Here is a 72,089-nt window from a genome sequence, read left to right on the forward strand (position 1 = left end):
TTAGCGCCCTGTGACTGAACTTGCCATGGTGCCCCCTGAATGTGTTTTGGTCATAAGAACCTGTGAAAAATGGCATTGTAGGACATAAGTAGAATGTCATCTTCATCGTCGTGAACATGGCAAATGTTCTTTTCTTGTTATCATGCATCATACCAATGTCTGCGTACTGCTCTAGTAGTGGCAGCAACGGCCCTGCAGAAGTGAGTTGACTGTACTCTGCTGCATCCCAAGGGGGCGTTTCTGGCCTTTGAGAAACCCAAGGATCAGTGCCATCTTCGTGATTCATTACTTCCGCGTTTTGTTTCTGCCAATGTGTTCTCAATCACTGCATGAACAAGAACGCATCAACAATCCGCAAAAAATGCATTTTTTGTTATTTGCGCGTAGAAGATAACACGGCAATCTTATCACATTTTCCTGCGTAGGCAACCAACACATCATGGCAAGTAGGACATGTACATCCACTCTCTTTTCTAAAATCTGGGTGCCAGCTATCTTTTTGAAGCGATGGCAACAACCACTAAAATAGGCAAGCAACAGGTTAACATGGTTGCAGTTAACGGCAACGATAGGTGGCAACTGATGTTAGACACAAGTGGAAACTATTTTTCCTACCCCCTATGCCAAATTTCTCCTTTCTCTCCCTTTTTTAGGGATTCCTACGCATCCTTCATTACCAACTAGTTGCACCAAGCCAACCGAGAACCTAAGCTCAACTCTAGCGTAATACATGGCAGATCTGGCGTATGCTGGTTGGCAAATGCGAATACACACAAAACCGTGTGGTGTTTTGCCCCGATAGCGTGGATCCAGTCGCCATCTTCGTTGGTAAATTTGCAATTTCTAATTTCTGGCCAGAAGAAGGACGAGAAACAGTAGGAGGTCGGAGATTCACCTGCTTTTAGCTGGTCGTCTTGGGAGGGCGGGGTTGGAGTGGGGGGGTGGTTAGCGGTGGGAAGGCCCTATGGATCTGCTCTGGTTGCCATGGCAACCAGAGAAGGACGGCGATGGAGATAGGGGATGGAGAGGTGGGAGACGATGACGGCAGTTCGGACTGGGGATCGAAAGGAGGCCGGGACGGCTGGGTCGTGCGGGCAGCGCGGTCGTCTGGCCCGGACGTGTGGGCGGTTTTGCCACACACCGGACGTGCGGGCTGTGGCTGCGCGCACCCGGGCGCGGTCGTGCGGGCGGCTTCTTCTCCATGCCACACGAGGCGCGCGGCACAACCACCTGATACACCACACGTGTGACAGTTATCGGCGTCAAAAACAATATTAGTCCCCCGCCAGCACTCAGGTCACAGCACGAAGCCGCCGAGCGCCGGCCACGCCATTGCCACCAGTTGACCTGCAAAGTGAAAACTGCGGAAGTACTTTTTGGGGATTGCACTTGGCTAGCCGCCGAAGGCGATCTATCACTGTCTAGGTAACTTCCATGCCCATGAAACTATATATTTTTCTCCCCGGTTAAGGGCCTGTTTGGTTCCAAATAAGTCACCAACTTATAAGTCGAAAAGTGAAAAAAGTGACTTATTTTGCCAAACAGACCCGACTTATAAGTCATAAGTTGCTCCACCCCAACTTAAAACTTATAAGTCACCCCCTTTTGCATTGATCCCACCACCTGCATGATGTTGATTGGTGTGAAAAGATGTGTCAGGTGACTTATAAGTCAGGTGACAACCAAACAGGCGTGACTTATAATTCATAGGTTTTAAGTCACCTGACTTAGGCCCTGTTTGGTTCCAAATAAGTCACCAACTTATAAGTCGAAAAGTGAAAAAAGTGACTTATTTTGCTAAACAGACCCGACTTATAAGTCACCCCAACTTATAAGTCATAAGTTGCTCCACCCCAACTTAAAACTTATAAGTCACCCCCTTTTACGTGGGTCCTACCATCTGCATGATGTTGATTGGTGTGGGTAGGTGTGTCAGGTGACTTATAAGTCAGGTGACAACCAAACGGGCGTGACTTATAAGTCACTGGTTTTAAGTCACCTGACTTATAAGTCAGGTGACTTATTGAAACCAAACAGGCCCTATAAGTCGGGTGACTTATTGGAACCAAACAGGCTCTAATGACAGAAGAAAAAAAAAGAGAACACATCGTATCTCTACATCGATGCATATCGCCGCCACCACGATCCACACGTCCGCCCAAGCCTGGATCACCAACTGAAACTCGTAATCGATGAAGGGTTTGGTCAGTACTTTAGATCCGCAAACACAGATCTACTATCAGCTTAGATTCGTTCCCTTGTTAAAACAACTCAAACCTGAGGACGGAGTACAGCGGCTCTTTCGCTGTGATAACACTAACTAAATCATGCTGTGCTACTGCTGTGCCAGTACAGGGAAGTTCCCAAATATGCGTGTGCAGCAATTGAAAACGACTAACACAAAGCAACGACCCTGCGGAGCACTAGACTCGTCACTTGTCAGATATATGCAACGCGGACCAAGGTTCTTCAGCCAGAACCTCGTGCTGAAAATTTTCCGCCTGTCATTATCGCTTTGCCCAAAGCGCTGGCGAGACACATTGTCAACGACACAACGCCCCGTTCAAGCTCTCTGATCTTCTGCACAAAAGCCCATCCATAAACTAGTAAGCCTGAAGACTCAGGAGCCTCCAGTTTACAGTGCCCAACCAAGGCACCATGCTGCGAGGAGGCGTTGACATCTTTTGTAATCAACAAAGCAGGGCACGATCACCCAGTTCCAGCCTTTCCATTAGAAAAGAAGACACCACCATACTACCACCAATCTACCATAGCCTTATCTTACACAAGCGTAGCCCACAAACGCTTCAGTGAAACAAAAGCTAATTACACGAGGATATCGGCACCGCGATCCCCCCACCAAAACGCCACCAGGCCACCAGCATCACCATGAAACTACGGACTGCTCATCCAAATCCACAGATTGCAAGTTCTAGGCAACATCTTACAAGCTGGACTTGGTGCTCAAACTTCTCTTAGTCACCGTGGTACCCTCGAACTCCCTCTTGACGGCCTTGTTGGCTCTTCATCTAGTCTCGGTATCTCCTGGAAAGCTTCCAGGGAATTGGAGGCAAAGTCCTCCAGAGCTTGAACAACCAGCCTCAAATTCACGTGCACGCTGCTCGCTTCAATATGATGCGCCTCGTACGTTCGTATCGTTGGACACCGCTGAAAACTCTGCTGCTGGCCCGGCACCAAGGCCAGCTTCCTGTTTAACTCGTCGGCTTCCTTGTTGATCTCAAGCGCCTTCCGCTCCAACATCTTGATCCACTTCTCCCTTTCTCGAACTGCGACGCTCCTTTCGCTTTGATCAAGGTTTTGCTGCTCCCACAGATGGCGCACGCTTGAGACAAGGGCTTGCATTGCGTTGACCACATCCTTCTCGGAGATCCTATCCATGGCTTGAGACCATTTGTTGCAGATGACGAAAATCACTGGAGCGCCTATTCGCCTAGGCGAGTAGGTGGGTGCCTCCTGAGGCTCGTAGTTGAGGCAGAGTGCTAGCCATCCATTCAGTGACTTCACGAAGTTCCTGTGCGCGCTCACCCAGGAGGAAAAGTTGATGATCCATTTAATCAGTTCTAGCTCCAGCTCCATTGCCAGATCACGGCCGTTGGTTCCACCTGATGTTACCGAAGCCAGGTTTTTCGCTTCTGATATCACTTGTAACTGAATCTGGTAGGAGTGTAGCTTGTCTTGCCACATTTTTGCAAACCTGGGAAGAGGTGATCAGTTTGTTAGAATCAGCTAGCACCTAGTGAGAAATAGATAGAACTTCAGAGAGAACGTATGTTAGAAGAGCAATCAGGAACTTTTATCTTCAGCACATAACATGTTTTCAGAATGCAATACAGATTATGCAAGAGTCGGGCAGATTCTTGGAACAATTCTAGATGTAAATGTAAGATTCCTTCTTTAGATTCAAATGTGTGCTCCATTCATAGCATATGGCAGTGCATAAGATGAAATTAACAGTTCATATCTTATGACTGGCCGACTGAAAAGAACATTTTGGAGCAAGAAATCAGAAAACACAATGAGAAGATTAGAGCAACTATCCTCCAGTTTAAAAGGAGACGTACCCTTGGATCAAGGTATTAACTTGTGGCACTAGTTCCTCATCCCTTACTTTGTTAATTTTTCTTGAAACCTTGGCAATGACACGAACAGCTATTCTTATCTTTGTTGACAGCTTCCTGAGCAAATTTCGAGTTGCGTCAACCTTATGAGCTTCAGCACCCCTTTGATCTAGAAGCTTTAGTCTCTTAGAGTTCCTGGCAAGGCGTAAACGCATTTTCTCTTCAGCCTACAAGAGAAATGCCACATAAAGGAGAAATACTGTTAAGTGGGATATGTATAGACATGACCTATGGAACTAGTAGTACTAGTTCGAAGCATATGGGACACTAATCCTCAAAAATAAAGCATATGGGACACTACCCTAATCAATGGGACAAAAGTAGTTCCAATAAAGTGGCAGATCCAGTCAGAAAAAAGTTGATTGCATAATGTTGATACGATGGCCTTGTTAACAAAGTTTGAAGCTATAATAAATTATTACTAGCTTACAAAACAGAAGTTAAAAAATTAAGAATAGCCAACTTAGCATACCTAATCCTTTTTTAGCAACCAGGGTGAAAACCAGTAGACCTATCTCAATTGTTAAAGCAACTGCACCATGGTTTCTTGCAAGCCATAGGCTTTGAGAAAGATACTTCCCATAGTGGAGCTTTATCTAATTGATCATTGATTTATTATCACGCCAAGACCACCTTGACTCCTAAAGTGCACAAAAAAATGGTAACAGGCTACTCGAGTACCAGAACCAACCAACTAGTTATCTAACTAGCAACAAGTAAAAATAGTAATGTTGTTGCCTTTATTTAGTGGGTGCCGAAAAATTGCAAAACTTTTGCTTGACATAAATCTTCCCCACAGAAAAGATAAGTTTCCCTAGTAGGGACAGAGTGCCCACTCCATTATTCAGCTCAATTTGCTTTTGGTTCAAACAAAAAGGCCATTGGACTAAATACAAGGTCTACCTAAAGATCCAGAACACCACAGCTAGTAAACCTTAATTCAGATTAAGGTCAGACAACATGCCAGAGGACCCAGATGATGAGATGACACACTGTTTTCGGCGACAAAATTGCAGCCTGACCTAGATTACCTTTGTCATACTCACAAGCATTCTTATTCAAATCCCCTTGCTCATTTCCATGAATGATGAACTAAAATCATAGCTCCAGATCGGAGATCATTTCTACTCACAGAAAAGTGCTTAACAGAAATACGAGTTTACCTTGACCTCGCCATACAGCTTCCTCTCCCAGAAATACAGCTTCTCTAGTGTCAAGGATAAGCTCCATGAGCCCACCACCTTGCCTTCTTCCCCAACCACCATGCCCAACATGTCCTCGTCTTTGCACCCCAGATGCGCCACAGAGATTGCAGACATCATCCGTGATGAAGCAGCTTCAAACAATGAAACAGTGAGTCAGATCATTCAGATATATTGAGATGAAAATGAATCAGATCAGTCAGACTCTCTGAACTAGTAGCTCACCGTGGTAGACCGAGTTGCGTCCTTGGTAGCTCGGCCTCCCGACCTCGAGCAGCGGCGCGAGCTCCCTTGCTGCCTCCGCCACCCGAACAAGCTGCGTCTTAACGGCGGTGGCGGCGTCCACCGCATTGCCGACGACCCTCTGCGCCGGCGGCTCTCGTGTCAGCGGGGCCACATTGCGGTATGCTGGTCGCCTCCGTTGTACATTCCTCCGGTTGTCGACCTCCGCCTCCGGGATTGTATTGACAGCACCGAACGAGCCGCGACGGCTGCGGCCGCTTCCAACCGTGGAGTACTCGCTAGCCATCTCCTTCACGACCACGGTCTCCTCGTCGTCCTCCTCCAGCTCCGGAATGCCCTCCTCCTCCCGCACCTCCCGCGAGCTACGGCTCGGCGTGTAAGCGGCGGCTGCGGCAGCCGCGGTGGTGGTGGGGTTGTAGTAGTAGCCGTCGTACGAGTCGTCGTAGTTCTCGAACACGTTTAGGAAGTCCCACGACGAGGTCTCCCTGGGCGGCGGAAGTGGAGCCGGAGCCGGAGCCGCTGTCCTCTGCGGCGGCGGTGGCGGCGGCGCAGCCGCGGCGGCGGCCGGCTCGCCGCCGTAGGCGTAATACTGCGGGTAGCCGCCGCCAACTGCCGCATCGAAAGCCCCGTAGCGCGCGCGCTCCGACACCGGCGCACGCTGCGCGACCGCGACCGACGCCGGGGGCGGGCGGCTGCGCGCGTAGTAGAACTGCATCGTGCTCTGCGGAGGCGCCGGGTAGGCGAACGCGGGCTCGGGCGCGTACCCGTAGTAATTCGGCTGCGGGAGCAGCTGCTCGTGGACGCGGCGGGGAGGCGATCCGGCCGGGGAGGAGGCCGAGTCGGATCCGGAGGACGACGTGGGCTCGAAGTCGACATGCGAGGAATGACGGCGGTCCGGGAGCGGCAGACCGCCACCGCCGCCACGACGGCCGCCCTTGCGGTCTTCAGGCAGCGAGAGCCGCGGCGGCTCGTCCTGGAGCTGGAGGAGGAGGTGCAGCGGCGCGGCGAGCGACTCGTAGGATCCGGCGAGGGCGGCGTGCGCGTCGGCGAGCGCGTAGCGGTGGCGCACGGCGGCGGCGATGAGGTCGGCGCGGCCGCGGCACAGCGCCACCGCCTCCTGGCTGTCCAGCTTGGAGCCCTTGCACCCCATCGCGCGCGGCCGCTCCAGCCCAGAGGAGAAACAAAAAGGAGCTCGAGCCGAGTGTACCTACCTACTGCTGCTGCCACTCGCCCCGCATTATGGCGTTCGGTGAGGTTGGCGCGAGGACGCCGTCGCGCGAAATGCGGCCAAGCGAGCGACAATGGCGACGTGGGGACGCGATGCGGTGGGAACAACAAGCAGAAGGGGAGTGAGCTGAGGTCGGGCGAGGCGGCAGAGGGGGGGTTGGGGGAAGGCGACGCAGGCAGGCAGAGAAGGTCTCCGCGGAGAGCAGAGAAGAGAAGGATCTTCTTTTTTATCGTTTACACTTTTCTTTTGCGGGGCTTGTCGTTTGTCCCGTGGGGGCGCGGGCGGGCGTGGGCGTGGGCGTGGGCGTGGACGGAAGTGGAATCAGCACAGGGGAGAACCCCGTGGCGGCCAGTGCGGGGAATGTGAGGATCCGGTAACTATTGATGGACCGGATTGCGCGGCAGCGAGGGATGGGAGGGAGAGGAGAGGAGGGGCCCCTTCCTTTGTCAAAGGCCGAGGGAGTGGTGGTGGCCTCGGATCCCTAATTATCCCGGCTTTGGGTAGCTTGGGTTTGGGGGTATGCGGTTTTGTTGGCGCGTGTGGCGCATTGACGGACGCATGTCCTGCCTGGCCTGTGTGGATCTACTACCAGGTGTGAGGTTTGCTGGGTCGTGCTGGCTGGCCGGGGTGCAGCGCCGCTGTAGACTGCCTGTAGCCACCATGCATTCCATGTCCTGCTTGCCGCTGCTCTGCTCTGTGCTGCTGCCTCCGTCCGGCGCTTGCAAACACAAGACCAACATTTGGCTGCTGCTGCTACGTACTACAGTTTTGGCAGGAACCATGCACACTATGATCTGTCAACGGTTAAGCTTTGAGGCACTCAAGGGTGAGACGATGCTTATCTACGAGTGCGGCCTGGATACGCTCGTCCCAAAGGACGAGCATTGAATTTGCGACGGGAAGTAAGGCCACGGGTCATGTCGCCGAATTAGTACAGTGGAGTAGCTTCGAGCTGGTAGTAGTAAATTCATGACTTGTTACGTCAAACATTACTCCGTTGCTTACAGCGTTTGACGTGCACATAAGGTCATAAGCTACTCTAGGGAGCTGCGGTGCTGGCCTGGCGTACCGTACATAAATGACTCCTGTATATGTCCGGCTGGAACAGTGGACGTGTGCTGCCAGCTTTTGGCGAACTGCTTTTTTTCTCTCTCGACAATGCATGGATTTACTCACAAAAAATGAAGTATCAAAGCGATTCATTGAATCATATCAAAACAATGAGAAAGTCGCTCGTGTCCTCCCCCGCGCGCGACCCGGGCGAAACCCTAGCCGTCCCAGATCTCCCCCTCCCCTCGCCGCCACCGGCAAGCGCCGCCGGGCAATGACAGTGGCAACGGCGGGGCCTCCCTTTTTTCCTCTCTCGGGAGGTCAGGGTAGCGGAATGCGCTCGGCCAAGGAGAGGCGTGGGGGCGCGGCGAGCCGGCACCATGTTACAGCCCTAGAATAATTGCATTAGTGAGAATCATCATGCATCATGTTAAATTCAAAAAATTGAATTGAGAAATATTCAAAGCTTCAAAAATTATTCTAATAAGGGGTAAAGAACCCTAAAAATTGCACTGATTCCAAGAAGTTCTTCTTTAATGTTTGATATTTTTGGCAAGGGTTTTAACCCCAACCAAAATTTATGAACATTTATAAGGATTGAAGAAACACACCCCTGCAGGGTTATAAATGATCTATTCGAATAGCCACGTCCTCTGGACTACTTGGAAAGCTTATATAGTTCATAGACAAGTCGAAATGGGTACTCTAAAATGCGCAATATGAGTGTTAGTGCTATGGATGGCCCTCTCGTGGGGAGACGGGAGCGGATCTATAGTGGTGTATTGATATGAAGAATATGTGGACTCGTGTGCGATCACTCACTGAGGGTGTCGTGGACCAAGGGGTCCCGGGCTGCCGGCTTATCTCTCATGGGCCGGACCGGTGGGCCGTTCTCGATTCATCAAAGGAATGCCGGACTACAGGGGACCCCGTGCTCTTGAAGGAAATCTCCGAAGACTTGGCGTATCCTCCAAGCCTGGTTTAGCGTAACCGAGATGTTTATCCCCTGATGATGACCGACCATATGTAACCCTAGGTACCCCTAGTGTCTATATAAACCAAAGGGTTTAGCCTGTAGGGGAGAGAAATAATTATCGTCATACCCACCTAGGGTTTAGTTCAACCAATCTCGTGGTAGATCAACTCTGTAATTGCCATACAAACACATCAATGCAACCAAGCAGGACGTAGGGTTTTACCTCCTCGAGAGGGCCCGAACCTAGGTAAATGGTGTCTCTATGTTCCCTGTTACCCATCGATCCAAGATCCACAACTCGGGACCCCCTACCCGACATCTGCTGGTTGACATTGATGCTTTCATTGAGAGTTCCACTACAGGATCGTCAAAAGATCGATGGCTCGCTTAGTCATTGGCGATGGCATCTGCACCGGGGACGTCTTTGTGCCCGGCCAGCTCTTCGCGTTTGGCAGCATCGTTTTACATGCCAACCCGACCGGTCACCTTGACTAGATTGACAGTTTTGGGGCGATCTGATTTTAGTTGGGTTCTCAGCTTTACCTGAGGGGCCTAGTAATCCCAAAGCCTCAACTTCGGACCTCCTCCCCGTTCCCATCTTCGGATCGACCTCTATCTCGGATCTGGCTTCGAGCTCGGATCCGATCTCAGCGTCTGAGGACCAAGGGTCAGCCTCGGCCGAACGTACCCCCTATGCAGGCATACCAGAGGTTAACTCCTAAAGACGTCAGAGTATGAATCCGGCTGACCTCTCGTTGTTAAACGAGACGTTAGATCGGATCCAGATCATGAGCATCACGGATGGGACGCCCTTGATCTATGATCATATCGGACTTGAGGCCAGCCACGGGGAATTTTACATCCCACCCACCACCCACTTAGTAGCCACAGTCGACGACTTAACTAACATTTTAGACTACGCCTCCGAGGAGGCTGGCGACATAGACGAGGATATCAAAGCCATGACCTATACTGCTCCCTCCCTGACCACTCCCTGCACGAGAAAGTGGGCTGCCACGTCCACTTACAACGTTTACATGGTCGACACCCCTAAAAAGGATGGGGACGACCCCGGTAAGGAGTCATCCAAGCGCCGACGGCAGCGAAGGCGATCCAAGGGACATGGAAAGGTAGGGAAGACAACCTGAACACAAACACAAACGACACCGGAGACGGTGATACTCCGGACAATATGGAGGAGCTCGGCACAACACCCCTGAACAACACCATGACGTTCCTGAAGGCCAGGAGGATCAGGACAACCCCGAGGACCCCGATGATTCAGAGGACAGAAACTACCTCCCTCATTCCGAAGAGGAGGATAGCCTCGGACCCGAGGATTTCATCATCCCCGAGGACCCTCTGGATCACGAACAGTTCAAGCGGTAACTCATAGGCACTGCCCAAAGCCTGAAGAAGAAGAAGCAGCAGTTAAAGGCCGAGCAGGATACCCTCGATGATAGGTGGACGAAGGTCTTAGCAACCGAAGAGGGCTTCGACAATTAGGGGCAAGATCAAAACAAAAGCTACCCATGGTTGCGTCTGCTTCCGCAATTTGACGATGAGGCCCCTGAGCCCATGCCCCCATACGCACTCAGACAAACCAGCCCGACCGCCCCCCTCGAGGATGGGACAGGACGGACGGAGAAGCCAACAATCCACCTATGTTTCCACGTCGGTCGGGCAAAGAGCGAGTACAGCCGGAGGATCCACATGACCTGCGGGACAACTTAAACGCTAGAACGACACAGACAAGATCCATTTACGGATCTAGAGGACACAAGCCCGCTAGACGGGAAGGATACCAATCCTGGCACGACAGGACTGATAGAGCCCGGGAGCAGCACCATGCCCGAATGATAACCGATCTCCGGCACGATGTGGCCCGGGTAAGGGGCGCCACACCCAATGTGTTTCATAGATGAGGTGACGCATGCTACTTCCTGAGATTGCGTTGATTTTTTCCTTGAAGAGGAAAGGGTGATGAAGCAAAGTAGAGATAAGTATTTCCCTCAATTAAGAAGCAAGGTATCAATCTAGTAGGAGGAACACACAAGTCCCCGATAGATGTGAAGGAAATATGACCTAGAGGCAATAAAAAAGTTGTTATTTTATATTTCTTTATTCATGATAAAGGTTTATTATTCATGCTAGAATTGTATTAATCGGAAACCATAATACATGTGTGAATACATAAACAAACACCATGTCCCTCGTAAGCCTCTACTAGACTAGCTCGTTAATCAAAGATGGTTAAGGTTTCCTAACCATGGAAATGTGTTGTAATTTGATAACAGGATCACATCGTTAGGAGAATGATGTGATGGACAAGACCCATCCATTAGCTTAGCATAATGATCGTTCAGTTTTATTGCTATTGCTTTCTTCATGTCAAATACATATTCCTTCGACTATGAGATTATGCAACTCCCGGATAGCGGAGGAATACCTTGTGTGCTATCAAATGTCACAACATAACTGGGTGATCATAAAGATGCTCTGCAGGTATCTCTGAAGGTGTTTGTTGAGTTGGCATGGATCAAGATTAGGATTTTTCACTCTGAGTATCAGAGAGGTATCTCTGGGCCCTCTCGGTAATACACACCATAAGCTTGCAAGAAAATGACTAAGGAGTTAGTCACGAGGTGATGTATTACGAAACGAGTAAAGAGACTTGCCGGTAATGAGATTGAACTAGGTATGAAGATACCCACGGTCGAATCTCGGGCAAGTAACATACCGATGGACAAAGGGAATTACGTATGTTGTCATAACAGTTCGATCGATAAAGATCTTCGTAGAATAGGTAGGAGCCAATATGGGCATCCAGGTTCTGCTATTGGTTATTAACCGGAGAGGTGTCTCGGTCACGTCTACATAGTTCTCAAACCCGTAGGTCCGCACGCTTAACGTTCGTTGATGATATAGTGCTATATGAGTTATATGATTTGGTGACTGTTAGTGTCAAAACCGGCAGATCTCGGGTAGGGGGTCCCGAACTGTGCGTCTAGGCGGATGGTAACAGGAGACAAGGGACACGATGTTTTACCCAGGTCCGGGCCCTCTTGATGGAGGTAAAACCCTACGTCCTGCTTGATTGATATTGATAATGTGGGTATTACAAGAGTAGATCTACCACGAGATCAAGGAGGCTAAACCCTAGAAGCTAGCCTATGGTATGATTGTTGTAATGGTTGTTGTGTCCTACGGACTAAAGCCATCCGGTTTATATAGACACCGGAGAGGGCTAGGGTTACATAGAGTCGGTTACAATGGTAGGAGATCTACATATCCGTATCGCCAAGCTTGCTTTCCACGCCAAGGAAAGTCCCATCCAGACACGGGACGAAGTCTTCAATCTTGTATCTTCATAGTCTTGGAGTCCGGCCGATGATGATAGTCCGGCTGATGATGACAGTCCGGCTATCCGGACACCCCCTAGTCTAGGACTCCCTCAGTAGCCCCTGAACCAGGCTTCAATGACGATGAGTACGACACGCATATTGTTCGGCATTGCAAGGCGGGTTCCTCCTCCGAATAATTCATAGAAGATTGTGAACACCAGGATAGTGTCCGGCTCTGCAAAATAAATTCCACATTCCACCGTAGAGAGAATAATATGTACACAAGTTCAATCTGCTGACGTATTTTGTGGCACTATGTCACACCACTACCAAGCCTTTACTTGAATCGTTTTTTACTATACCACCTCAGCGCGTTTAGCGAAGCGGTTTCCTTGGCACGTCTTGTCGAAGCAGAGATCGTGTTCCCCTTATTCCGGGATTCTCATCAATACGGACGTGGGTAACCCAACCGCGCCATTGATGGTGGCGCTTGGGAGATAAGCGAGTTTTACCAGGCTGGTGGGGACGCATAGTTTCGTCCGCCCATATATAAGGGGATAAGGATCCACCCTTTCACCTACGCCTTCTTCCTCCTTTGCTTATCCATCTCCGCGCACTCGAGCTCCAGCGCCCAAGCCCGCACATCTCGTCTCAACCTTCTCCAGTCATGTCTGGAGCGGGAGGCAAGTGGATGACCTCCTCCGTTATGGAGGGGCACATCGAAAGACTGCGCAGCGCCGGATATCTATCCGGCGACATCGCGCACCGGCTGCCCGACGAGGGGCAGCTCATCCCCACCCCCAGGCCCCATGAGAGGGTCGTATTCCTTCCCCACTTCCTCCGCGGACTGGGCTTCCCATTGCATCCCTTTGTCCGGGGGCTCATGTACTATTACGGCCTGTATTTCCATGATCTGGCGCCGAACTTCATCCTCAACATCTCGGCGTTTATCATCGTGTGCGAGGCCTTCCTCTGCATCTAGCCCCACTTCGGCTTGTGGCTCAAGACCTTCAATGTCAAGCCGAAGGTTGTGAAGGGGAATCAGACGGAGTGCGGAGGCGCCATGTTGGGTAAGATACCCAACATCATCTGGCTCGAGGGTGCCTTCGTGGAAACCATCAAGGGATGGCAATCGGGGTGGTTCTACATCACCGAGCCGCGTGACCCTAAATGGGTAGCGGCCCCCAAATTTAGATCTGGAATCCCCACGCGGCTCACCTCATGGAAGGAGAGTGGCCTGACCTGGGGTGATTCGGAGGAGCTGACCGGACTCCAAGCCTGTATCCAGAAGCTGGTGAACAAGAAGCTCAAGCTTGTCAACGTGGTCCAGGTCATGCTCATCCGCCGGATTCTCCCGTGCCAAGAACGGGCATTTAAATTGTGGGAGTTCAATCCGGCACAGCACCAAACCTTGAGCAGGCTCTTCGACACTAGGTACGAAGATGCCTAGAAGGTGCTTTTCAAGGGCGCCGAAGCTCCCCCATCCGCCACTGAAGATCGCGGATTTCGCTCGCAGCGTCAAGCTGATGAGGTAAGTGATTCTACCCCTTTACGGGACACTTGTTTTTAATAGTTTGACCCAACACAGGTTTCAATCTCCCTTTTCCTTTGACAGGACTGGATGAAGAAGGCAGAGCGGATCGTCTGTCCAGCTCCCATACGAGAAAACCTAGTAGACGCCCGTCTAGCGGGGCTGCTGGTTCCGGCACCACATGTGGTGCCAGAGAAGAAGGCCAAGAAGGAGGCCACGGGTACTCGAAAGAGTTCCCGTTTTCAGGTGTCCGATGACTCTGGGGCGGACTCCTCCCCCGAAGACGAGGAGGAGAAAGAGAACTCTCTCCCAGAGGAAGGAGAGAGGAAGAGGAAGGCTTCCCCAACAGGGGAGGCCGAAGGGTCCAAGAGGGGAAGGACTATTCCCCCGGACAGCTCCGCCGACGTCAACGTTGGCGACAAAGAGTGGCCCTCAAGGGCCAGGCCTCCGGCAAGATCGTAAGTATCCGGATTCCTGAATGATTTATAATTTCTCTTTTGTGTCACATAGTGTCCTTCTAATGCCGCACGCTGCCTGCAGTCCGGCCGATGATGATCTCCCCGCTTCATCGAGCGGGTCATTGGCTCCGTCGGATGTAGACTCCATCCCGACTTCCTCCACCCCTCGCGACGCTGAGGACGCCAAGGTGGGATCCCGAGAAGGGACCCATCAGAAGGAGGCTCCGGAGGCGCCACAAGGCAGCCTCCCGGACTTTGCGCCGGACTCCACGTCGGAACCCGCAGTGGTTCCGGAGTCCGGCCGGCGGCCCCTTCGCAAGAAGGGCAAGACCGTGACGCCGGCGGCCTCCGTCCAACCGGAGGCGCCGGACAACTTGTTGGAGGCGCTCAAAGGCGCTTCCATCGAGGAAGAACACCGCACTATTATGAGTGCGGTGATTGAGAAGGTTCAGCTCGCCAAGAGCGGGCTGACCGAAGCCTGCGGTAGCCTTCTAACAGGCTTTGAGGTAAGAAGTTAAAAATATGCAATGTGATACCGCATAGACAGTAGCCCCTGATGCTCGGTTCGGTGTTCGGAAAGAAAAGCCGGACTGAGGATCTAAAAAAGATATACGCTGGGTTGCTAAAAATTATGTCAATATGGGTTTGCAGGCTGTGCTGTTGACCTCTGCCGCACTGACTGCGGAGGTCGGTGCTTTAAAGCAGGAGCTCGAGCGGTCCGAGCAAGAGCTTGGCCGTGCCAAGAAGCAGCTCGAGGACAAAGAAGGTGAGTAACACCACTTTGAATATTTACCTTACAGAAAAGGATTTAGGTTGCGACAAAAACAACAAGGATAACGTGGGTACTGCAGGGGCCACGAACGAGGTGGCAATCCTGAAGGAGGCTGTGTCCGCGGCCGAACGCAATGCGGCCGCGGAACGAGCAGAGCGAGAGAAGCAGGAGGCGCGGGTGGCGGAGGTGCGGCAAGAGCTCCAGGCTCTCATGGAAAAGCATGAGAGTTTGGAGGGCGACTCAAAGACTCGAGAGTCCGAGCTTGCCTCGGCTCTCGAAAGTGCCAAAGCCACCAAGGCCGAGGCCCATAAGTCCCTTCAGGAGATTGAGGAGGTGAAGAAGATAGCAGCGGATAAGGCATTTTTCATGCAAAGCAAGCATGTGAATGTAAATTACCTGTTACTTACCCGAATTCGGAGCTCTCCAGGGGCGTTTGCAGATCTGCCTCGCAGCGTGTCCGATGCCGCCGCATTCTACCGAGCCGAGGAGGGGAGCTCAACGGAGAAGGTCTTCTGGTCTCAGTACGCTGAGGCCGGCCATCCGGTGCCCCCTAGCGACCAGCTGAAGCAGCTGGTCGAGCTCCACAAGGTAGCCGAGCAGGCCATGAAGGGCCTCATAGTCCGGCTGTGGCCTGGAGAGGCCATGCCTGGGAGCTACTTCGGCCTCGTGCGGCGGCTGGTGGATGCGTGCCCCTGGGTGGAGGTCATCAAGCGCTCCGCCTGTATTGAAGGTGCTCGTCGGGCCCTTGCCCGCGCAAAGGTGCACTGGGGCAGGCTGGATGCGGAGAGGCTTATCACTGACGCGCCGCCAGCGGGCAAGGAGTATCGTACGCCCGAGATGTACTATAAGACTGTCCTGAAGGGTGCCCGCAAGATTGCGGATGAGTGCCCCAGAGATGTAATTATTGAGTAAATTCGCAATGTGTTATCCTGTGCGCTGAAAACTTCGTTCATATGCGCTAAGCAACGCTTATTGATTTAAAATATTACCTTCTGTGCGGCCGTTTATTAAATCTGAGAGATGGCAAGTCGTTGGCTTCAGCCCCCATGCCACGAGTGCTGGGGTGTTCGGGATAAACTTGAGCACTCTTGTTCCCATTTTTGGGTCCATCTAGGGAGGCGCTCAACACAACGAACAAGGCAACCGGACTTATAATGCTTGAACACTCTCACTTAGCCATAGAATTCTATAATTTTAAATTTCGGCGAAGCCCCTAGTATTCGGAAGACCGAGTTCGGGGCGCTATCCACGCCTTGGCCGGACATTATCCGGTTCTTCGCTCGAAGCGGCATAAGTCTTTAGGGACTCGAAAAGACCTCTCGAACAGCGACCAGTCTCTCGCCTTATCATGACAGTCAGTTTTAGCTTTCTCCACTGAGGCGTTAACCCAGCTCAACCGGGGCGCAATCGCAGTGGTTCTCCTAGTGGTACCTTAGCCGACAGAACGGAACGTAAGGTACCAAAACGTGGGAGCCGGGCAAACCCAACTATTGACCCAAGTCATGATTCGGAGCCGATTCATATAATGCTATAAGTTCGGGGTGCCGCACTTGTGAAAGTGTTCGGACTTATCACACCATAAAGCGGGGAACATAAGCCCCTGGTATATTCGGCCGTACCAAAATATACGGGTGCAAGATGTCATAAATGAACATATATGTAAAGTAATGCAATTATATGCAAAAAGTGCTGCATTATTTATTCAAGAAATTCTACTATGAGTGCGGAATGATACAAGTAGTGCGGTAAGCAAGGGATTGGACTAATTAAAGGTGTCTCCCTCCAGGGGTAGGCTGCGGAATGGTGTATTTAACAAATTTAATGCTCGTAATGGAGACCACCTGAGTGTTCGTCGCAGCCTTTGTCCCTCCCTGGTTGTTGCATCATGAGTTCGGCAGGTTCGCCGCCGGACAGAGCCGCTGGTGGACGGAGTCCTGTGTATAAAAAAGAAGAAAAATAAAAATAAAAAGAGCGACACACTTGGGAGCCCCTGGTGTGGTCGAACCGCACTCTGGGTCTGTTGTGGTCGTGCCCCTCCCCCTATACCCATGGTATCTCCAGAGCGTAGTGATGTACGCGGAGAGCTTGTCTTGCAATCATGTGAGGGTTGGGGTTGGGGCCGCATTGCTACGCGTGCTCGGAACGTGCCAGGTGGTCTTGGTTGATGTTGCTCCGGGCGCGTTTGGCCGTGTCCGGTCGTTTAACGGCCGGACTCGAAAATTGCCTTAGAAGGCTGCTCTGTACTTTTGCCGCGAGAGCCGCTGTATGTTCCTCCGTTCGGAGGGAGCGTTCCGTATTTCCATTGACCGTGATGACTCCACGAGGGCCTGGCATCTTGAGCTTGAGGTATGCATAATGCGGCACCGCGTTGAACTTTGCGAACGCGGTTCGCCCGAGCAGAGCATGATCCACTGCGGAACGGGACTATGTCGAAGATTAACTCCTCGCTTCAGAAATTATCCGGGGATTCGAAGACCACTTCCAGTGTGACTGAGCCTGTACAATTGGCCTCAACACCTGGTATGACGTCTTTGAAGGTCGTCTTTGTAGGTTTAATCCTTGAGGGGTCTATGCCCATCTTGCGCACTGTATCCTGATAAAGCAGGTTTAGGCTACTGCCGCCATCCATCAGGACTCTCGTGAGGTGAAATCCATCGACAATTGGGTCTAAAACCAATGCGGCGAATCCGCCATGGCGGATACTGGTCGGATGGTCTCTTCGATCGAAAGTGATCGGGCAAGAGGACCATGGATTGAACTTTGGGGCGACTGGCTCCATCGCATATACGTCCCTTAGTGCACGCTTCCGCTCCCTCTTGGGTATATGTGTTGCGTATATCATATTTACCGTCCGCACTTGTGGGGGGAAGCCCTTCTGTCCTCTATTGTTCGGCGGCCGGGTCTCTTCCTTGTCATCGTTGTGCAGCCCCTTGTCATTGTTTTTGGCGATTAGTTTGCCTGCCTGCTTGAATACCCAACAATCTCTGTTGGTGTGGTTAGCTGGCTTCTCGGGGGTGCCATGTATTTGGCAAGAGCGGTCGAGTATTCGGTCCAAATTGGACGGGCCCGGAGTGGTTCTTTTGAATGGCTTCTTCCGTTGACCGGGTTTAGAGCCTCGGAATCCGGCGTTGACTGCCGTATCCTCATTGTTGTCGACGTTAATGCGGCGTTTGTTCTTGTTTTGACGCGACCTGCCATTGTGGTCCTTGGTATCCAGACTGCCAACATTTTTACTGAGGTTGTTGCTGCGAGCTAGCCAGCTATCTTCTCCCGCACAAAAGCGGGTCATGAGTAATGTGAGGGCTGCCATGGAATTCGGCTTTTCCTGTCCTAAGTGCCGGGCCAGCCACTCGTCGCGGATGTTATGTTTGAAGGCTGCGAGGGCCTCTGCATCTGGACAGTCGACGATTTGATTTTTCTTTGTTAAGAACCATGTCTAGAATTGTCTGGCTGCTGAATTATGTGGCTTAGGTCATCGGCTTCTGGTGGTCGCACATATGTGCCCTGGAAGTTGTCGAGGAATGCGGCTTCCAGGTCCTCCCAACACCCAATTGACTCTACGGGCAGGCTGTTGAGCCAATGCCGAGCTAGTCCTTTAAGCTTGAGCGGGAGATATTTGATGGCGTGAAGATCGTTGCCGCGGGCCATATGGATATGAAGGAGATAATCCTCGATCCAAACCGCGGGGTCTGTTGTGCCATCGTAGGATTCAATGTTGACGGGTTTAAACCCTTCAGGGATTTGATGATCCATTACTTCGTCAGTGAAGCATAGTGGGTGTGCGGCGCCTCTGTATTGAGCAATATCACGACGTAGCTCAAGAGAGCGTTGTCTGCTGTGTTCGGCCCGGCCGGAGTTGTTGTATCCGGTGCGACGGTATTCGTCGTGGGTCTTGGGGCGCCCACGTGATCCATAGATAGATCTGGATTGTCTTGCCTTGTCCTCCAATATATCCCGCAAGTCCGGCGCGTTCCCCCGTGGCTTCGTACTTTTTGAGCGGTGCCGGGGTACGGTTCTGGTGGAGGGCTTAGGTGCCTCTCTGTCGCGGCCACGAGGTGGTCGGTCTGCCGTATTGTGCGCTGGTGATGAAGGTTTGTATGCTTCCTCCTCTAGTCGGGGGAGCAACTTGCGTTTTGGGTAGCTTTTGGAGGGGCGTTCGAGTTCATACTCTTCGGCCGCGAGGACCTCGGTCCATCTGTCGGCCAGCAGGTCTTGATCAGCTTGAAGTTGTTGCTACTTTTTCTTTAGGCTATTTGCTGTGGCCATTAGCCTTTGTCTGAAACGCTTTGTTCGACGGGATCCTTAGGCACGACGAATTCGTCGTCGTCGAGGCTTGCCTCATCCCCGGAGGGAGGTATGTAATTATCATCCTCGACCTCTTCGTCTGCCGCTCTCTCGTGAGGGCTTGCTTCTGCATCCTCCTGCGCTGAATCTTGCTGGAGGGGGTTGTCTTCGGCACTTTCTGGGGTGTTGTTATCTCGTGTGCCGGAATCTCCATTCTTGATGTGGCGGGATTTAGAGTGGCACCGCCGACGTCGGCGCTTGGGCTATTTCTTTAAGGAATCTGCCTCCGCTGCTTCTTCGCCGTCCCCATCTTTTGGGGTGTCCACCATGTATATGTCGTATGACAAGGTGGTTTTCCAGTGCCCTGTAGGCGCTGGTTCTTGATCGTCTCCGGCATCGTCGTCCATACCGTCGATGTCTTCGGAGTCGAAGTCTAGCACGTCGGTTAGATCGTCGACAGTGGCTACAAAGTGGGTGGTGGGTGGGCTCTGAATTTCTCTGTCGTCCGCATCCCAACCATTTTGGCTGTAGTCCGGCCAGGGCTCTCCGGATAGCGAGAGATGCTTTAGCGATTTCATGATGTCACCAAAGGGTGAGTGCTGAAAGATGTCCACAGCGGTGAACTCCATGATCGGCGCCCAATCAGATTCGATTGGCAGGGGCGCAGGAGGTTCGGAGTCCAGCAGGGAGTCCAGCACCTCGGAGTCACGAGCTTTATAAGGGACGAGGTCAGTGTTTGGCTCCATCGCCGTGGAAGTTGCAGCTCCCGAGGCGGTGTCCAGCCTCCCGTCCTCGATCTGCGCGATCGGCTCCGGACTATGGGTCGGAGCGGATTCGTGTGCGGCCTCCAAGGTACTGTCCGGCGGCAGAGTTAGATCATGCCCATCGTGACAGTGCGGCACGCTCGGCTGCGGCTCGGATCCATCGAAGATCAAGTCTCCGCGGATATCGGTCGTGAAGTTTAGGCTTCCAAACCTGACCTGACGGCCAGGGGCGTAGCTTTCGATCTGCTCCAGATGGCCAAGTGAATTGGCCCGCAGTGCGAAGCCGCCGAATACGAAGATCTGTCCGGGGAGAAAAGTCTCACCCAGGACTGCGTCGTTGTTGATTGAAGAAGCCATCAAGCCTATCGGTGACGACACAGAGGAACTCTCAATGAAAGCACCAATGTCGGTGTCAAAACCGGCGGATCTCGGGTAGGGGGTCCCGAACTGTGCGTCTAGGCGGATGGTAACAGGAGACAAGGGACACGATGTTTTACCCAGGTTCGGGTCCTCTTGATGGAGGTAAAACCCTATGTCCTGCTTGATTGATATTGATAATGTGGGTATTACAAGAGTAGATCTACCACGAGATCAAGGAGGCTAAACCCTAGAAGCTAGCCTATGGTATGATTGTTGTAATGGTTGTTGTGTCCTATGGACTAAAGCCATCCGGTTTATGTAGACACCGGAGAGGGCTAGGGTTACATAGAGTCGGTTACAATGGTAGGAGATCTACATATCCGTATCGCCAAGCTTGCCTTCCACGCCAAGGAAAGTCCCATCCGGACACGGGACGAAGTCTTCAATCTTGTATCTTCATAGTCTTGGAGTCCGGCCGATGATGATAGTCCGGCTGATGATGACAGTCCGGCTATCCAGACACCCCCTAGTCCAGGACTCCCTCATGGACACGGAATGTTGTTTGGAGTCCCGGATGAGGTCACGGACATGACGAGGAGTCTTGAAGTGGTCGAGAGGTAAGTATTAATATATATATATATATATATAGGACGATGGTATTCGGACACCAGAAGTGTTTCGGAGGGTACCGGGTACTTATTGGGTCATCGGAAAGGAGTTTTGGGCACCCCTGGCAAAGATATGGGCCTAATGGGCCAAAGGGGGAACATGCCAGCCCCTGGTGCGACCCTACTTTGCATAGTAGGTCCTAAGGGAAGGAAAGGGGGAGGGCTAGCCCCTCCTGCCTTTCCCTCTCATGGGAGAAAGGAAAGGGGGGCGCCACCCTCCCCTGCCTTTCCCCCGCACCTATATAAGGCAGGGGGCGTGGCTTGGGAGGGACTTCAAGTAGGATTCCTCTTACTTAGGCGCCTCCTTTGGCTTCTCCTCCCACCCTCCCACTGATATATATGTGGGAGGGGGGCTCCTAGCAAATAGACAATTGTCTTAGCCATGTGCGGCGTCCCCCTGTCCACCGTTTACTCCCTCGGTCATATCTTCGTAGTGCTTAGGCGAAGCCCTATGGAGATCGCATCACTGTCACCACATCGTCGTGCTGCCAGAACTCATCTACTACCTCGCTGTCTTGCTGGATCAGGAAGGCGGAGGACGTTACCGAGCTGAAGTGTGCACAACGCGGAGGTCTCGTGCGTTCGGTACTTGATCGGTTTGAGTGTGAAGAAGTTTGACTACATCAACCGTGTTGTTAAACGCTTCCACTTACGGTCTATGAGGGTACGTAGACACACTCTGCCCTCTCGTTGCTATGCATCTCCATGGATAGATCATTGCGTGTGCATAAATTTTTTTTGTTTTCCATGCAACGTTTTCCAACAATGGCATCAAGAGCCAGGTCTATGTGTAGATGATATGCACGAGTAGAACACAAAGAGTTGTGGGCGGTGATAGTCATATTGCTTACCACCAACGTCTTATTTTGATTCGGCGGTATTGTGGGATGAAGCGGCCCGGACCAACCTTACATGTCCACGCACATGAGACCGGTTCCACCGACTGACATGCAACTAGTTTTGCATAAAGGTGACTGACGGGTGTCTGTTTCTCCTACTTTAGTTGAATCAAATTTGACTACGGCTGGTCCTTGAAGAAGGTTAAAACAGCAAACTTGACGAATGACCGTTGTGGTTTTGCCTTAGGTAAGGATGGTTCTTGCTAGAAACCCATAGCAGCCACGTAAAACTTGCAACAACAAAGTAGAGGAGGTCTAACTTGTTTTTGCAGGGTATGTTGTTATGTGAGATAGTCAAGACATGATGTGATATATGTTATTGTATGAGATGATTGTGTTTCGTAAGATGTCAGGCAACCGACAGGAGCCTTATGGTTATCTCTTTATTATATGAAATGCAAATGCCATGTAATTGCTTTACTTTATCGCTATGAATTAGCAATAGTTGTAGAAGCAATAGTTGGCGAGGCGACCACGACAAAACGATGGAGATCAAGGTGTCGAGCCGGTGACGATGGAGATCATGATGATGCTTTGGAGATGGAGATCAAAAGCGCGAGATGATGATGGCCATATCATGTCACATATTTTGATTGCATGTGATGTTTATCTTTTATGCATCTTATTTTGCTTAGAACAACGGTAACATTATAAGATGATCCCTTCGCTAAATTTCAAGGTAAAAGTGTTCTCCCTCAGTATGCACCGTTGCTACAGTTCATCATTTCGAGACACCACATGATGATCGGGTGTGATAGACTCTATGTTCACATACAGCGGGTGTAAGATAGTTTTACACATGCAGAATACTTGGGTTAAGCTTGACGAGCCTAGTATGTACAGGCATAGCCTCGAAACACTAGAGACCAAAAGGTCGAACGTGAATCATACACTACTGGAATCAGCTACTTTGCCATCTGCCAGCTCTTTGCCTTCAGCTAGCAGACGGCAAAGAAGCTCTTTGCCATTAGCTACCCGAAAGCAGACAGCAAAGAACTGGCTGATGGCAAAGAAAGCCTTTGCCATCAGCCAGCTCTTTGCCGTCCGCTAGCTGACGGCAAAGAATCTTTGCCATCCGCTAGCAGATGGCAAAGAGGGAGGGGGGGCACTGAGGAGCTGGTTAAAAAATACTTAACGTCCCCCCGCTTTGCCGTCCGCTGCAGACAAAAAATATGAACAAAAGCGGACGGCAAAGGAGGGCGGACGGCAAAGGCTACCCTAACTAACCTAACTAACGGCCGAGCCCCCTCCCCCGCCCGTTACTCATCTCTCTCCCTCGACCTCCTCGCCACCGCCCCCGCCACCGCTGCCCGGCGTCGCCCCCGCCCTCGCCGCACCCGCCACCGCCCCCGCCGCCCGGCGCCGCCGCCGCTCCCACCCCCTCCCCCACCCGCCACCGCCCCCATCGTCCCGCCGCCCGGCGCTGCCCCCGCCCCCGCCCCCGCCGCCCGGCCATCCCACTCCCCCGGAGCCCCGCCGCCCCCCACCCACCCACCACCCCGGCGCCAGCGTCGCCCCCTGCTCCGGTGAGTTTTTTTTTCTTTTTTTCTTTTTTTTGCTGTTTAATTCTTGTTTAATTGTTAGTGTTAGTGTTAGTGTTAGATTTAGTGTTAGAAAGAAGAAAATTTAGTGTTAGTGTTAGAAAAAAGAATATGTAGAAGAAAAGAAGAAGTGGAAAAAAGATGAAAAAGAAGAAAAGAAAAGAAGTAGAAAAAAGATGAAAAAGAAGAAGAAAAGAAGTAGAAGAAGTAGAAGAAGAAGAATAGAAGAAAAGAAAAGAAGAAAAGAAAAGAAGTAAAAGAATTAGAAAAAGATGAAAAAAGAAGAAGAAGAAGAAAGGAAAGAAGAACAAAGGAAAGAAGAAGAAGAAGAAGAAAGGAAAGAAGAAGAAGGATAGAAGAAGAAGAAGAAAGGAAAGAAGAAGAAAAAAGAAGAAGAAGAGAAGGAAAGAAGAAGAAGGATAGAAGGAAACACCCCGGCCACTGACCCCGACACCCCGACCCCGACACCACACCCCGACCCCGACACCACACCCCGACACCTGACCCCGACGCCCTGACCCCGACACCCCGACCCCAACACCACACCCCGACACACAGACCACGACACCACACCCCGACACCCCGACCCCGACATGACACCCTAACCCCGAAACAGCACCCCGACACCGACATGACACCCCGACCCCCTAAACCTCCCGAAAAGGTGCTCTTTGGCCTTCCAGAGGCCGACGGGGTTATATATTTGTGAATTATTAGTTAGCTCATATATTTTTCGATTTTGTTATGAAAAACATCATATATAATTGTGTTGATCGGGTAGATTTAAATGTGCAGTTGTTTCATCGCTGCGAGGTTTGGTGTTCGACGACCTCGCCGTGCGTTTGACAAGCTCTGCCCCTTCGTTCGTGGGTGAGCACAAATGACATGTCCTTCTCCCCATTAATTATTTGCACAAATGACATGAAATTTGGTAGCTAGCTATATATGTGTCTTGAATCATCAGTATGCGTAACCAATATGTGTCTCCCGTTCGAAAGCGTCATAGTTATAAATATGCATGCATTTGCATATTTATAACCTTGATTCTTTCGAATTGTCCAAGGGTATCCATGGACAACCCGAGTATGTGTAGATTGGGTTCGTTTTCCCATATGCTTTGCTCCGGATAAACTTGTAGGCTAATTCAGAGTCTATGGACGCCGAATTGAGACAATTCGCTAATGGTTTTGACTATAAGGTCCGTTCATTTAACAAATACGACATCAACGGGTATCGTTTTCGTACCTATGGCAAAGAGCTATCTATGGCCGACCGAAAGTCTACAAATTGTTGTGTATCTGCTATCGGCGAAGGAGGTACCGAGTATTATGGGAGAGTTGAAGCAATTTATGAACTTCTATTCTATGGTGAAAACCCACCGAATGTGGTAGTCTTCAAATGTTATTGGTTTCAGCCGAAGGAGACTAGAAGGACTCATGAACATATAGGGCTAGTTGAAATCAACCAAAGCACCCATTTAGATGTTCCTGATGTCTATATTATGGCTCACCAGGCGACCCAAGTATTCTATCTACCCTGGGCCTGCCAAACTAATCCAAATCTGAAAGGTTGGGATGTCGTTTATGAAGTGTCGCCATGTGCTAGACCATCTCCCCCAAAGGAAGAGGATTATGAACCTCACATTAACCCAGACACATATGAAGGAGAATTCTTCCAAGAGACATGTCTTTCCAAAAAGCGTTTCAAGAACCGGTATACTTCACCCCAAAGCTCTCTATTGCTCAACTCTACTTGACCACTAGACTGCGGATGATAAGAAGATGCGATTCTATGATTGACATCATACTTAGCAAGCATCTTACAGAAAGGACCATGAATAAAATGTGAACCACCATCAGTCATAAGATATCTAGGAACTCCAAACCTCGGAAAAATAACTTCTTTAAGCATTTTAATAGAAGTCTTATGATCAACACTACTAGTTGGAATAGCTTGTACCCACTTAGTAACATAATCAACATCAACTAAAATATGTGTGTAACCATTAGAGGCAGGAAAAGGTCCCATATAATCAAAGCCCCAAACATCAAATGGTTCAATAACAAGAGAATAATTCATAGGCATTTCTTGACATCTACTAATATTACCTATTCTTTGGACATTCATCACAAGATAAGACAAACTTACAAGCATCCTTGAAGAGAGTAGGCCAATAAAAACCAGATTGTAGTACCTTGTGTGCAGTTCTATCTCCAGCGTGGTGTCCTCCATAGGATTCAGAGTGACACTTCCATAGGATTTGTTCCTGTTCATGCTCAGGCACACAACGTCTAATAACACCATCTACTCCTTCTTTATAAAGGTGTGGGTCATCCCATAAGTAATGTCTTAAATCGTAAAAGAACTTTTTCTTTTGCTGCTATGTGAAACTAGGAGGTATAAATTTCGCAACAATGTAATTAGCATAATCAGCATACCAGGGAGCAGTACGAGAAGCATTAATGACCGCTAATTGTTCATCAGGAAAACTATCATCAATAGGCAGTGGGTCATCAAGAAAATTCTCTAACCTAGATAAGTTGTCTGCAATGGGGTTCTCAGCTCCCTTTCTATCAATAATATGCAAATCAAATTCTTGGAGCAGGAGAACCCATCTAATGAGTCTAGGCTTAGCGTCTTTCTTTTCCATAAGATATTTAATAGCAGCATGATCAGTGTGAACAGTAACTTTGGAATCAACAAAGTAAGGTCTAAACTTATCACATGCAAACACAACTGCTAAGAATTCTTTTTCAGTAGTAGCATAATTTCTTTGGGCAGTATCAAGAGTTTTACTAGCATACTGGATAACATTCAATTTCTTATCAACTCTTTGCCCTAGAACAGCACCTACAGCATAATCACTAGCATCACACATAATTTCAAAAGGTAAATTCCAATCAGGTGGCTGAACAACAGGAGCAGTGATCAAAGATTTCTTAAGTATTTCAAATGCTTCTACACAATCCTCATCAAAGACAAAAGGAATATCTTTTTGCAGCAAATTAGTCAGAGGCCTAGAGATCTTAGAGAAGTCCTTAATGAACCTCCTATAAACCGGCATGACCAAGGAAACTTCTTATACCTTTTATGTCCTCAGGACATGGCATCTTTCCAATAGCATCAACTTTGGCTTTGTCAACTTCAATACCTCTCTCGGAAATCTTATGCCCCAACACAATGCCCTCATTAACCATAAAGTGACACTTTTCCCAATTCAGAACGAGACTAGTGTCTTCACATCTCTACAAAACTCGATCAAGGTTGCTCAAACAATTATCAAAAGAGGATCCATAAACGGAGAAGTCATCCATGAATACCTCACCAATCTTTTCACAAAAATCAGAGAATATAGCCATCATGCATCTTTGAAAGGTAGCAGGTGCATTACATAAACCAAAAGTCATACGTCTATAAGCAAAAGTACCGAAAGGGCAAGTAAAATTAGTTTTTGATTGATCTCCCGCTGACATGGGTATTTGAGAGAAACCAGAATAACCATCTAGAAAGCAAAAATGTGTGTGTTTGGATAGTCTTTCTAGCATTTAATCAATAAAAGGGAAAGGGTAATGATCTTTCTTAGTAGCTTTATTTAGTTTACGGAAATCAATTACCATCCTATAACCTGTAATAATTCTTTGTGGGATCAATTCATCTTTATCATTAGGAACAACAATAATACCTCCCTTTTTAGGAACACAATGGACAGGACTTACCCATTCACTATCAACAACTTCATAAATTATACCTGCCTCAAGGAGCTTTAGTATCTCCTTTCTTACCACTTCTTTCATCTTGGGATTTAGTCGTCGTTGAGGATCTCTAATTGGTTTGGCATCATCCTCCAATTTAATTTTGTGTTGGCATAACGTGGGACTAATGCCCTTAAGATCATCCAGAGTGTATCCAATAGCAGCTTGATGCTTCTTCAGAGTTTTCAATAATCTTTCTTCTTCTTTCTCCGAAAGGTTAGCACTAATAATAACAGGATATATTTTCTTTTCACCAAGATAAGCATACTTAAGATTATCAGGAAAAGGTTTGAGTTCAAACACGGGATCACCCTTAGGTGGAGAGGGATCCCCAAGAATTTCAACAGGAAGATTATGTTTCAGCACAAGTTCCTGTTTAAGGAACACTTCATCTATTTCCCTTCTTTCCTTCATAAACATATCATTCTCATGGTCTAGCAAATATTGTTCTAACGGATCAGTAGGAGGCACAGCAATGGAAGCAGGACCAATAATCTCATCCTTACTAGGTGGTTCCCTATCACAAGGTTGTCTACAAAACTTAGCAAAATTAGACTCATGAGACATACCTTCTAAGCCAATGGTGACGGTATCTTTTTCACAATCAATCTTAGCACTAGCTGTATTCAAGAAGGGTCTACAAAAAATAATTGGACAGAAGTCATCTTGTGGGGTAGCAAGAACAAGAAAATCAGCAGGGTATTTAACTTTACCACACAAAACTTCAACATCTCTAACAATCCCAACAGGTTTAATGGTATCCCTATTAGCAAGCTTAATAGTAACATCAATGTCTTCTAATTCAACGGGTGCAATGCCGTGCATAATTTCTTTATATAAATCATAAGGTATCACACTAGCACTAGCACCCATATCAAATAAACCATGATAACAATGATCTCCTATTTTAACAGAAATAACAGGCATGCCTACGACAGGTCTATGTTCTTAGTATCTGGTCTAGCAATATTAGTTGTTTCATCACAGAAATAAATAGCATGCCCATCTAAATCATCATCTAAGAGATCTTTAACCATGGCAATACTAGGTTCAACATTGATTTGCTCAGGAGGTGTATAAGTCCTAGTATTACTCTTACGAACAATAGTCGAAGTTTTAGCATGATCCTTTATCCTAACAGGAAATGGGGGTTTCTCAACACAAGTAGTAGGAACAATAGGATCACTATAGGTGATAGTCTTTTCTTCAACTATAATAGGTGCAACTACTTTCACTTCAACAGGAGGATTATACTTAAACCACTTCTCTTTAGGGAGATCAACGTGAGTAGCAAAAGATTCACAGAAAGAAGCTACTATCTTAGAGTCAAGTCCAAACTTAGCGCTAAATCCACGAAAAGCATCGGTATCCATAAAAGATTTAACACAATCGAACTTAGATGTCATACCTGACTCCTTACCATCGTCGGAACCCCAATCTTCAGAGTTGCGTTTAATTCTTTCCAATAAGTCCCATTTGAAATCAATAGTCTTCAGCATATAAGAACCAGCACAGGAAGTATCGAGCAGGTTGCGATTATTAAGAGAAAGCCGAGCATAAAATTTTTGAATAATCATTTCCCGGGAGAGCTCATGATTGGGGCATGAATATAACATTGACTTAAGCCTCCCCCAAGCTTGAGTGATGCTTTCTCCTTCGCGAGGCCAGAAATTATATATGTAATTACGATCACGATGAACAAGATGCATAGGGTAGAACTTCTGGTGAAATTCCAACTTCAATCGCTTATAATTCCAACATCTCGTATCATCACATAGCCTATACCATGTCAATGCATCTCCCTTCAAAGATAAAGGGAAGACCTTCCTTTTGACAACATCATCGGGAATACCTGCAAGCTTAAATAATCCACAAACTTCATCCACAAAGATAAGGTGTAAATCGGGATGCAATGTTCCATCTCCGGTAAATGGATTAGCTAGCAGTTTCTCTATCATACCCGAAGGAATCTCAAAGTAAATATTTTCGTAAAATTCAGTATGTTGAGGAGCAACTCTTTGCTCTTCTGGTCGAGGTGAAGATACCCCGAACAAGCCCCTCAAAGGATTAGTTTCCATAGTGACAAGTAACAGAAAATTTTAGCACACTATATAAATGTTTCCTTACCAAGTTCCACTCACCAAAAGCGCTACACTCCCTGGCAACGGCGCCAGAAAAGAGTCTTGATGACCCACAAGTGTAGGGGATCTATCGTAGTCCTTTCGATAAGTAAGAGTGTCGAACCCAACAAGGAGCAGAAGGAAATGATAAGCGGTTTTCAGTAAGGTTTTCTCTGCAAGCACTGAAATTGTAGGTGATAGATAGTTTTGTGATAAGATAAATAGTAACAATAACAAGCAAAGGAAGTAAATAAAGTGCAGCAAGGTGGCCCAATCCTTTATATAGCAAAGGATAAGCCTGGACAATTTCGAATAATGGGAAAGGAGCTCCCGAGGACACATGGGAATTATCGTCAAGCTAGTTTTCATCACGCTCATATGATTCACGTTCGGTACTTTGATAATTTGATATGTGGGTGGAACGGTGCTTGGGTACTGCCCTTACTTGGACAAGCATCCCACTTATGATTAACCCCTATTGCAAGCGTCCTCAACTACAAAAGAAGTATTAAGGTAAACCTAACCACAACATTAAACATATGGATCCAAATCAGCCCCTAACGAAGTAACGCATAAACTAGGGTTTAAGCGTCTGTCACTCTAGCAACCCATCATCTACTTATTACTTCCCTATGCCTTCTTCTAGGCCCAAATAATGGTGTGAAGTGTCATGTAGTCGACGTTCACATAACACCACTAGAGGAAAAGACAACATACATCTACATCAAAATATCGAACGAATACCAAATTCACATGACTACTAATAGCAAGACTTCACCCATGTCCTCAGGAACAAACGTAACTACTCAGAAAGCATATTCATGTTCATAATCAGAGGAGTAATAATCTTCATAAAGGATCTGAACATATGATCTTCCACCAAGTAACCAATTAGCATCAACTACAAGGAGTAATCAACACTACTAGCAACCCACATGTACCAATTTGTGGTTTTGATACAAGATTGGATACAAGAGATGAACTAGGGTTTTTAGAGGAGATGGTGCTGGTGAAGATGTTGATGGAGATTGACCCCCTCCCGATGAGAGGATCGTTGGTGATGATGTTGGTGATGATTTCCCCCTCCCGGAGGGAAGTGTCCCCGGCAGAACAGCTCCACCAGAGCCCTAGATTGATTCCGCCAAGGTTCCGCCTTGTGGCGGCGGAGTTTCGTCCCGTAAGCTTGCCCACGATTTTTTCCAGGGTAAAAGCCCTCATATAGTAGAAGATGGACACCGGAGGGCCACCAGGGGGCCTAGGAGACAGGGGGCGCGCCCAGTAGGGGGGCGCGCCCCCACCCTCCTGGACAGGGTGTGGGCCCCCTGGTGTACTTCTTCCACTCAATAATTCTTATTAATTCCAAAAAAAGATTTCGTGGAGTTTCAGGATTTTTGGAGCAGTGCAGAATAGGTTTCCAATGTTTGCTCCTTTTCCAGCCAGAATTCCAGCTGCCGGCATTCCCCCTCTTCATGGTAAACCTTGTAAAATGAGAGAGAATAGCTATAAGTATTGAGATATAATGTGTAATAACAGCCCATAATGCAATAAATATTGATATAAAAGCATGATGCAAAATGGACGTATCAATATGCATTAAGGATCTGAACATATGATCTTCTACCAAGTAAACCAATTATCATCAACTACAAGGAGTAATCAACACTACTAGCAACCCACAGGTACCAATTTGTGGTTTTGGATACAAGATTGGATACAAGAGACGAACTAGGGTTTGAGAGGAGATGGTGCTGGTGAAGATGTTGATGGAGATTGACCCCCTCACGATGAGAGGATCGTTGGTGATGACGATGGTGATGATTTCCCCCTCCCAGAGGGAAGTTTCCCTGGCAGAACAGCTCCGCCGGAGCCCTAGATTGGTTCCTCCAAGGTTCCGCCTCGTGGCGGCGGAGTTTCGTCCCGTAAGCATGCTTATGATTTTTTTTCCAGGGTAAAAGCCTTCATATAGCAGAAGATGGGCACCGGAGGGCCAACAGGGGGCCCAGGAGACAGGGGGCGCGCCCAGTAGGGGTGGGCGTGCCCCCACCCTCCTGGCCAGGGTGTGGGCCCCCTCTGGTACTTTCTTTGCTCAATAATTCTTATTAATTCCAAAAATGACTTTCGTGGAGTTTCAGGACTTTTGGAGCTGTGCAGAATAGGTTTGCAATATTTGCTCCTTTTCCAGCCAGAATCCCAGCTGCCGGCATTCTCCCTCTTCATGATAAACCTTGTAAAATAAGAGAGAATAGCCATAAGTGTTGTGACATAACATGTAATAACAGCCCATAATGCAATAAATATTGATATAAAAGCATGATGCAGAATGGACGTATCAACTCCCCCAAGCTTAGACCTCGCTTGTCCTCAAGCTGAAGCCGGTATTGAAAACTATGTCCACATATTTAGAGATAGAGGTGTCGATAAAAAAATACAGACATGAGGGCATCATGATCATTCTTATGACAACAACATATATAGATTTTGTCATTTGATTTCTTATGCTCAAGTAACAATCTATTCACAATGTCAAGTATGGATCATAAACTTCATTGAGAACCAATAAACTATGATCTTAGTCATTGAAGCAATTCCAATTTATCATAACATCAGAAAGAGTCAAGAATAGAGCTTTTCAGCAAGTCCACATACTCAACTATCATATAGTCTTCTAAAATTGCTAACACTCACGCAATACTTATAGTTATGGAGTTTTGATCAGACACTAAGAAAGATAGGGGCTTATAATTTCACCTCCCAATGTATTCACCTTTAGGTGATGTCAACAATAACAGCCCATGCTAACTTACATCCAATTGGATATATATCAGGATCTTTCCAACACGAGGTGCTTGCCAAAGGATAAAATTAAAAAGGGAAAGGTGAAGATCACCTTGACTCTTGCATAAAGTAAAAGACATAAAGCAAAAGATAGGCCCTTCGCAGAGGGAAGCAGAGGTTATCATGTGCTTTTAGGGTTGGATGCACAAAATCTTAATGCAAAAGAATGTCACCTTATATTGCCACTTGTGATATGAACCTTTATTATGCAGTCCGTCGCTTTTATTACTTCCATATCACACGATCGTATAAAGCTTATTTTCTCCGCACTAATAAGTCATACATATTTAGAGAGCAATTTTTATTGCTTGCAACATGACAACTTACTTGAAGGATCTTACTCAATCCATAGGTAGGTATGGTGGACTCTCATGGCAAAACTGGGTTTAAGGATATTTGGAAGCACAGTTAGTATCTCTACTTGGTGCAAGGAATTTGGCTAGCATGGGGAAAAGGCAAGCTCAACATGTTGGACGATCCATGACAATATACTTTAACTAAGATGTGAGAAAACATAACCCATTATGTTGTCTTCTTTGTCCAATATCAACTCTTTAGCATGTCATACTTTATTGAGTGCGCACAATTATAAAAGATGTCCAAGATAGTATATTTATATGTGAAAACCTTTCTTTCTTTATTACTTCCTATTAATTGCAACGATGACCAAAACTATGTTTGTCAACTTTCAACAACTTTTATGCCTCATACTCTTATATGTGAAGTCATTACTATCCATAAGATCAATATGAACTATTTTATTCTTTTTATTCTTTCTATTTTCTCAAGATCATAGCAAGACAGCAAAGCCCTTGACTCAACACTAATCTTTATTATAGATAGCTCACGGACTCGATTACATAAAGGATCACAAAGCAAAACTCAAAACTACTTCATACCAAAACTTTATTCTACTAGATCAAGATATTACTAAAAGGATCGAACTAAGTAAAACGGTAAAGATAGGAGTGTGATGGTGGTACGATACCGGGTCACCTCCCCCAAGCTTGGCAGTTGCCAAGGGGAGTGCCCATACCCATGTGATTATGTCCTCAGAGGTGGTGAAGAAGGAGTTGTTGGTGATGTAGGCTTTCTCCTCAATTCACGCTTGAGGATGGAATTTTGCTCCCTTAGATCATCAATTTCCTTCTCAAGGCTTAATATCCTTTTGCATAGTTCCTGTTTGTTTTCCTGCAAGAGACGAAAAGGGAAAATTCGATCTTTGGTTTCTTTGCTCTATCAGGGAGGCTTGACTTTTTAAACTCCACATGCATGTCCCCAGGTTGAGGTAGCGGGACTTCATCTTCGTCCGAGCTTGTCTCCTCCTTTCCCTTAGGCTCATAGTCTTCCTCCTCCTCAGTAGTCCAACCACAATGCTCCACGTCCCCGTAGACTTTAGGGTCTGCAAGGTAATCAGCCACATAGCTTTCTCCCTCCGAATCCTGAGATGACATATTGTTCTAATCTGTGGCAGAAACAGGTCGAAACAAAGACAGAAGATTTTTGCGTGATACGGTGGTCAAAACCTTGGGGAGATTATATAATGGATTTTTACCGACCAAAAGAAGTAACGTGCAAGAAAACAGAGTCCGGGAGGCACACGAGGTGCCCACGAGGCAGGGGGCGCGCCCAGTAAGGGTGGGTGCGCCCTCCACCCTCCTGGAGGCCTCGTGTCATTCCCGGATTACTTCTTGCTTCCCAAAATTCTTAAATATTCCAAAACAGAGAAAAATTGCCATGAGAACTGTTTCAGAGTCTGAAACGTTCTAGAAAGTGTCCCTTATGTATTCCTCCGGGGTTATGGTTTCAATAATATTAGTTTCAACATTGATAGGATTACCTGAGATATAATGTTTGATTCTTTGACCGTTCACCACCCTCGGACTTGTGCCCTCGAAGTTGTTGATTTTTATGGCACCGGAATGATAGACCTCCTCGTTAACAAGGACCTTCCCGTTTAGAGAGAAGTTTTCTTGCAAAAAATCTTAAACGAGAGTTTAATAGCAACACATAATCACCTACGTTAAAGTCACGCTTTTGTATCCTTTTGTCATGCCATCTTTTAACTTTTTCTTTAAACAGCTTGGCATTCTCATAGGCTTGGGTTCTCCATTCATCAAGTGAGCTAATATCAAATATCCTCTTCTCGCCGGCAAGTTTGAAGTCATCGTTGAGCTCTTTAATAGCCCAATATGCCTTATGTTCAAGTTCGAGAGGTAAGTGACATGCTTTTCCATATACCATCTTATACAGAGACATACCCATAGAATTTTTATATGCAGTTCTATAGGCCCATAATGCATCATCAAGTTTTTGGGACCAATTCTTTATAGATCTATTAACAGTCTTTTGCAAAATTAATTTGAGCTCTCTATTGCTCAATTCTACTTGACCACTAGATTGTGAGTGATAAGGAGATGCAATTCTATGATTAACATCATACTTAGCAAGCATTTTACGGAAAGCACCATGAATAAAATGTGGACCACCATCAGTCATGAGATATCTAGGGACTCCGAACCTTGGAAAAACAACTTATTTAAGCATCTTAATAGAGGTGTTATGATCAGCACTACTAGTTGGATTAGCTTCTACCCACTTAGTAATGTAATCAACAGCAACTAAAATATGTGTATATCCATTAGAGGCAGGAAAAGGTCCCATATAATCAAAGCTACAAACATCAAATGGTTCAATAACAAGAGAGTAATTCATAGGCATTTCTTGACGTCTACTAATATTACCAATTTTTTGACATTCATCACAAGACAAGACAAACTTACGAGCATCTTTGAAGAGAGTATGCCAATAAAAACCGGATTGCAATACCTTATGTGCAGTTCTATCTCCAGCGTGGTGTCCTCCATATGGTTCAGAGTGACACTTGCGTAGGATCGGTTCCTGTTCATGCTCAGGTACACAACGTCTAATAACACCATCTACTCCTTCTTTATAAAGGTGTGGGTCATCCCAGAAGTAATGTCTTAAATCATAAAAGAACTTTTTCTTTTGCTGGTTTGTGAAGCTAGGTGGTATAAATTTAGCAACAATATAATTAGCATAATCGGCATACCATGGAGCAGTACGAGAAGCATTAATGACCGCTAATTGTTCATCGGGAAATCTATCATCAATAAGTAGTGGGTCATCAAGAACATTCTCTGGCCTAGACAAGTTGTGTGCAACAGGGTTCTCAGCTCCCTTTCTATCAATAATATGCAAATCAAATTCTTGAAGCAAGAGAACCCATCTAATAAGTCTAGGTTTAGCATCTTTCTTTTCCATAAGATATTTAATAGCAGCATGATCAGTGTGAATAGTAACTTTAGAGTCTACAATATAAGGTCTAAACTTATCACAAGCAAATACAACTGCTAAGAATTCTTTTTCAGTAGTAGCATAATTTCTCTGGGCAGTATCAAGAGTTTTACTAGCATACTGGATAACATTTAATTTCTTATCAACTCTTTACCCTAGCACAACACCTATAGCATAATCACTAGCATCACACATAATTTCAAAGGGTAATTTCCAATCAGGTGGCTGAACAATAGGTGCAGTGATCAAAGCTTTCTTAAGTATTTCAAATGCTTCTACACAATCATCATCAAAGACAAAAGGAATATCTTTTTGCAATAAATTAGTTAGAGGCCTAGAGATTTTAGAAAAGTCCTTAATGAACCTCCTATAAAAACTGGCATGACCAAGGAAACTTCTTATACCTTTAATGTCCTTGGGACACGACATCTTTTCAGTAGCATCAACTTTAGCTTTATCAACTTCAATACCTATTTCAGAAATTTTATGCCCCAAGGCAATGCCTTCATTAACCATAAAGTGGCACTTTTCCCAATTCAAGATGAGACTAGTGTCTTCACATCTCTGCAAAACCCGATCAAGGTTGCTAAAGCAATCATCAAAAGAGGATCCATAAACGGAGAAGTCATCCATGAATACCTGACAAATCTTTTCACAAAAGTTAGAGAATATAGCCATCATGCATCTTTGAAAGGTAGCAGGTGCATTACATAAACCAAAAGGCATACGTCTATAAGCAAAAGTACCGAAAGGGCAAGTAAAAGTAGTTTTTGATTGATCCTCCCCTGACACAGGTATTTGAGAGAAACCGGACTAACCATCTAGAAAGCAGAAATGTGTATGTTTGGATAGTCTTTCTAGCATTTGATCAATAAAAGGTAAAGGGTAATGATCTTTCTTAGTAGCTTTATTTAATTTACAGAAATCAATTACCATTCTATAACCTGTAACAATTCTTTTTGAGATCAATTTATCTTTATCATTAGGAACAACAATAATACCTACCTTCTTAGGGACACAATGGACAGGACGTACCCGCTGACTATTAGCAACATGACAAATTATACATGCCTCTAGAAGCTTTAGTATTTCATTTCTTACCACTTCTTTCATCTTGGGATTTAACCATCATTGATGATCAACAATTGGTTTAGCATCTTTCTCCAGTTTTATTTTGTGTTGGCATAGAGTGGAGACTAATGCCCTTAAGATCATCCAGAGTATATCCAATAGCAGCACGGTGCTTCTTCAGAGTTTTCAATAATCTTCCCTCTTCCTGCTCTGAAAGGTTAGCACTAATAATAACATGATATATCTTATTTTCATCAAGATAAGCATACTTAAGATTATCAGGTAATGGTATAAGATCAAATACGGGATCACCCTTCGGTGGAGAGGGACCCCCTAGGATTTCAACGGGCAAGTTGTGTTTCAGAATAGGACCTTGTTTAAGGAATACTTCATCTATCTCCCTTCTTTCATTCATAAACATATCATTTTCATGGTCTAGCAAATATTGTTCTAAAGGATCAGTAGGAGGCACGGCAATAGAAGCAAGACCAATATTTCATCCTTACTAGGTAATTCTTTATCATGGGGTTGTCTAAGAAATTTAGCAAAATTAAACTCATGTTCCATACCCCCCAGTCCAATTGTAACAATATCCTTTTCACAATCAATCCTAGCATTGACAGTATTCAAGAAGGGTCTACCAAATATAATGAGAAAAAAGCTATCTTGTGGGGTACCCAGAACAAGAAAATCAACAGGATATTTAACTTTCCCACACAAGACTTCAACATCTCTAACAATCCCACATGGTGAAATAGTATCGCTGTTGGCAATCTTAATTGTAACATCGATATCTTCTAACTCAGTGGGTGCAATGTCATGCATAATTTCTTCATATAAGGAATAAGGTATTGCACTTGCACTAGCACCCATATCACATAAGCCATGATAACAATGTTCTCCTATTTTAATAGAAATAACAGGCATGCCTACAACAGGTCTATGTATCTTAGCATCGGGTTTAGCAATGTTAGCAGCTTCACCACAGTAGTATATAACATGCCCATCTATATTATCATCCAAGAGATATTTAACCATAGCAATACTAGGTTCAACTTTAATTTGCTCAAGAGGTGTATATGTTCTAGTATTACTTTTATGAACCATGGTTGAAGCTTTAGCATGATCCTTTATTCTAACAGGAAAAGGTGGTTTCTCAACATAAGTAGTAGGAACAATAGGATCATTATAAGTGATAGTCTTTTCTTCAACTGTAACAGGTGAAACTACTTTTACTTCAATGGGAGGATTATATTTAAACCACTTCTCCTTAGGGAGATCAACGTGAGTAGCAAAAGATTCACATAAAGAAGCTACTTCTCTCAGAGTCAAGTCCATATTTAGCGCTAAATCCACGAAAAGCATCGGTATCCATAAAAGATTTAACACAATCAAACTTAGGTGTCATACCTGACTCCTTACCATCGTCGGAACCCCAATCTTCAGAGTTGCATTTAATTCTTTCCAATAAATCACACTTGAATTCGGTAGTCTTCAGCATATAAGAACCAGCATAGGAAGTATCAAGCATGGTGCGATCATTGAGAGAAAGCCGAGCATAAAATTTTTGAATAATCATTTCTCTTGAGAGCTCATGATTGGGGCGTGAATATAACATTGACATAAGCCTCCCCCAAGCTTGAGCGATGCTTTCTCCTTCGCGAGGCCAGAAACTATATATGTAATTACGATTATGATGAACAATATGCATAGGATAGAACTTCTGGTGAAATTCCAACTTCAATCGTTTATAGTTCCAAAATCTCGTATCATCACATAGCCTATATGAAAGTGCAACTATCCCTAGGTGGTTTTGGTAATTCATAACAACATATAGGTCATTGAGCTAATGCTATTCCAAAACTATTATTTCAGGAAAGCTCAATGAATGGCATGGCATGGATGATGAAAGTGGATCCCTCAAAATATCAAGGACAAAGGATTGGCTCAAGCTCAAAAGCTCAAGACTCTTCATTTTACAATTTAGTGATCCAAGATCACATTGAGTCTATAGGAAAAGCCAATACTATCAAGGAGGGATGAGGTGTTGCTTAATGAGCCTCTTGCTTCAAGTGCTTAGTGAAATGCTTCAAATACTCTCAACTACTTTCTCACATCCTCATATGACCTAAACCTAAAGCCAAAATCGGTCACACCGATTCTTTCTATCCGGCGCCACCGAGTTCAAATGTCATAGCCACTGCCACAAACCCTAGGCGAATCGGTCTTACCGATAGGGATCTCGGTCTCACCGAGATGGGATTGTAATCTCTCTGTTTCCCTTCGTAACGTTTCGGTCTAACCGAAGTGAGCGATCGGTCCCACCGAGATTGCAATGTAAACTCTCTGTTTCACTTTTGTAACATTTCGGTCTCACCGAAAAGAGCAAATCGGTCCCACCGAGTTTACCTGACCAACTCTCTGGTTAGCTAGTTACCAAAATCGGTCTCACCGAGTTTGTGTAATCGGTCTCACCGAGATTACGTTATGCCCTAACCCTAACCATATCGGTCCTACCGAGTTGCATATCGGTCCCACCGAAAATCCTAACGGTCACTAGATTTGCTGAATCGGTTTGACCGAGTTTCTCAATTCGGTCCCACCGAGTTTGGCAAGTTGTGTGTAACGGTTAGATTTTGTGTGGAGGCTATATATACCCTTCCACCTCCTCTTCATTCATGGAGAGAGCCATCAGAACAAACCTACACTTCCAACTTACCATTTCTGAGAAAGAACCACCTACTCATGTGTTGAGGCCAAGATATTCCATTCCTACCATATGAATCTTGATCTCTAGCCTTCCCCAAGTTGCTTTCCACTCAAATCTTCTTTCCACCAGATCCAAATCCTATGAGAGAGAGTTGATTGTTGGGAAGACTATCATTTCAAGCACAAGAGCAAGGAGTTCATCATCAATGCACCATTTGTTACTTCTTGGAGAGTGGTGTCTCCTAGATTGGCTATGTGTCACTTGGGAGCCTCCGACAAGACTGTGGAGTTGAACCAAGGAGTTTGTAAGGGCAAGGAGATCGCCTACTTCATGAAGATCTACCGCTCAGAGGCAAGTCCTTCATGGGCGACGACCATGGTGGGATAGACAAGGTTGCTTTTTCGTGGACCCTTCGTGGGTGGAGCCCTCTGTGGACTCACGCAACCGTTACACTTCGTGGGTTGAAGTCTCCATCAACGTGGATGTACGATAGCACCACCTATCGGAACCACGATAAAAACATCCGTGTCTCCAATTGCGTTTGAATCCTCCAAACCCTTCCCTTTACTTTCTTGCAAGTTGCATGCTTTAATTTCCGCTGCCTATATACTCTTTGCATGCTTGCTTGATTTGGGTGATGATTGCTTGACTTGTCCAAAGATTGCTAAAATCTGCCAAGTCTAAAATTGGGAAAAGGTTAAGTTTTTAATTGGTCAAGTAGTCTAATCACCCCCCCCTCTAGACATACTTCAAGGTCCTACAAGTGGTATCAGAGCCTTGGTCTCCATTTGCTTTGATTTCCATAGCTTTTGGTGGCCATAGCCTTGGTTTCACAACCTAGGAGAATATGGCGTCTAGCGAGGGAAATTATCACCGTAGAGGTTCTTACTTTGATGGTACTAATTTTGCTAGTTGGAAACATAAGATGAAAATGCATATTCTCGGACATAACCCCGCCGTTTGGGCTATTATTTGTATTGGCTTGCAAGGTGAATTCTTTGATGGGAGAGAGCCGAACCGTGAAGCTAATGCGGATGAATTGAAGATGCTGCAATACAATGCTCAAGCTTGTGATATCATCTTCAATGGATTGTGCCCCGAAGAATTCAACAAAATTAGTCGTCTTGAGAATGCAAAGGAAATTTGGGATACTTTGACTGATATGCATGAAGGTACTAACTCCGTCAAGGAATCCAAGCTGGATGTGCTCCAAAGTCAGCTTGACAAGTTCAAGATGAAGGATGGTGAAGGTATCGTTGAAATGTACTCTAGGCTTGCTCTTATCACAAATGAGATTGTCGGCTTAGGGAGTGAAGAGATGACCGACAAATTCATCATCAAGAAGATCCTAAGAGAATTGGATGGAAAGTATGATACCGTGTGCACATTGATCCAAATGATGCCAAACTACAAAGATCTCAAGCCAACGGAAGTCATTGGAAGAATTGTTGCTCATGAGATGTCACTCAAGGATAAGGAGGAACTTCACAACAAGTCAAGTGGTGCTTACAAAGCCTCATGTGAAGCCCCCACATCATCAAGTGAGAAACAAACCTTCAATGAAGAATTGAGCTTAATGGTGAAGAACTTCAACAAATTCTACAAGAGTAGAAGCAAAGAAAGAAGCTCCAAGTCAAGGTCCTACAATGACAAAAGATCTTCTAGTCGAGAGCGCAATTGCTACAATTGTGGGAGACCCGGACACTATTCCAATGAGTGTACAACACCCTACAAAAGAAGAGAAGATTCTCCAAAAAGAAGAAGCAAAAGAGAAGAATCACCACCAAGAGAGAGGAGGAGTAGAGATGATCATTATGAATGAAGACCCTCACGGAGAAGCAAGGATTCGGAAAGGAAGGACAAGTCATCAAGGAGCTACACAAAATGAAGACATCAAGCTCATGTTGGTGAATGGGTATCCGGCTCCGACTCCGACAAGCACTCCAAGGGAAGCTATCACTCCAACTCTGAATATACTCAAGATGAAGGTGTTGCCGGTCTAGCACTTGTGTCAACCAACTCCTACAACATATTTGAATCACCAAATGAAGGAATTGGAAGATGCTTCATGGCTAAAGGTCCAAAGGTAACAAATCCCGAGTATGTTGATTTCAATAGTGATGAAGATGACTTGCTAGGTGATGATGATTTACTTGTTGACAACTCTAGTGATGAATACTATGATGAAACGTCAATTAATCATGCTAATCAAGATAAAACGAATGACAATGATAAGGAGAAGATTGAGCTTCTAACTAAAGAACTAAACACTCTTAAGTTAGCTCATGAAACCATCTTCGAAGATCATCGAGAACTTTTAAGGGCTCATGGGAAGTTACGCTTTGAAAAGCTCAATCTTGAGCAAGAGCATGAGTTCTTAAAAGCAATCAATGATGATCTCCGTAAGAAAAGTTCTTCTTACATTGCCAAGCATTTACTCTTATCTACTTACATGCCTCAAGTCAAGTCTAGTAACAAGAACAAGAAAGATCCTTCCTCTAGTAGTAACAATAATAATAATGCCAAATCCAATATTGTTGCTTCTAGTAGTTCTCTTGATTCCACTAATGATTCTCTTAGCCAAGTTACACTTGAGCAAGAAAATAGCTTATTGAAGGGAATTATAGAGAAAGGTGTATACAAGAGCCTTGCCGGGAGTAAGCAATTCGAGGAAATTGTACGCAAGCAAGGAAGGCACCGGAAGAATCAAGGTGTTGGTTTTGAATGAAAGTTCAATGCCAATGGAGTTGAGTGGGAAGAAGATCAATACCCCAAGACGAAGTTTGTTCCTCAACAAGAGAAGTATGATCCTACTTCCTTCAAGGGAACACAAGCACAAGATGATCTTCCACCACAAGACCACAAGAACAAAGGCAAGGACAAGCTTCAAGAGGAGATTGATGCATTTGAAGAAGCACCCAAGGCCTTGGTCAAGTGGGTTCCCAAGACTACGTCAAGTTCTACTTCATCAAGTACAACTATAACTCCAAGGATTCCCATCAAGATGATGTGGATCCCGAAGAAGAAGAACTAGAGAGTTCTTGAGGGTGACTCCGCCAACATTCTTGACTCATATCATTATGGCAAGGACAAGTGCAATCAACTTCCACATCTTGCACTAGTTCAAGGAGTCACAAACCCTCATGTTGGTAAGGTAAGGGACAAGGTAACCTAATGATTTCATGGACATCATCTTGTGTGTGCATCACTCTATGTCTATGGATGTTCTTGTTTGTTCCTTGTGGGACTAACCCATGTAGGTATGTTGAAAGTGCAACTCACTCCAAAGGATTGCTCCAAATGATCTACATCAACATTGAGCATCCACATCTTCAACACCTACATGAAGTCATCATCGACAAAACCCAAGGTTAGTTCATCCCTCTAAAGGGGGATCTCACATCTAGGGGGAGCTTACTCTAAGAATTGAGTCAAAGCAACTCTAATGGTGTGAACACATCAATGCATTATGTAAAAGTGGTAACCCCACTTGAGCTTAAACGATGAGTATGACCTATGATCAAATGTTCTCATTTGACTCCTAAGTCAATATACTCATATATAGATGACCTAGTCATCGCCAATTGTTTGATAGATGCTAAAATTGGTTGTGCATGCTTTGCCACATATTTCATTTGCCATTCTATTGTGTGAGAATGTTGGTTGCATACTTTACTCATTCGAGGACATCCACTTGTTGCTTTGATTGTTTGGGTTCTTTTCTTTTTGCCAAGTGGATGGACAAGAATGCCTAAGAACCTTCTCTAGCTATCTATGCTTTTCTCGTCGCAAACTCTATTCATGCTACATCACAAAATTTGATCAAGTCAGATTCGAACCACTCTGTGTGAGGAGCACTCGGAGTCCCCGATTCGTCAGAGCCTTAAACTTCCAAAACTTCTTTGTGATTCTCGGTCTGACCAATTCCTCCATTTCGGTCCCATCGAGATCACTAAGTTGATCTAGGTTTTCAATCTCGGTGCAATCGATTTGAACTTTTCGGTCCCACCGAGTTGCTGTAACTGTATACAGCTATGCATCTCGGTGCCACCGAGTTGTTCCACTCGGTCACACCGACAGGGTCGGGCTATATATAGTCACGGGCAAAAATTTGGAAACTTCTCCAAACCCCTTCACCCGCGCATTGCTCGCTCTGCCTCCAGGGTCTCCGGATCATCTCCTCGTTGCCAGCCGCCTCCTGTCGCTGGTCTCCGCCGCCGTCAACGGATTTCACCCCTGCCGTTGCCGCCATAGCGAGTTCATCGCCAAGCTAGGGTATGGACTCGATCACAGTGCTATCCTCGTCTGATTCCTAGCACATTGTGTTCATTATGTATCTTGCCATGATTGAAACACTCCTATCCAATCAGAACAATCCTTATAATAGATGCGATTTGCGAATTTAGGGTTAGGTTTCCGTCGAAACCATCTCGGACCCACCGAGTTGAAAAACTCGGTCCCACCGATTTGGCTAACGCCATTGCACTAGTAACTCTCGGTCTGACCGAGAATTACAAATCGGTGTGACCGATTTTAAAACTGTGTGAAACCCTAGCAGTTGTCGGTACCACCAAACTGTGACTCGGTCTCACCGAGTTTACCAGTTTAGGTTCCAAAACTGCTTCGGTATCACCGAGTTTGAAAATCGGTTGGTCCGAAATGCTTTTTGTGGAAAACTAAAATTGAGTTTTTGAATCATTCTTTTGCAAAAATCTCTGCATTTTGTGATGCTCATCCATTCTATATCATCTATAACTATTCATAGGGTCAGCAGTCAGTGATTTTCAGCATGTCAGACCAAAGTGATAGTCAGAACAAGTCAGAAGAGCAGATTCACATGAGTGAGGGCACTAGTCCCTCAAGTTCGTCAGATGAAGGCAGTAGGAGCACCCCAAGCAATCTGCCTAAAGCTACCACCAGGAGAAGGAAGAAGAGAACCTCAGAATCTGAGGATGAGGATTATATGGCAGAAGAAGATGAGGCTACTTCCAAGAAGGTAGTGCTCAAAAAGGAGTATGGCTCAGCAAAGACCACTAAGCCTGGACTTACTAGGAAGGTCCCTGCCAAGAGGACACCTATGTTGAAGGTCAGAGGATCAACTCAAATACCTGAAAAGCCTGGTCCCAAAGAGCCTGCTGCTGCTGAAGGAAAGAAAAGGAAGGAAAGGGTCAAAAAGACCATAGCCAGAGTTGTTGGGCAACCTTCCATGATGGAAGAGGAAGTAGAGGTTGCTGCACCAGCACCCAAGGCACAAAAGCTGATGGGTGATGCTATAAAATCAGGGGTTGCAACATCAAAGCCCAAAGAAGCACCCAAAGCTGCCCCCAAGCCCAAGATTGCACCAAAGAGGAATACCAGGAGTATTCCAGCTGCTGAGAAGAACAAGGCCCCAGTGCCTGAAGTTGCTGATGAGGAAGAGGATGAAGGACAAGTCCTGAGGAAGCTAAAGCCCAAGATTCCAGACCATAATGATGCTCATCCTGTGGCTGAGGACATGAATATCAGGAGAGACTCAGGGTTGAGGCTATGGAGAATGACATATCCATATGCCACCAGGAGAAGGACTGCTATTGATTACAGGTTCCATACAAAGGAACAACAGGACTTCTACGAGACAATCTTGTTGGATAAGAAGCCCATAGTGTGTGATATGAGGTGGGTCGACTGGACCTACATGAAGGAGAATGAAGAACACTATCCTGGAGTGTATGATAGTTTTTAAGCTTGTGGAGTTGCAGATTTTGTTGGGCAGAAGCTCACCAACTGGAATGATGAACTCATTATGCAATTCTACTCCACAGCACACTTCTATCCAGATGGCAGGATAGTTTGGATGTCAGAAGGTATGAGGTACCAGTCAACCATAGAGGAATGGGCTAGTTTGATCAATGCCCCCAAGGAGAGTGAAGATGACTTGGATGTCTATGCCAAGAAGAAAATGGGACACAATACTATGACACATATGTACAAGGAGATCCCAGACAAAGCTCTTGAGACTTTCTCGTTTGGGTCAGTCCACTTTCTTCTGTCAGGGCTGCCTACGATCAACTGGATCCTAAGGCGCACTCTTTTGCCCAAGTCAGGTGACCAGAGCATGATCATAGGGCATGCAATAAAATTGCTACATATATTTGATGTGCCACAGAAATTCAAGGTCATGAGCCTTATGGTTGAGACCATTAAGAGGACAGCAGCAGACCAGAAGAGAAGTTGTGGATATGCCCCACAAATTCAGGAGTTGATTAACTCAAAGATGGGAACAGGAAAATATCTGTTGGATAAGGAACACTTTGCTCTTTATCCAGACTTTGAGGACAATCAGGTTGTAATGACTGAGAATGAACCATCATCAGTGCAAGCTCAAGAGAAGAAGGAGAAGGCAAGGAAAGAGAAGGCTGCCAAGATGCCAACTCAAGAGGAGGCATCTGAGTACTTTTTGAAGAACAAGCAGGAGCAGCTTGGTTACTTGATAGCATCAACACTGAGGATTGAGAAGGGGTTGGCCACCCTAACTCAAAACCAGGAGAGCCTGGAAAGAATCATGGAACAAAAATTCTATGATCTAGATGTCAAAGTAACTGAGATTCAGTCTGTTGTAGAGTAGCTTCAGGAAGACATGCAGGAGAGGAAGGGCAAGACAACCACTGATGCATTCGCCAGAGTGCCTAGAGCTCAGAGGTCAGCTGTAGTGCCTGTGACAGACACTAGAGCCACATCATCTGCACCAGCAACTGCTCCTACAGCTCCAGGGCAACCAGCTCCAGCACCAACACCTCCAGCTCCATCTACATCGACTGAAGCCTTCGTCCGAGGAGCCATCTCTACTCCACCACCTGAAGATCAAGCCTGAGAGTCGATCTAGCACTATGCATTTTCTATGAACTTTTTGGTAACTTGTTGCCAAAGGGGGAGAAAAATGTATAGATCATAGGCTTCGAGAGAGTGTGTGTTGCTTTTGTTCTCTCTTGCTTTGGTGGTTAAACTTTGTTTGCTTTTGATTGCTTGAGATACTATGCTATTACCGGTGAGACATTGATGATCATGTGTTCGATCATAAGCTACACTTATGCCTGTTTGATGATATTATCTTATCTATCCTTATATGATCATTCACTTTGCTTGGTGATGAGTGCATGTATTCATTCTTTATTATTTTGAGCGCTCCACCAAGATGTATATGACATGGAAGAGTAACCCATGAGCCTAATTCCTTGTGCATTTGCAGCCCAAAGAAAATCTTAAACTATGCACAAATTTAGGGGGAGCTCTTGCTTATCCCATACTTATCAAAGCGACGATGTTTTTCAATCTTATTTTCATTTGTCGAAGCTTTGATCTATATGTTGTCACCAATTACCCCTAGGTGTTTTTGTAATTCATAACAACATATAGCTCATTGAGCTAATGCTATTCCAAGACTGTTATTTCAGGAAAGCTCAATGAATGGCATGGCATGGATGATGAAAGTGGATCCCTCAAAATATCAAGGACAAAGGATTGGCTCAAGCTCAAAAGCTCAAGACTCTTCATTTTACATTTTAGTGATCCAAGATCACATTGAGTCTATAGGAAAAGCCAATACTATCAAGGAGGGATGAGGTGTTGCTTAATGAGCCTCTTGCTTCAAGTGCTTAGTGAAATGCTTCAAATACCCTCAACTACTTTCTCACATCCTCATATGACCTAAACCTAAAGCCAAAATCGGTCACACCGATTCTTTCTATCCGGCGCCACCGAGTTCAAATGTCATAGCCACTGCCACAAACCCTAGGCGAATCGGTCTTACTGATAGGGATCTCGGTCTCACTGATATGGGATTGTAATCTCTCTGTTTCCCTTCGTAACGTTTCGGTCTAACCGAAGTGAGCGATCGGTCCCACCGAGATTGCAATGTAAACTCTCTGTTTCCCTTTTGTAACATTTCGGTCTCACCGAAAAGAGCAAATCGGTCCCATAGAGTTTACCTCACCAACTCTCTGGTTAGCTAATTACCAAAATCGGTCTCACCGAGTTTGTGTAATCGGTCTCACCAAGATTACGTTATGCCCTAACCCTAACCATATCGGTCCTACCGAGTTGCATGTTGGTCCCACCAAAAATCCTAATGGTCACTAGATTTGTTGAATCGGTCTGACCGAGTTTCTCAATTCAGTCCCACCGAGTTTGGCAAGTTGTGTGTAACGGTTAGATTTTGTGTGGAGGCTATATATACCCCTCCACCTCCTCTTCATTCGTGGAGAGAGGCATCAGAACAAACCTACACTTCCAACTTACCATTTCTGAGAGAGAACCACCTACTCATGTGTTGAGGCCAAGATATTCCATTCCTACCATATAATCTTGATCTCTAGCCTTCCCCAAGTTGCTTTCCACTCAAATCTTCTTTCCACCAGATCCAAATCCTATGAGAGAGACTTGAGTGTTGAGGAGACTATCATTTGAAGCACAAGAGCAAGGAGTTCATCATCAACGCACCATTTGTTACTTCTTGGAGAGTGGTGTCACCTAGATTGGCTAGGTGTCACTTGGGAGCCTCCGACAAGATTGTGGAGTTGAACCAAGGAGTTTGTAAGGGCAAGGAGATCGCCTACTTCGTGAAGATCTACCGCTAGTGAGGCAAGTCTTTCGTGGGCGACGGCCATGGTGGGATAGACAACGTTGCTTCTTCGTGGACCCTTCGTGGGTGGAGCCCTCCGTGGAATCGCGCAACCGTTACCCTTCGTGGGTTGAAGTCTCCATCAAAGTGGATGTACGATAGCACCACCTATCGGAACCACGACAAAAACATCCATGTCTCCAATTGCGTTTGAATCCTCCAAACCCTTCCCTTTACTTTCTTGCAAGTTGCATGCTTTGATTTCCGCTGCCTATATACTCTTTGCATGCTTGCTTGATTTGTGTGATGATTGCTTGACTTGTCCAAAGATTGCTAAAATCTGCCAAAGTCTAAAATTGGGAAAAGGTTAAGTTTTTAATTGGTCAATGTCGGTGTACTAGAATAGGGGTACCCTAGTACCCCGAACTTGTGCACGGGCAGTTGCAGCACCCTGCGGCAAGGCTTGCCGGGCGAACGCCAAGATCCTCCGTGGTTCCCTTGGAGCCATTCAAGAACAAAGTATTTAAGCTTAGGAGACAAGGCCCCGACAAGAGGAGCTTGCCGGGAAGGCCAACCAAGGCACTCCAAGGAACTTGCCGCGATGCGCCACGCGCTCCGGCAAGGCAACAAGGCCCCGGCAAGAGGAGCTTGCCGGGAAGACCAACCAAGGTACCTCGAGGCCCGGTGAGCGACAAGCTTCCGGACCCGACAAGATAACAGCAGCGACAAGGCGCTTGCCGAGGCAGGCGGCCACTCTGTGCCCACGCTCCAGCGCATCCACCAACGTGTCGCTCTGGGGGCCTCTCTAGGCACGCGTGGCGGGAGGCTGTGCAGCCAGCGGTGCGCAGTGGCATGCGAAGCTGACAAGATCGCCATCGTGGCGAATGGTGGCGCCCCTAACGGTCCTTTTCTGCACTGTTTGGGCGACTCAGACGGGCATTTAATGCCCTTGTCCCCTGCCGTCAGGGTTAGGTAGGGTGCACTGTACAAGTAACTGTACCAACCACCTCACTTTTTACATTTGTACCCTTCTCTGCGTTGCCACCTGTCGGTGACCCCTTTAGCGTATAAAAGGAGGCCCATGCGCAACGTAGAGGGGGTTTGGTTCGGCTGGTTCACGAGGTTCGACTAGTTCGAAACCCAGAAAAACACTACGCTCCCTGTCTGGAGGAAGAACACAAGATAATCAAACAAGCAGCAGTAGGAGTGTTATCTCTCCGGAGAGCTCCGAAGCTGGGTAAACTGCTCGTGTGCTTCGCCTTGATCTGCTCTTCGTGCGATCTCCGCCCCCCGCCGAACCGAAAGGGGCCCGGTCCGCCAGCCCCATAGGTGTTCGTGGATCAGTTTCCCCGACATCTTTGGCGCGCCAGGTAGGGGGCGTCGAGATTGTGTGAACCTGATCCGGCGTTGACACGAGCTAGATCTTCATTCCCTTCATCAACATGCCACCGAAGAAGAAGACTTCGGCGGCAGCCGCTCCGTCCACGTCACTTCCGCCACCGTTGGAGCAAACGGGTGGTGGAATGGACGCCGGCGGAAGAATGGACATCGATGAGGAAGCTTATGATGCTGCCAGGTCCAAGGACAAGGTTGCACAAACCTTGGCGACTGTACATGTTCCGCACCACTCTCAAAAGGCGCAAGACCAACAGCGTCATGACACTCACAGTGCCATACGCATGATAGGCCAAGACCAAGCTCGTGGATCTCGGGGCGCTCAAGACCAGCATGCACGCCAGCGTGCTGGCACGAGCGGGGCACGGTTGCTTGGACGGGATACTGCTCCTTCTAACATAGTTAGAAGTCAGAGCACGTCCCGCTCCTCGCGCCGTCCGCCACTGCCACCCACCACTCCAGCAGAAGCTTTGGCGCAAGCTCAACTGCTCCTAGATTACCCTCTGACGTCGGACAAGATCGACGAATGGAGGGCCACCATTCAGAGTCTCATCGGCTACGCCAACGGCGACACTCCATGGCAGCCAAGCGCGTCGCCACCGCGGCAGGGTTGCCGGGCGCGAGCCGGTGGCGACAAAACGGGTGGAGGTGCATCTAGCATGCAATCACCTCCCCGAAGGCCAAGATCACCGACTCGCCGGATCCACCTCGACAGCGACTCCACCGCATCGTCGGATCCACGAGCTCGTCGCGATCAGCGCCAAGTTCTTCATGATCGACAACAAGAAGACGCTCGAACTCGCGTCGAGCACAGAAGAGAAGCGCGACGTCAATCCGACAAGCGCGCTGGGCCCTCTGTTGACATGCATGCGCCAGGGGAACCAGGCGATCTGCCGTACGCGGTAGGTTGCCCTGCGTTCACTCGTGAGCTGCGGCAAGTCCAGTGGCCCAGCACGAAGAATTTCAAGCCAGACGTACCGGAGAAGTACGACGGCAAGACGCATCCGTCGGAGTTCCTCAGCATCTACACCATTGCGGTGCAGGCTGCCGGGGGACGGGATGACAAGATCCTTGCCAACTACTTCCCACTGGTGCTCAAGCCCAACGTCAGATCCTGGCTCATGCACTTGCCAGACAACTCCATATCCTCTTGGGCTGATCTGTGCCATCAGTTTGTCGGCGCCTTCACAGGCGGACACAAGCCTCATGGCCAGGAGAGTGATCTTCATCTGCTCGCCCAGAAGGAAGGAGAGCCCCTGCGCAAGTACATTCAGAGATTCAGCGGTGTGCAGCACAACATCCCAGACGTCCACCCTGCCGTGGTGATCAGCGCGTTCCATCAGAACGTGCGAAACCGCAGGATGCGGGAGGAAATGGCGATGTGCAAGATCAGGGACGTCAGCGAGTTATATGCACTGGCCGACAAGTGTGCACGTGCTGAGGAAGGGAGAAGACTCCCCGAACAGAATGTAGGAGCGGGAGGATCTGACAGTGAAGATGCTGCCCCGGCAAGGAAAAACCAGCGGCGGAACAACAGGAAGAAGAAAGGCAAAGAGGTGCTAGTTGTTGAGCAGTCCAGCAACGGTGGTGGCGCCAAGAAAGCCAAAGCTGGTGACTCCGGCAAGGAGGTTGCCGCGGAGGTGGCGGTCGCCGACAAGCAGGACGGCACCAACAAGCAGTATTGCAAGATCCACCGCACCAAGGGCCATGATCTCCACAGCTGCAAGAAAGTCGAGCAGCTTGTTGAGCAACAGAAAGCTGAATACGAGCGGCGTGACAAGGAGAAGGCCCAGGAAGGTGCTGGGGGATCCGGCAAGAAACGTCCCGGCCGAGGAGGACACCGCGGCAAGGCCAAGCAGCGGCAAGGAGACAGACCTCCTCGCGGCCCCGACAAGGATGAAGATGACGACGACGATGAAGACATGGATGATGAGGAGACTGATGAGCAGGAGTTCCAGAAAGCCATAGAGGTCCTGTGCGTTGACGGTGGTGCTTCTCTGCATACCTCGCACCGTCAGCTCAAGCAGTGGGTGCGGGAAGTTAATGCAGCAGAACCACCCGTCGAGTCACGCAAGCCTCTGAAATGGTCCAGCACGCCTATCATCTTTGATATTGAGGACCACCCTGATCGCACAACTGCGGTCGGGTGCTTGCCGGTGTTGGTTTCACCAACAATCCGCAACCTCAAGGTCACTAAGATGCTAGTTGACGGCGGGGCCGGCTTGAACCTGATCTCCTCCGCGGTGCTCCAGAAACTCCAGATCCCTGACAGCGAGCTCGAAGAGACCGGTACATTTCAAGGAATCAACCCGGGAAGGAGCAAGCCGAAGAGAAAGATCACGTTGCCGGTAACATTTGGCAGCAAGCTGAACTTCAGGACTGAGAGGGTCATGTTTGATGTTGCTGACTTTCCATTACCTTACAATGGAATCCTTGGCCGTCCGGCACTCGCCAAGTTCATGGCAGCCTCTCACTATGCGTACAACGTACTGAAAATGCCAGGCCCGATAAGTGTCATCTCTGTCCCTGGCGACAAGAAGGATGTTCTTATCTGTGCCGACAAGATCTACCGGGAAGCAGCAGCTGCAGCAGAACGCAAGACACTTGCCACTGAAGCTCCCGAGGGAAAGAAGAAGACCAAGTCCGACAAGAGCTCTGATGCCCACTCCGGCAAGCGCACCTCTTCGGAGTGCTGCGCTATCGTCGAGGACGCACCATCGAGCTCCACCGGCAAGTGTAAGAAGGCAATGGCAGCTCCACCTAAGACCAAGAAGGTGTCCGCCAAGGAGGACGGCACTGGTGGTACCTTCACCATCAGCGCCACTCTTGACCCCAAATAGGAAAGCGCGCTCGTTGCTTTCCCGCGGGCAAATGTCGACGTGTTTGCGTGGCAACCGTCTGATATCCCCGGTGTTCCCAGGAAAGTAATTGAGCACCACCTTGCCGTTTGTCCTCATGCGCGGCCCGTCAAGCAGAAAGTCAGGAAACAGGCAGTGGGGCGCCAAGAATTCATCGCAGAAGAAATCAAGAAGTTGGAAGCAGCAGGCCTTGTCAGAGGAGTGCTCCATCCCACGTGGTTGGCCAATCCTGTTGTTGTGCGCAAGGCTAACGGGAAATGGAGGCTTTGTACTGACTTGACTGATGTTAATAAAGCTTGTCCCAAAGACCCATTTCCCTTGCCGCGCATTGATCAGATTGTTGACTCCACAGCCGGATGTGATTTGCTTTCATTCCTTGATGCATACTCAGGATACCATCAGATCTTCATGGCAGAAGAGGATGAAGAGAAAACCGCATTTATCACCCCATGTGGCACGTACTGCTTCGTACGGATGCCTTTCGGTTTGAAGAATGCTGGTTCAACATTCGCAAGGGTAGTCCACCACGCTTTTGAGCCGCAGATGCATAGAAATGTGGAAGCCTACATGGATGACATAGTGGTCAAAAGCAAGAATAGGGCGACCCTGATTCAAGATTTAGACGAGACATTTGCAAATCTGCGCAAGATCAACCTCAAGCTTAACCCCGAGAAGTGCGTGTTTGGAGTCCCTTCCGGCAAGCTTCTCGGGTTCTTCGTGTCTCAGCGGGGAATTGAAGCCAATCCCGACAAGATCAAGGCCATTGAGCAGATCGAAGCACCAAAGCGCGTCAAGGATGTACGAAGGCTTGCCGGTTGCGTGGCTGCTCTCAGCAGGTTTATCTCTAGATCTGATGAGCGCGCCCTGCCATTTTTCAAAATTTTGAAAAAGGTAGGTCCAATAAAATGGACTCCGGAGGCGGAGGCTGCGCTGCAGGACTTGAAGAGATACCTGTCCTCCACTCCAACACTTGTCGCACCTAAGCCGCAAGAGAAGTTGCTGCTGTATATAGCGGCAACCAATCAAGTGGTTAGTGCTGCGTTAGTAGCGGAGAGGGAGGCAGATGATGAGCCAGCAACCACGGCAGATGCATCCAGCGACAAGCAGGGGGCTTCATCGACAAGCTCTGGTCCCGACAGAGATGGATCTGCGTAGGAGCATGATAAGATGCAGAAGAGAATGGTACAACGTCCAGTTTACTTTGTCAGTTCCCTTCTACAGGGGGCTAGATCAAGGTACTCTGGTGTGCAGAAGTTGCTTTTCGGCCTCCTCATGGCCTCGAGAAAGCTGTGCCATTACTTCCAAGCACATGAGATCACAGTCGTCACTCGCTTTCCGCTGAAGAGGATACTGCAAAATCCAGAAGCGACAGGCAGGATTGTCGAGTGGGCGCTGGAACTGTCAAGCTTTGGCCTCAAGTTTGAGAGCACTTCAACTATCCAAAGCAGAGCATTGGCAGAGTTCATAGCAGAATGGACGCCAACACCAGATGAAGAAATTCCAGAGACGAGCATCCCCGTCAAAGAGGCAAGCAAAGAGTGGCTGATGTACTTTGATGGTGCCTTTTTGCTGCAAGGCGCCGGTGCGGGCGTGCTGCTTGTCGCACCCACCGGAGAGCACCTCAAGTACGTAGTCCAGATGCACTTTCCCAAGGAGCAAGCAACCAACAATACTGCAGAGTATGAAGGATTGCTTGCCGGTCTCAGAATCGCAGCAGACCTTGGGATCAAGAAGCTCATTGTCAGGGGTGACTCACAGCTTGTCGTCCGCCAAGTGAACAAGAACTACCAGAGTCCATTGATGGAAGCATATGTTGATGAAGTGAGGAAGCTAGAAGAGCACTTTGACGGCCTACAGATGGAGCATATCCCAAGAGCTCAGAATGACATTGCTGATGGCCTGTCAAAGTGCGCCGCACTAAAGCTACCTGTGGAACCAGGGATCTTTGTGCTCAAGTTGACTCAACCATCCGTAACACCATCAACTGGATGAAGCAAGAAGAGGAAGTTGGTTTCTGGTGACTACTTTCCGGCAGAGCTCCCCGAAGCCGCCGCCAAGAAAGTCCCCAAGATCAACACCAAGGATGCTGAGGGGCAGTCTGCTCCGGCAAGCCTTATGGTTTGTTCCGTTGAAGCAGACGCTCCCGACAAGTTTTGCTCCGGCAAGCTTGCCAGGGAACATCAAGCTCCGGCAGGGCCGCAAGTCCTTGCCGTAGAAGCGGATGTGCCCGCAGCAGCAGATGTGCCTTCAGTCCTTGTTGTCGAGCCACAAGCTCCAACATGGGCACAGCAGATTGTCCATTTCCTTCAGACAGGAGAACTTCCCGAAGAGCAAGAAGAAGCGGAAAAAGTAGCCCGGCAGTCAAGTATGTACCAGTTTGTCGATAGCATACTGTACAGAAGAAGACTCAACGGTGTGAAATTGAAGTGTATTTGCCGGGAAGATGGACAAAAGCTGTTGGCGGAGATACATGGAGGCATATGTGGCCACCACATTGGCGCAAGAGCACTTGCCGGCAAAGCTTTCCGGCAAGGTTTCTTTTGGCCGACAGCCCTCCAGGATGCAACTGCACAAGTAACCAAGTGTGAAGCGTGCTAGTTCCACTTCAAACAGATACACCAGCCAGCTCAAGCTCTCCAGACGATCCCTTTATCCTGGCCATTTTCGGTCTGGGGGCTCGATATCCTCGGCCCTTTCCCCCGAGCTGTCGGGGGCTTTGAGTACTTGTACGTTGCAATCGACAAGTTCACAAAGTGGCTGGAAGTGCAGCCAGTGAGGAAGGTGACAGCACAGTCAGCAGTCAAGTTCTTCAGGTCAATTGTTTGCCGTTTCGGTATCCCTAACAGGATCATCACCGACAATGGCACACAATTCACGAGCCGCACCTTCATGAAGTACGTCCAAGACCTTGGCGCCAAGGTCTGCTTCGCTTCTGTTGCTCATCCGAGAAGCAACGGTCAAGCAGAGAGGGCAAATGCTGAAGTGCTGCGCGGGCTCAAGACCAGAACTTTCGACAGGCTGCACAAGTGCGGAAGAAACTGGATCGAGGAGCTGCCGGTGGTTCTTTGGTCGATCAGAACGACGCCAAATCGAGCCACTGGCCAGACGCCTTTCGCTCTAGTCTATGGAGCAGAGGCAGTTCTCCCCACGGAACTCGTATACGGATTGCCTCGAGTGCTCGCTTATGATGAGCTTGAGCAAGAACAGCTGCGACAAGACGACGCGCTACTCCTTGAGGAAGATCGTCTTCAGGCTGTTGTACGAGCTGCTCGATACCAGCAAGCTTTGCGCCGCTACCATAGCCGCAAAGTTAAGGCCAGAAGCTTCGAGGAAGGCGACCTTGTTCTTCGGCGTGTTCAGTCCGCCAAGAATTCCAACAAGTTGACGCCGAAGTGGGAAGGCCCTTATCGGGTGAAACAAGTCACAAGGCCCGGCGCTGTCCGCCTTGAGACCGAAGATGGCATTCCGGTGAGCAACTCCTGGAACATAGAACATCTTCGTAAGTTTTTCCCGTAGGGCGCGGTTGCCGGAACCCGTTCCGGCAACCACCTTTTTACAAGTCTTGCCGCTATTGCATGTAATCCTTTGTACAAAGCCGGGCGCAGATCCCGTGCATAAGTAAAACCCCATGTGCTCCGCACAACTTGTCCATTTCATGCATTAGTTTCTTTCTTGCATGCGTTATCTGACACTTTGTGCAGCACCTACATCCGGTAAGCAATAACGAGCCAAAGGCTCCATATCATTATTTTCTCTTCTATCTTGTTTTTCTCAACAAAGGAAAAGAAGGTTCCCTCGCACACAAGTTTGCCGGGGGGAAGGAGAAGATTGTGGTATGGACCAGGCGTCGTTCAAGCAAAGTTTTGCCTTGCCGGGAAGCAAACGACAGAAAAGCTAAGTTGCCAAAGTTTGAGCAATCAGTTTTTAAATTTTTGAGTTATCTTCCTCGAACGACCCTACTTTGTATGGAAAACCTGTGCGCGGAGGAACCAACTCGTGGCTAGTTGCGCCCTTACTTTGTTTCGAGTCCGCTCAACAACTTAAGTGTGCTGCATCTAGTCGCGACAAGGTTTCTTGTCGGAAGCAGCGCCGCCAGCAGGCTGTTGACGTTCCGCACTCAGCGCTCGCGGCTCGGGCGCCTGCGCCGACAAGTTCCCTAGAAGCGTAGGGTAAAAACATACAAAGGAAGGAATCTAGTAGAGGAAATAACATAGCAATTGATAACAGAAATAAAGTTATATTACAAGATAACTTGTCGCAACTCTAACAGACTGTTTTCGTAACATGATTAGCAGCGACAAGGGAAAAGAAGAAATGGGTGGCCTAGTCTACGCGGTCGCCCTCAACCCTCTTGATCTTGCTCACCTTGTCCACAATGGGTGCGACAAGGGCCTTGAGTGCGTCCCGATCGGCGTCTGGCGGCAAGGACTTGAGGACGTTGGTGAAGCTGAGGCCTGGATTGCGGAAGGCCACCTTCATCAGCACCTTCTGGAGAACCCCAGCGCAGATTTTGCGCGACTCGTCGGCCAGCTGCTTTGGGATCCTCTCCCGAAGCCGCTGGAGTGCCGTCGCCACGCCCTTGAAGAACAGGCTGAGCTTGGCGCTGGGTTGGAGATTCTCGTCGGAGGGATACCCAAAGTCCTCCATCCCCAGCTGCACCAGCTCCTCGTCGATGACTGCGGAAATATTCACCAGACCCTCGGTCCAGTGCTCCACAGTATCTTTGAATGAGTTCTGGGTGACTGCGATGCTCTCCAGCAGCGCCTTGTCAGCCTTGACCTTCTCCGACAAGGTCTTCTCCCGCTCCTTGGCGGCGTCCAGTGTCTGCGTCAGCGTGGCCAGCTTCAACTCCAGGTCTGCATTGGAATCCTTGGCGGCGCTGAGCTCCTTGCCCCTCTCAGCGAGAAGACCTTGCAGCTCACCATGGGCGGTAGCATCCTTCTCATGCTCACGCTTGAGCGCGGCAAGCTCCTCGCCGCTCTTCCCGATATTGGCCTCCAGCTGCGCCACCTTCTCCTCCAGCTCTTTCTTGGCGGCCTCTGCGATCGCGGCAGTGTCCTTTGCTTCCTTGAGCGCCCCGCCAAGTGCTTGCTCGCGCTCGGCGAGCTCCTCCTCGTAGCTGTCGAGGTTGGCCTTCCGCTGCACCAATTCGCCTTCTCGCGCGGACCGCTTCTCGGCGGCCAGCCTTTGTTCCTCCTCAGCTTCGGCCTTCTCGAGAAGGAAGGCCGTGCACTCCTCGTCGAGTCGCTCCCGCTCCTGTGCCAGGGACCGAAGAGCTTCTTGATTGTGGCCCTGGAGCTCCTCCGCGCGCTTCTCCATATCAACTCCCGCCTTCGCGACAAGCGCTTCCCGGGAAGCCAGCTTGGCTTGCCGTCCGCGGTAGAGTGACAACAGCTTCCGCAGCAGCTGCTCCTCCTCAGGCTCGCCACTGCTGCTGCTGGGCGCGTCGACCAACGACAGTCCAGCGGAGGCGAGCACCTCATCATCGAAAGTTTCCCCCTCGACCGGCGCCCTGGAGCTCGACGCCCAGGGTAGCTTGATGAAGATATCGTCGCCGGCCTTCAAGTAGGCGCCGGGCTGGGGCTCCTCGGAGCCCGGCTCCGCAGCAGCGGCAGAGGGATCGGCGGTCGGTGCAGCGCCTGGCGCTCCTGCGGCCTCAGGGTCGTCAGTGCGATCGCCCGACCCCTCGCCGGCTTCTGCGACGGTAGCCTTGGCGGCCTCCTCGCCGACGGTCTCATCAGCACCGGCCCCTTCCTCGCCGGCGGTCTCATCAGCACCGGCCCCTTCCTCGCCGGTGCCCTCTGTCTCCATTGGCTCAGCAGCAGATGGGTCTGAAGAACGAAGATGGGAGAAAAATCAATCAAAAATCCAAGAGAAGAAAATCAGAAGAAGAAGAACCCAAGGGAAAGTTTTTGGACAAGTGAATTACCTGTGCCAAGATCTGCAGTTGCGGTCCCGGCCGCCGTAGGATCAACGGTGCTGCCCCTTGCCGGAGAGCGCTCCCTTACTGGGAACTCCTTCCTTGGCGGCGTAGTCGAAGCAGATGGCACTTCGGGACCAGCTTCCGGGCGCTCCTGATATGGCTGCTCTGCTCCTACACAAATCAACAAGCAAGATATCAACAAAGGAAAAAGCACTCATGCGCGCCTGACAGCGGAAAGCTAACTATGAACTTACGCTGGGGGCTGCGCCGGGGGCTGCTTTGAGGAGTGGTTGCCGGGTCCGTCAAGGTGGTCTCGGACCCACCCCCTGCTGACACGGTGGGGTCATCTTCGATGACAATCACCGCGGCCTTGGCCCTCTTCGCCGCTCTCTGGGCCAGCGTCCTGAAAAGAAAGGAGTCCAGATTGAAGCAAGTCAGATACAAGATAAAAACAGCAAGATTGAAGAACTGCAATAGCACCAAAGAAGCTTACTCTTCTTCCTTCTCATTGGAGCTGAGCGCGGAAAGATCAAAGTCCGGCTCCCCTCCGGTGCGGCGAGGCGGAGGAGTAGGATCCCTTGCCCGCTTGGCGGGGGCGATGGCGGTGGCCCGGGAAGATCACGCTCCAGTTGCCGCTGCTGCGTGAGGCGCTCCCGCGGCAACATTGCTTGCCGCGGTAGAGCGTGTCGCACGGCTCAGCGGCTGTTGACCCGGCTGCCGCCCCGCTACGTCCGCGGCCCGGCGAAGACGCCTTCTTGGCGGGGCCGGGGGCTCCGCCTGCGGCAAGCTTTCTGAATGCTCGGGCTCTTCCTCGCCGGCCTCGCTCGGCTCAGCTTCAGAACCGGCAGGCTCTTCCTTGCCAATGAACTCCGCGCGCTCGGCGAGGTTTGCCGCCTCTGCCGCCTCCGCCTCCTCCACAGTGAACCCGAACGCGCCCGCGGCAGCTGCGGCCGCAACCTCTTCTGCCCTAGTGGCGATGCGCTGCAGCTCCTCGTCGGTGGTGTCACGGGTGAGGCTCTTCTGCTTGTCAGCATGGACCGGCACTTCTTCCAAGTTGTCGAAGAACGCTTGCACGACGTCATCCGCAGGCTCTTGCCAAGTTGGAACGATTCCGTGTGAATCGCACAACGGCATCATGGCGCGGATCCGGTCAAGCGAAGAATTATTGCACAATGGAACGACGCCCCTCGCCAGCGTGAATGGGTGCTGGGGATCGCGTTTGAACAACTCCAGGAGCATTGCATCCAGCTCCAAGACGGTGAAGTTGTAGTTGAGGCCCGGCCGCAGCCTCATGATGTCCGCCCAGTTCTTGAACTCCCAGGCGGGCCTCCCCCTCTCCTGCAGGGGGGCGATGTGGCGGCGGAGGAAATCTGCGCCTACAGCGCCTACAGTAAGCCCGGCAAGCCTGAGGCGAAGGATCCTAGTGATGGCGATCTTCAGCCTCTCGTCTTCCGGGGCCACGTTGGTCCAGTCATTGCCGCGCACTATTGGAGCTTGGCGCACGGCGGTGAAGGGCTGCGGATTCTCCTCGACGATCCGGCACCACTCCGCTCTCCACTCCTCCCACTTGCTGCGGAGCTCACCCTCCAAGTACGCCTCCTTCTTGCCGACTCTCGAGATCCAGGCGATCCCTCCGGCAAGCGGCTCTCCTCTCTCTACCCGAGGTATGAAGAAGTGGCGGAAAAGGGCAACATTGGGGTGGACTCCGACAAAGTTTTCGCACAAATGTGCGAAAACTGCCATGGTCAGAACGGCGTTGGGGGTGAAATCAAGGAGGCGGAAGCCGTAGGTGTTCATGATATCGCAGAAGAACTCCGAGAAGGGCGGGCAGAGCCCGCAATAGAAGAACAACGTGAAGAATGGGTACCCGTTTGGAGCCAGTTCCGAAGCAGCGGCCTGGAGTACCCTCGTGCGCGGATGCGCCCGCGTCTCCGTCGCCCAAAAGAGGTAGAAGTACTCCCTCAGCTCCTTCACGCCGAGCTGGGGGGAGAAGATCGCCCGCTCCTTCCGCAGCGCCGCGAGCCGCTGCACCTCGGCCGACTTCATGCCCTTTCCCTTGTCGGCTTTCGGAGCCATGGCGGAGGTGGTGAGGGAGGTCGACGGTGTTGGTGATGCTGGTGGCAATGGGGGGCGGAGCGCTGCTCTCTCGGCTTCGAGAAGAAGGGGCGGAGCGGCGGAGGTTCGTGAAGATGGAGTAGTAGCAACCAGCAAGGGGGAACGAACTGCCCCTGTTTCCTCTGCTTATAAAGAGGGACGGGACGGACGTTTCGCCCTTCCGAATAAAGAACCACCCACGATCTCTCCCACGACGCCGCATTCAACGCGTGCCGTTAGGGGAGAGCGCGGTGGATACGGAGCGAGATTCGGCGTGGCCCAGTCCGCGCGTGCCCGTGCCCTGTCTTGGGCCTGGCCCAACAGCGCTCGACACTGTGTCTGGCCCAGGCCCGGGGGCTCCTGTCGGTGTACTAGAATAGGGGTACCCTAGTACCCCGAACTTGTGCACGGGCAGTTGCAGCACCCTGCGGCAAGGCTTGCCGGGCGAACGCCAAGATCCTCCGTGGTTCCCTTGGAGCCATTCAAGAACAAAGTATTTAAGCTCAGGAGACAAGGCCCCGGCAAGAGGAGCTTGCCCGGAAGGCCAACCAAGGCACTCCAAGGAACTTGCCGCGATGCGCCACGCGCTCCGGCAAGGCAACAAGGCCCTGGCAAGAGGAGCTTGCCGGGAAGACCAACCAAGGTACCTCGAGGCCCGGTGAGCGACAAGCTTCCGGACCCGACAAGATAACAGCAGCGGCAAGGCGCTTGCCGAGGCAGGCGGCCACTCTATGCCCACGCTCTAGCGCATCCACCAACGTGTCGCTCTGGGGACCTCTCCAGGCACGCGTGGCGGGAGGCTGTGCAGCCAGCGGTGCGCAGTGGCATGCGAAGCTGACAAGATCGCCATCGTGGTGAACGGTGGCGCCCCTAATGGTCCTTTTCTGCACTATTTGGGCGACTCAGACGGGCATTTAATGCCCTTGTCCCCTGCCATCAGGGTTAGGTAGGGTGCACTGTACAAGTAACTGTACCAACCACCTCACTTTTTACATTTGTACCCTTCTCTGCGTTGCCACCTGTCGGTGACCCCTTTAGCGTATAAAAGGAGGCCCATGCGCAACGTAGAGGGGGTTCGGCTCGGCTGGTTCGCGAGGTTCGACTAGTTCGGAACCCAGAAAAACACTACGCTCCCTCTCTGGAGCAAGAACACAAGATAATCAAACAAGCAGCAGTAGGAGTGTTATCTCTCCGGAGAGCTCCGAAGCTGGGTAAACTGCTCGTGTGCTTCGCCTCGATCTGCTCTTCGTGCGATCTCTGCCCCCCGCCGAACCGAAAGGGGCCCGGTCCGCCGGCCCCATAGGTGTTCGTGGATCAGTTTCCTCGATAGTCAAGTAGTCTAATCACCCCCCCTCTAGACATACTTCAAGGTCCTACACTATACCATGTCAATGCATCTCCCTTCAAATATAAAGGGAAAACCTTCCTCTTGACAACATCATCGGGAATACCTGCAAGCTTAAATAATCCACAAACTTCATCCACAAAGATAAGGTGTAAATCGGGATGTAATGTTCCATCTCCTGCAAAGGGATTAGCTAGCAGTTTCTCTATCATACCCGAAGGAATGTCAAAGTAAACATTTTCAGTAGGTTCAGTAGGTTGAGGAGCAACTCTTTTCTCTACTGGTCGGGGCGAAGATGCCCCGAACAAGCCCCTCAAAGGATTATTTTCCAAAGTAACAGGTGACAGAAAATTTCAGCACACTTTATAAATGTTTCCTTACCAAGTTCCACTCACCAAAGGCGCTTCACTCCCCGGTAACGGCGCCAGAAAAGAGTCTTGATGACCCATAAGTATAGGGGATCTATCGTAGTCCTTTCGATAAGTAAGAGTGTCGAACCCAACGAGGAGCAGAAGTAAATGACAAGCGGTTTTCAGTAAGGTATTCTCTGCAAGCACTGAAATTGTAGGTAACAAATAGTTTTGTGATAAGATAATTTGTAACGGGTAACAAGAAATGAAAGTAAATAAGGTGCAGCAAGGTGGCCCAATCCTTTTTGTAGCAAAGGACAAGCCTGGAAAATTTCTTATAATGAGAAAAGCGCTCCTGAGGACACATGGGAATTATCGTCAAGCTAGTTTCATCAAGCTCATATGATTTGCGTTAGTTACAGTGGCGGATCCAGGAATTCAACTTTGGGTGTTCAAATTTTTTTCACCCTATGAGCATCTCCAATAGAAGATGCAAATTTGGAGCTGTACAACACGAGATGTAAAATTTTACATCTTCAAAAAAGGGTCAACTCCAACAGATGATGTAAAACAGAGATGTAAAAAGGAAACTTCAGTAAAAGATGCAAATTAGAGATGTAGAAGTGACTGCCGGCCGCGCGGCTGTTGTTGAGTCGCATTTGCACAACAAAAGTACATCATCAACTTCACATTCTACTGGAATAGACAATTGGAACAACAAACAAGTTCACAAATGATTTTTTTACCTTTGCGACATATTGTCGAACACGTGGCCACCTCTTCCTCCATGGCCGGCGGTGGCGGCGACAGAGGTGGATGAGGAACTCTATGGCCGGAGGAGGATGCCAAGGTCGTTAACGGTTGTGAATTGCTCGCCACAGCCGGGTCCGGCTTCGAAATTTTGGTCGTCTCAGGTTGGTTCGCCGTCGTATTGCGGCCCCATGCCGGTAGCCGCTTCACGCCTCCACCACATGGCTTGGAGGCCCGCCGCATCTTTGTAGGCGCCTCTGGCGCGACGTCAGCCGACCGGGGTGGGGCAAATCTGGGGCAAAGACATGGGGGCGGAGGCCGGATTGGGGAAAGTTGGCGCGGAGGCGGCAGCCACAGTGAGGTGGGTCAGGGCACCAGCGACAAAGTCGGAGAAGGCGGCATGGTCATCGGCGTCAGCCATGGCGGCGGATGGAGGCAGGCGGTCGGCAGACAGCGGGAGGCGGACGAGCGGCGGCCACGCGAAAACTAAAAGAAGCGGCAGTTGGCGGTTGACGCGCAGCTGTCCTTTTTACATCTCCAGTTGACGAAGAAGCAAATTTGCATCACAAGGTGTTCTATTTTACATAAAATGAGCCACTTTTGCCCAGGAACTCTCTCTCTCTCTCTCTAAATCCAAACAAAGCACACATTCAGTTGGAGATTTCTATTTCAAATTGCTTGTAGTCTCGCCGCTTGTCTGCATGTGGGTTCTCTCGCGTGCGTGGGCAGCGAGCAGAAGTGGATGATCCCTTCTCTAGGGCTGGTGGCCCATATAACTAGCCGTAGTATATGAATTTTTTTGCAGAATATTTTCGGTGTACATCTGTACACCCATGACCCAAGCTGGATCCGCCCCTGGTTCGTTACTTTGATAATTTGATATATGGGTGGACCAGTGCTTGGGTACTGCCCTTTCTTGGACAATCATCCCACATATGATTAACCCCTATTGCAAGCATCTGCAACTACAAAAGAAGTATTAAGGTAAACCTAACTATAGCATGAAACTAGTGGATCCAAATCATCCCCTTATGAAGCAACGCATAAACTAGGGTTTAAGCTTCTGTCACTCCAGCAACCCATCATCTACTTATTACTTCCCAATGCCTTCCTCTAGGCCCAAACAATGGTGAAGTTTCATGTAGTTGACGTTCACATAACACCACTAGAGGAGAGACAGCATACATCTCATCAAAATATCGAACAAATACCAAATTCACATGACTACTAATAGCAAGACTTCACCCATGTCCTTAGGAACAAACATAACTACTCACAAAGCATATTCATGTTCATGATCAGAGAAGTATTAATATGCATTAAGGATCTGAACATATGATCTTCCACCAAGTAAACCAATTAGCATCAACTACAAGGAGTAATCAACACTACTAGCAACCCACGGGTACCAATTTGTGGTTTTGGATACAAGATTGGATACAAGAGATGAACTAGGCTTTAAGAGGAGATGGTGCTGGTGAAGATGTTGATGGAGATTGACCCCCTCCCGATGAGAGGATCGTTGGTGATGACGATGGTGATGATTTCCCCCTCCCGGAGGGAAGTTTCCCTGGCAGAACAGCTCCGCCGGAGCCCTAGATTGGTTCCGCCAAGGTTCCGCCTCGTGGCGGCAGAGTTTCGTCCCATAAGCTTGCTTATGAATTTTTTTCCAGGGTAAAAAGCCTTCATATTGCAGAAGATGGGCACCGGAGGGCCAATAGGGGGCCTAGGAGACAGGGGGCGCGCCCAGTAGGGGTGGGCGCGCCCCCACCCTCCTGGCCAGGGTGTGGGCCCCCTCTGGTACTTTCTTTGCTCAATAATTCTTATTAATTCCAAAAATGACTTTCATGGAGTTTCAGGACTTTTGGAACTGTGCATAATAGGTTTCCAATATTTGCTCCTTTTCCAGCCAGAATCCCAGCTGCCGACATTCTCCCTCTTCATGATAAACCTTGTAAAATAAGAGAGAATAGCCATAAGTATTGTGACATAATGTGTAATAACATCCCATAATGCAATAAATATTGATATAAAAGATGATGCAAAATGGATGTATCACTCCACACATCGACCGCTATCCAACATGCATCTAGTGTATTAGGTTAAAAAGAACGGAGTAACGCCTTAAGCAAGATGACATGATGTGGAGAGATAGATCCAAGCAATATGGTAAACCCCCCATCTTTTTATCCTTAATGGCAACAATACAAATACGTGCCTCGCTACCCCCACTGTCACTCGGTGAGGACACCACAAGATTGAACCGAAGCCATCACAAAGCACCTCTCCCATTACAAGAAAAATCAATCTAGTTGGCCAAACCAAATCAATAGATCGGAGAGAAATACAAAGCTATCTTAATCATGCATAAAAGAGTTCAGAGAAGTCTCAAATAATATTCATAGATAATCTGATCATAAATCCACAATTCATCGGATCTCAACAAACGCAACTCAAAAGAAGATTACATCAGATAGAACTCGAAGAACATCGAGGAAAACATTGTATTGAAGATCAAAAGGAGAGAAGAAGCCATCTAGCTAGCTACTAGCTATGGACCTGTAGGTCTATGGTAAACTACTCACACATCATCGGAAGGGCAACAAGGTTGGTGTAGAGGCCCTCCGTGATCAAATCCCCCTCTGGCAGAGTGCCAGAAAAGGCCCCAAGATGGGATCTCACAAGAAGAGAAGCTTGCGGTGGCGGAAATGTATTTTTGGTGTGCCCTCTGGTATACAGGGAATATTTGGGTATTTACAAAGCTAAGATTAGGGCTAGAGGAGCCATGGGCAGGAGGGGGCACAAGCTCATAGGGCGCACCTGGTGAGCTTGTCACTCAGCCGTAGACCTTCTGGCCTCCTCCCGGAGCTTCCCAGGTGTCTTCTAGTCCAAGAAAAATCATCAAAAAGTTTCGTTCCATTTGGTATTGATTTTCTATAAAAGACAAAAAACAAGGACAAAAAAACAACTAACATTGGGCACTGGGTTAATAAGTTAGTCCCAATAATAAGTTAGTCCCAAAAATGATATAAAACTTCCAAGATGGATAATATAATAGCATGGAACAATCAAAAATTATACATACGTTGGAGACGTATCAAGCATCCCCAAGCTTAGTTCCTGCTCGTCCTCGAGTAGGTGAATGATAAAAATAGATTCTTTTTTATGTGGAATGCTACCTAACATGTTTATCAGGTAATCTTTCTTTTATGTGGCACGAATATTTAGATCCATAAGATTCAAAACAAAGGTTTAATATTGACAAAAAAAATAATAATACTTCAAGCATACTAATAAAGCAATCATGTCTTTTCAAAATATCATGGCTAAAGAAAGTTATCCCTACAAAATCATATAGTCTTGTCATGCTCCATCGTCATCATGCAAAGTATATATTAGGCACAACCCCGATGAAAAGCCAAGCAATTGTTTCGTACTTTTAACGTTCTAAAGCTTTTTCAACCTTCACGCAATACATGAGCGTGAGCCATGGATATAGCACTATAGGTGGAATAGGATATGATGGTGGTGGTTGTGTGGAGAAGACAAAAAAAAGGAGAAAGTCTCACATCAACTAGGAAAATTAGCGGGCTATGGAGATGCCCATCAATTGATATCGATGCGAGTGAGTAGGGATTTCCATACAATGGATGCACTAGAGTTATAAGTGTATGAAAGCTCAAAAGAAAACTAAGTGGTTGTGCATCCAACTTGCTTGATCATGAAGACCTAGGGCAATTTTGAGGAAGCCCGGAATGTACAAGCCAAGTTCTTTAATGACAAATTCCCACTAGTAATATATGAAAGTGACAACATAGGAGACTCTCTATCATGAAGAACATGGTGCTCCTTTGAAGCACAAGTGTGGAAAAAGGATAGTAACATTGTCCCTTCTCTCTTTTCTCTCATTTTTTTCATTTTCTCTCTTTTTCTTTTTGGGCTCTTTGGCCTCTTGATACGTCTCCAACATATCTATAATTTTTTATCATTTTTTGGTACTAACCTATTGACATAGTGCCCAGTGCCAGCTGTTGTTTTCTACTTGTTTTTTACATCGCAGGAAATCAATACCAAACGGAGTCCAAACTTTTTTTGGATTTTTTTTGGACCAGAAGACATTCAGTGGGCCAAGAAGTACCTGAGGGGTGCTTCGAGGGGATCACAACCCACCAGGGCACCCATGGGGGCCCAAGCACACCCAGGTGGGTTGTGCCCACCTCGGTGGCCTCCCGCACATCCTCTTTGCTCTATAAATACCCCAATATTCCAAAAACCCTAGGGAGTCGACGAAAATCAATTCCAGCCATTGCAAGTTCCAGAAACACCAGATCCAATCTAGACACCATCTCGGAGGGGTTCATCATGTCCATTGGTGCCTCTCCGATGATGCGTGAGTAGTTCTTTGTAGACCTACGGGCCCGTAGTTAGTAGCTAGATGGATTCCTCTCTCTCTCTCTCTTGATTATCAATACAATGGTCTCTTGGAGATCCATATGATGTAAGTCTTGTTGTGGTGTGTTTGTTGGGATCCGATGAACTTTGAGTTTATGATCAGATCTATGTTTTTATCCATGAAAGTTATTTGAGTCTTCTTTGATCTCTTATATGCATGATTGATTATAGCCTCATATTTCTTTTCTGATATTTGGGTTTTGTTTGGCCAACTTGATCTATTTATCTTGCAATGGGAAGAAGTGCTTTGCAATGGGTTCGATCTTACAGTGCTTGATCCCAGTGACAGAAGTGGAAATGACACGTATGTATCGTTCCTATTAAGGATATCAAGATGGGGTCTATTTCTACATAAATAGATCTTGTCTACATCATGTCATCGTTCTTATTGCATTACTCCATTTTTCCATGAACTTAATACACTAGATGCATGTTGGATAGCAGTTGATGTGTGGAGTAATAATAGTAGATGCAGGTAGGAGTCGTTCTACTAATCTTAGATGTGATGCCTACATAATGATCATTGCCTGGATATAGTCATGATTATTCAAAGTTCTATCAATTGCCCAACAGTAATTGTTTTCCCACCGTTTGCTATTTTTCTCGAGAGAAGCCACTAGTGAAACCTACTGCCCTCGGGTCTCTTTTCATCATATTTGCCTTTGCGATCTATTTTCATTTTCTTTTATTTTAAAATCTATTAAACCAAAAATAAAAAATACCTTGCTACACTTTATTTATTTTGCAATATATTTATCCTATCTATCACAAGTTTATCACGTCTTCTCGCCAATTTGAGGCATCGTTACCCAAAAGGGATTAACAACCCCTTTAACATGTCGGGTTGCGAGTATTTGTTATTTGTGTGCAGGGGTTGTTTATGTTGTGTTGCTTGGTTCTCCTACTGGTTCGATAACCTTGGTCTCATCACTGAGGTAAATACCTACCATCGCTGTGTTGCATCATCCCTTCCTCTTTGGGGAAATACCGACATAATTCAAGCAGGCATCAAAAGGATTTTTTGGCGCCGTTGCCGGGGACGATCATCAACATCAACCAGGTTCCTAAACACAAATATCATCTCCTTGAAATTTACATTATTTGCCATTTTCCTCTCGTTTTTTCTCCCCCACTTCACAAATTTGCCATTTTATTCAACTTCTTTTTCATGCGCCATTTTCTTGTCAGATCTCTTGTTTGCTTGTGTTACCATGTGCCTTCTATTTGCTTGCATCTTCGCTTGCTAAAAAATTATTGATATGGATCCTGATCCACTTACTAATCTTTTCAAGAGATCCAAATATGATCAACCAATTGCTAGTGAATTGAGTTCACTAAATTATCTTTAAGAAGTTTTGCTTGAGATTTATGATTCTAAAAATTGTGATGAAGTGTTGAAAGAAGAAATTGATGAAGTGATTCATGATAGCTCCTTGAATGAAAAGCGTGATTGCAATGATGTTATTATAAATTCTATTAGTGTCAATTGTGTTAGTGATATGCAAAACCCCAAGCTTGGGGATGCTTGTTATGTTATGTCCACTAATTATTGCAATGATCATGATTAGGGTGATAATGATTCTTATGATCTTGAAAATTTATTTGAGCCTCATGATGAATATGTTATTGATAATAATTTTTGCAATAGTATTGAAAGTGGGTTTGGAAGTGTGTCAACTTTAGCTAAAAATAATCCCACATATTTGGAGAGTGTTCAATCTAATGAATTTTTTGATGAAAGTGGGCTTGGAGAGGTCATGACTTTATTTTATGATAATCCCACTATTTTGGAAGAGTGTCAACTTTGCATGCATGTGGATCATGAAGAGAATATTTTATGTGATATTTATATTGTTGAATTTGATTATGATCCTAAATGTAATTATTTTGAGACAGGAATATATGGTTGTAGAAATTTTCATGTTACTAAATTACATCTCGTTATGTTGAGATCGTCAATGTTTTATTCCTCTTCTTTGCATATGTTAGATGATTCTTGCCTTGATAATTTGTTTTCTTATAAAATTCCTATGCATAGGAAGTATGTTAGAGTTAAATATGTTTGTCACATGTTTTGTGATGCTCTCTTTGTGTTTCAATTCTTATCTTTCATGCGAGCATCAATAAAATCTAATGCCCAACTAGGGGCGTAAAACGATAGCGCTTGTTGGGAGGCAACCCAACTTGTATCTTTTTGCTTTTTGGTTTTCTTGATGTTTTCAATAAAATACCCAATTATGCCTCTGGTTAGATGTGTTTTTGTGGTTTAAATTAGTGTTTGTGCCAAGCAAGGCCTTTGGGATGATTTGGGTGAATGTTGATTTGATCTTGCAGAAAAACAGAGACTTTCGTGCTCACAAAATTATTTTTCATTTTTATCATAAGAGTGCTTTTGAGTGATTCTTTTTTCAGAATATTAATAAACAATTTATTCACATCGTCCTAATTTTTCAGAATTTTTGGAGTTATAGAGGTATTCTAAGTATTCATATTTCGACACACCATTCTGTTTTTGACTGATTCTGTTTTCTTTGTGTTGTGTGCTTTTTTGATGATTCTATTGTTTTCTTTGAAGAGTTTTTGCTATATAAAAGTTGGAATACAGTAGATGTAATGCAAAATTAAAATATGAATGGGTTTGCAACAGTACTTATAGTAGTGGTTTGCTTTCTTATACTAACGGATCTCACGAAGGTTTTGTTGAGTTTTGTGTGATTGAAGTTTTCAAGTTTTGGGTGATCTTACAATGGATGAAGGAATAGGATTAGCAAAAGGCTAAGCTTGGGGATGCCCGAGGCACCCCAAGATAATATTCAAGAAGTAGCAAGCAACTAAGCTTGGGGATGCCCCTGAGTGGCATCCCCTCTTTCTTCTAACAACCATCGGTATTTTACTTGGAACTATATTTTTATTCGTCACATATTATGGGTTTTGCTTGGAGCGTCTTGTATGATATGAGTCTTTGCTTGTTTTGCTTTTTATTTCAAGTCTTGAATCCTTGCTGGACACACCTTTTTGAGAGAGCCAAAAATTATGTTATGCTTGCTCCTATGCTTCACTTAAATTTTTAGAGCCATGGAATTGCTCTAGTGCTTCACTTATATCTTTTTGAGCATGTCGTGCTTTGTTATTTTTGAAGAAATGCTCTCATGCTTCACTTATATTTATTTGGGAGTTAGTAAATTTTTCAAGAAATTCTCTCTTGCTTCACTTAGATTATTTTGAGAGAAAGAAATATTGTGCTCATGTTCTTCACTTAAATTTGTTTGAGCTTATCAAAAGCAACATATGAAAATAGTCCCAAAGTGATAGATATCCAAGGAGTATATAATAAAAACTTTCATGAAGATCATTGGACAAAATAAACTTGATTCTTAGTAATGGTTTTGAGATATGATGATATGATATGTGAGTCATGTTGATGAGTAATTATGCTTTAGTAAGAATATTGATGTTAAGGTTTGTGATTCCCTATGCAAGCACGAAAGTCAATAGTTATGCAATGAAATTTACATCCTACTTATGGTGCATTATTCGTTGTTACTTATGCTTAATGCTTGGGCACGAGATTTTTTGTTTCTTGGTTGGTCGCTTCTCAATCTTTTTGCTAGCCTTCATTTTGCACTAAGTATGATCATTATTTGTGCATCCAAAACCCTTTAAACCAGTTCTGCCATATGAGTCCACTATACCTATCTATATGTGGCATTTCCATGCCATGATAAGCAAATTTGCATGTGCCATCTCTAATTTTTAAAATAAATTTCTCTTTTGTGTGCTCGTACCGCTCACGAGGCGGTGAGGGGTGGACAATAGTTTCCATGCTAGATGTGTTCTTCTCACGATGAGTGTTTATTCACTTGTCATTGCACGAGAGTACAGCAAAGGTATTATAGATTCCTAGTCCTGAAATGAAAAATGAATTTACTTTATGTTGTCAAATAATAAATTCCTTGGAAAGTGTTGGTATGGAGGGCACCCGTCGATACGGTTAGCCATGGAAAGTGAAAGTAATGGTGGAAAAAGGAATTAACTTTATTTTCTGTTTGGGAACCGCCTATGATGTATCTAGCATGGAAAGTGTTGGGATCTCTAAGTCGTTTTCATTGTTGGGAAAAGTATGCCTCCCAAGATGTTTTTATCTTTGAATTTTCGCTTTGCGCTCTAGCACCTCTACAAATCCCTACTTCCCTCTATGAAGGGCCTTTCTTTTACTTTATGCTATTTTTATTTTGAATTTGAGTCTCCATCTTCTCTTATAAAGCACCAACTAAGGGGCACTATGGTCATATTTGAGCATTGGGTGTAGCTAATATTCGAGTGTCTTTCATGAATGGATCAATGATTGAGCATAATGGGCTAGGTATAACTTGCTTTAGTGTTGATATTTTGAAAGACATGGTTGCTTGTTGGTATGCTTGAGTATTAAAGTCTTCATGTCAAACTAGACTATTGCTTTGAACCATATAAAAGTCCAAATGTCCATGCTACAAAGAAAATAAAATGTGATGAACATGTTAGGCAGAATTCCACATCAAATAGTTTGTTTTTATCATTTACCTACTTGAGAACGAGCAGGAATTAAGCTTGGGGATGCTGATACGTCTCCAATGTATCTATAATTTTTAATTGTTCCATGTTGTTCTATTATCATTCTTGGATGTTTTACAATCATTTTATAGTCATTTTATATCATTTTTGGTACTAACCTATTGACATAGTGCCCAGTGCCAGCTGTTGTTTTCTACTTGTTTTTTACATCGCAAGAAATCAATACCAAACGGAGTCCAAACGTAGCAAAACTTTTTGTGGATTTTTTTGGACCAGAAGACATCCACTAGGCCAAGAAAGTACCTGAGGGGTGCTCCGAGGGGAGCATAACCCACCAGGGCGCGCCTGGGGGCCGAGGCGCGCCCGGGTGGGTTGTGCCCATCGCAGTGGCCTCCCACGTCGCCTCTTTGCTCTATAAATACCCCAATATTCCAAAAACCCTAGGGGAGTCGACGAAAATCAATTCCAACCGCCGCAAGTTGCAAAAACACTAGATCCAATCTTGACACC

General features: G+C 47.3%; 1 protein-coding gene across 1 annotated transcript; it reads right to left on the minus strand.

Moving 5' to 3' along the window:
- Positions 1-2,680: 2,680 nt before the first annotated feature.
- LOC123046319 (protein ALTERED PHOSPHATE STARVATION RESPONSE 1) lies at positions 2,681-7,203 on the minus strand. Its single transcript, XM_044469646.1, has 4 exons — positions 5,567-7,203; positions 5,303-5,475; positions 4,083-4,306; positions 2,681-3,715 (listed from the first exon to the last, which is right to left on the minus strand). The coding sequence occupies exons 1-4, from the start codon at positions 6,732-6,734 to the stop codon at positions 2,980-2,982; spliced, it is 2,301 nt and encodes a 766-aa protein (XP_044325581.1). The 5' UTR covers positions 6,735-7,203; the 3' UTR covers positions 2,681-2,979.
- Positions 7,204-72,089: the final 64,886 nt, after the last annotated feature.

The sequence above is a fragment of the Triticum aestivum genome, chromosome 2B (assembly GCF_018294505.1).
Source record: "Triticum aestivum cultivar Chinese Spring chromosome 2B, IWGSC CS RefSeq v2.1, whole genome shotgun sequence".
In the NCBI taxonomy this organism is placed as follows: domain Eukaryota; kingdom Viridiplantae; phylum Streptophyta; class Magnoliopsida; order Poales; family Poaceae; genus Triticum; species Triticum aestivum.

Excerpts from the sequence above, each read along its gene's own strand:
- LOC123046319 (XM_044469646.1), bottom strand. The coding sequence starts at position 6,734 with ATGGGGTGCAAGGGCTCCAAGCTGGACAGCCAGGAGGCGGTGGCGCTG. Across the intron at positions 5,476-5,566 it reads ACGCAACTCGGTCTACCACG|CTGCTTCATCACGGATGATG; the intron begins GTGAGCTACTAG and ends CATTGTTTGAAG. Across the intron at positions 4,307-5,302 it reads AGCTGTATGGCGAGGTCAAG|GCTGAAGAGAAAATGCGTTT; the intron begins GTAAACTCGTAT and ends TTTCTCTTGTAG.